This window comes from Mauremys reevesii, linkage group 11 (assembly GCF_016161935.1).
Source record: "Mauremys reevesii isolate NIE-2019 linkage group 11, ASM1616193v1, whole genome shotgun sequence".
NCBI lineage: Eukaryota > Metazoa > Chordata > Testudines > Geoemydidae > Mauremys > Mauremys reevesii.
Window position 1 is genome coordinate 62,442,034 of NC_052633.1, and position 72,089 is coordinate 62,514,122.

Here is a 72,089-nt window from a genome sequence, read left to right on the forward strand (position 1 = left end):
TGTTACATATGAGGTACATAGCATATCTACACAAACCAGTTACACAAACTGGTGTCAAATTCATATTAACCTCTCTCAAGTTTTAGATATACCCTTCACTGCTTCACGACATTTGCATTTTCTGTGCTCCTCATTCTCTCGTGTTACAGTAGTCAAATGCAAACTATAGTCTAAATACTGATCCTGTTCACACTATGCAGGATGAAACACTATTGATTTTACTGGATTTGGCCTGACTTTGCTGCTATTATTTGCAAAACTGAGTACTTAAAAAAAAAAAAAAGATATAATTCATGGCAGTTTGTCTCCATCAGCATGGTCAGCTGAGTGCTCTCAGGTGGCTTTGGTTTGAGAATCTGACTTATTTGCATGACAATAAACAAGATATACATGCATAAGAACATATGGTCCCTTTCGGAACTCTTCTCAGACTACAAAATGCATTTATCTTTTGCTTCATATTCAAAATGTCATTTGATTTACTTACTAATTCTTTATGTACTTCCAGTATGCTTTCGCCCATTTTGCATTCTGTACAACAAAGCATGTGAGTACTAAGATATCTATTTCATGTTTATTGTTGATTTTAACGTGCAAAATCCTAATAAAATATACATTGTTGAAAGAACTGCCATAGCCCTGAAAGAATACTATACATGGAATTCTGTTTATTAAATGCCACTCAAATGCCATCATCTATCTTCATAAAGCTTATTTTTGTCCTGATATAGTTTATGTACTTAAATAATGAGGTGTAGCAATTGGAAGAAGGCAACCAGGTACACAACTATTTTGTTCTGAATTAAACTATAGAGGGATGAAATCCTGACCCCGTCAAGTCAATGGCAAAACTCCCATTGACTAAAGTGGGCTCAGGATTTCACCAGCCACAAGTATGCACCTCAGTAACCATATCACAACACACAGAAAAGTACAGATGACTAATGTGTTTTTAAAACCACTGCCTGATTCATATCCCAAGGTAGATTGTGTGGAGATTGCTAGGAATCCAAGAGTCCTTGAGTGGCTAAGGCTGCTCTTTTTTGAAAGTTTTCCTCAGCTGAAAAGTGAAATAGCTCCAGACAACATGGAGGAACTTCTGAGTTTTGAAACAGAACTTAACAGGAAACTTGCAAGGTTCTCATTAAAGGTGGGTAAATAATGCAAAAGAATCCTTCAGTATTCTTCTGAGTTTTTAAATAAATTTGCTTCTGCCAAGCTTCCATGGTTTATTCAACAAATATTTGAGCTACAGAGTTTGTTTGGACCAGATGCTTGCAGAAAAATATTTCAGAGTTGCATGGAAAAATACCCATATCAGTAGTATTTATGTGATCATTCATTCAGAGAATAGAAAATATACCATGTGATATGGATGAAGAATTACAGCTATGCAGTGCAGCTTGAATTCTGAATTGTCATAGTAATCCCTGACATAAGTAATTCAAAAATATTATAAATCAATATATTCAAGTGACAAATACATGTGAGTAAATTCCTCCAAAGTACACTAAGAGCAGAAAAACGAGGCTAAATCCGTCAAATAAATTATGGTTGTGCACAAGTTGCTGAACTCTAGTTCTCACCTGATGTGAGTTCTTCATTTTGCTGGTGAATATGAATTATTTTACAGAAATGACAAATGTAATGTAAAAAGAACTGCCAACACAGCTTTATTCCTCTGGAACGATGCAGGTTACAAAGCTCAGGACAAAGCATGTGAGAGACAGAGATAAAGCATAATCAGTCAAATAGATCTGGCAAAGGTATGAGCTCTCGAGGAGCCTGACCCCCTTGATGGCATGTTACAAAACCCTGCTCTTTTATAAAGCCCTCCCTCATCATAAAGTGACCGAATTTATATATCTAAGCAGAACCTCCAATATATAAGGAAGGGAGAAGACTCCATGAAGTCCCATTGGCAACTGCTCTGCAAATCTAATTTAGTTGGCAAGTGCTTAAATACTATGGCAATGGATACTAGAGAGGACCCTGATTTTTTTTTCTGTACTATTAACATTTATATAAAGACTTAAATCCTTTTGAACTTGATCAGAGTAAGGTTGGGAGAGGCAGGGAGGAGAGGAGGGGGTTGAGAAGGATAGTGTTGCAATATACTGGTTAGCACCATGCACAAGTACACTGGATAAGGAGGTTAAGGTTTTAACAATAACAATATATAACCTTGATACTTTCAGTGTTCTTAGCTAGTTTGTGTACTGCATGATTAAAAAACTCAATTTATTATGGGCAAAAACTTGCCCTGGGTTGTGCAGAAGTAAAGTACTGGGATAGAGATGTAATGGAATGGAAAGAGAAGATAGAGAGTAGAGGGGTCCCATTTCTAATCTCTGTACCTCCACTGTATGGAGCATCTACCCCAGTGCTCCAGAAAGAACTAGGAAGGAGAACTGGCTTCTGAGCCAGCTGCTACACCATATGCCAGATGGAACTCATCTGCATGCTCGAGAGTGCCTCTCATCTTGGGCAGCTTCTAAACTGCAGTTAGCAACATGTGTTTTCTAGGAATGCCCGATGCACCTTTTTAGAGACGTGTTGATGAAGGGAACGTGCATCCCAGTAATTGTGTTTCTATGAAGACATTTTGCACATACAAATAACAAGTTTTTCAGTTCATTGGAAATTTAAAAAAAAGTTTTGTGCTGAACTAAGTATCAATTTTTTGGCAAATTAAGACATTAAAAGAAGGCATTTTGTGCCAAACAACGTCTCATTTCAATTTGAAGCTTTATGTTTTGTTTCCTTTTAAAATAAAATTAAAAGAAATTTCAAAATGAAAATTCATTTTGAATCAAAACATCTTTTTGAAAATATCAAAAAAGTTTTGATTTTTTTCATTTTTATCCCCCCACCCAGTTAAAATTGTTTGCCAAAATCCACATGAACTCGCAAAATGTTTCTGTGTCACTGATTAGGTTGAAATATTTCACTCAGCTCTAATTTTTCAGGATTCTCACACTTAAGGCTTAGCTCCTTAATGTGAGACCAGTAAAACTATCATAGCTCTTGAAGGTTTCTGTCCTTGAGAAGACAAAGTCAATGGGGATACTCATGTGAGCACGTGTTTACCCACATTAATAAGGGTTCCATATTAATAAGGGCTCCACAAACCCCTGCACTGTGATCAGAATACATGACCTTTGATTCTAAAACCACAAGCTTCTGTCTATTGAGCTAAAGAAGCTGTTTAATTAGCTCAGCAGCTAACAGAATTGGTATAAATGAGTAGACGTGAGCTATTCCAGCAGGTAGACAGCAGTGAGGTATACATACAAATGAGCTACTCTGACTGCCTCCCATCATTCCCCACCTGCGGCCTTTTCAATGCACCTTCATTTTGTGCTACATAAACTGTGAGACAGAGCATCTGCCTCTAAGGAAGAAAGAAAACAAAAACTATCCATGATATAAACCATTTTCTTAAACTATCTGGCTCAGGAGGATGAAGTCTGATTAAAAGGAGATTAAATAGGCTTAGCTTGACATATTGAAACAACTGTGTGGGATCCCAAATCTTGTTATCAGTACCATATAAAATTGTCCTATCTATCTAACTAGAATTGCATTTTCTATCTCCGGTATATGATAAATATTATTCTACATAGGGTGAATCTGAAGGTTACAGAATCCTTAGTCACGTGAATTCCCTAGTTTATGACAATTGTCCTCTCTAGGAGGAGCATTCTGTGTAAGCTCTTTTATTTTGATTATATGCATATACAGTTCACCCTAGTTGAAGAAATACATGAGAATTTTTTTTTAATTAATAGCAACTAACGTTTCCAGGTTGTATTCGCAGTTATTTCAATTTCTATTCTATTATCTGCTGAAAAATACTTCAGTAACTTTTGTACAATAAAACAGTTCAAATGGGAGCTGTGAGTTCAATACTAAAATGTTTGGCCAATGCTCATTCACGGGAAGCCAATATCTTGGCTGGGGTTATAGGCTGAATGTTCATATTAATGTTCATATCACCTCAGCACATCTCTATGGTTTTATTTTTAATGATACTGTATTGGTTAAAGAATACAGTAAGCATTTTATTGAGATTTTGACTTGCTTGGGGGAACCAGATTGAATCATTATATTATTATATATTATATTGGCATCTGTTATTACCAATCAATGTTAAGGATAACCTAGTTACCAAGAAGGCAAAGGAATGCAATGATGTTCATATACATTAATTGATGCGTACAGTAATCTTTTTGTTATTCTTCAGGCTGACCTGTCACACCTTATTTATAGTTTAATTCTGAATGAGAAAGAGAAATCAAATTAGCTGCTTATTGTGAATGTTGCAGAATGTTAACACAGATTATGCTCAAAACCTGAACATATAGTTCATAGTGCTACTCCTGATTTTGATGGCTTAAAGAGTCCACTAGAGAGAAGTTTACTGAGCAAAGTCCTCATTGTTTACTGTAAGTATACAAAGGAAGTGGTTGAATTATTTTTTGCAAATACATTATCTGTCAAATTTAGCTTTTTTTCTCTTTGCAAATAATTTGTGATCTAATCCAGATTTCTGTAAATTGATTTGTTATTTGCAATATTCACCAAATAGTTTGTGCCAGCATCTGTCAGCCTGTGGAGTGGTCAACAACCGTTTACTTTAACTATTTTCTATTCATTATGGTAGTGTGTGTTTGCTCTCCTAAAGCACTAAAACTAATGACAATGAAAAATGTATAACAGTGAATAATTTTGTTCATGTGCAAATATCACAGTGCACAAATTGTTCACATGTGAATACAAGTAACTGTAGGAAAACAGAAATTCCCTAAACATTTCATAGGTTCATGGATTGTAAGGCCAGAAGAGACCACTGTGATCATCTAGACTGATCTATAGAACTTCCCTGAATTTCTGTTAGAAAGACATCCAATCTTGAATTAAAGATTCCCAGTGATGGAGAATCTCCCAAAATTCTTTGTAATTTGCTCCACTGGTTAATGACCCTCACAGTTAAACATTTGCACCTTATTTCCAGTCTGAATTTCTCTAGTTTCAACTTCCAGCCATTAGATCTTTTCTATCTTTGTCTGTTTGATAATGGGATCCTCAATCTATTATTTGTGCAAACAAAATACCTTTGCTTAAATACTTGTGAACAGAGAATAACAAGGTGAAGAAAAAAAAAGCCATTCAGGATTCCCAGAAATGTTCATAAACTCTCTCCACTTTCTTCCCCCCAGAATAAAACCTCCTATAGTTTGTAAGTGAGACTTTTTTTTTGAATAGTACAATTTAAGTTCTGCCAATAATTTAGTGACAATCATCCAGCAGTCAGATTTTTAAGTACAGGTAATATGAGATAAGAGTTTTAAGATTTGCTACAAAAACATAAATACACACAGGAAACAAATACTTTTATCAGGAAAATGGGTTACACACTACTAGGAAGTAAAAAAAAAACGAGTTCGTCTTTCTGCAGCAAAGTGCACTTAAGCTGTCTGGACAAGTGCTGTGCCTCTTCACAAGCACTGATGAACCTTCATGGTTTTCCCATATTTGTGAAAATCACTTTGTTTAGGTGTTCACTTTTTAGGGATCCTTGTTCAAACAATGTTATTTTCTCCTAAGGACTTGAAGGATACCTCTCTGTGACATCAGTTATATGGTATATGTCCTGATCTGTACAAGAATCACAGTGCCAAATCGCAGCCGGGGTTGCATAGCCATACATGGGAGTAGGGGAACATAAGGTGTCTCCTTATTCCCTTACAAAGCTATCCATAGCCTGAGTATTGTGTAGAGCAAAAGCGCAGACTCAATGGAATCGATATCCTACCCCTCTAGGCATGTGGGTGGGAGTGAGTGAATGGTTGGGGCTTTGCCTCTTTCCCAGATGCTCTCCATCAGAGTTGTGCTGGCATATTGGGCGGAGTCTGGAGTGCCAAATAGAACAATCATCTAAACTTGAGTATTTCCATTCCAGAACCAAAAGGTGAAATCCTGGCCCCACTGAAGTGAGTGAGAATTTGCCATTGACTTCAATGGGGCCAGGATTTCATCCAAAGGCTCCAGGGCAATTCTGGATTTGCATTTAGCTGCTGCATCCCCTACCAAAATGATATAGGCTTTTTATTCTTTAGTCTGTAGGGCAAGGACCAGAATTTCTTCCTAGTATTCGTGTTTCTCATGAAAACCATGAACCAGTTCTACCTTTCTAGGTACTTATAAGGCCCACATTACCATAGTATCTGAGTGCCTCAAACTACTTAGTACATTTATCCTCACAAGACCACTGTGGGGTAAGGAAGTGCTATTATCCCATTTTACAGATGAGAAACCAAGATCCAGAAAGACTAAGTGATTTGCCAAAGATCTGAGTTTGTGGCAGAGCAGGGAATTCAACATGTCTCCCCCAAGTCAGCACCCTAGCCATTGGATCATCCTTCCTCTCACTTCTCCCACTCCAACCTCCTTAATAACACTAATGGACACATCCTTTTTAAGAATTTCCCTAGAAACAGGAGGATGTTTCCAGACTGCAAACTCAGCAATAGTTCACTCCAGAAATTAAAAGAATCTATTGTTTCAATCAGTGAAGGTTCAAAGAGTTCAACTATACTCAATCTAAAGCTAGGCTTTCTCAGGAACATTAGATAACATCTTCAAAAGCACCTAAGTCCCATTTTCAAAATGGAAGGTGACACTTAGGAGACTAAGACTTTCATAACTCTGTTAAGTCAATGGCAGTTAGGCGCCCAACTGCCATTTGTGCCTTTGAAAACCTCCCCCTACATTTTTTAAAAGCAGGATAAAAAAAGGGGGTCAACGAAACAGAAGTCTCTTTCATACCAAGAGTAATGCAACAAATACATAACGAGTCTTTTTATCTATTGAAAAGGAGAGTGAGCAAGCCTGAAGTCAAGCCATCCCAGGCTGTGATCTTGTCAGATCACACAAGCTAAAGCTGGACTGTACTTGAATGGGAGATCTTCAAGGAAATCCCAGTGTGGGGCAAAAAGCGGTGTTGATGCCTGATGCTTCCGTCTGAATCAAATACTGAACTAATGGCCCTGCATGGCGGAAGGATGCACTCTGCTGTTGGAGGTGCTATCTTCTGAAGCAGACATAAATGGAGGTCCAGACCACTTGTGGTCTTCAAAAATTCCCTGGCACTTTTCACAGGAATAAGCACATTGCCTGTATAAAACTTGGCCAAATCCTACTCCCCGTTAATGTTCCCCTTGTATTTCCAACTGAATATAGTATTGCTTATACTTTTTGCACCCCTAATTGTGTGTCATGTTGCGGTTTTTGTTATGTAGCTGCCACGTCTACTTCACCAGTAATGTGCAAGCAGTGAAGTAGCACACAGAGTAGATACAGAAACATAAGGACCTTCACAGTCTGGTACATAAGAATCCCCCTTAATCTTCAATAAAGCTATCAATGCAGAGAAAATTAGAAGAGTACAGGAATACAGTGCAGTACAATTGTCACTAAGAAACTCTTGAACTCTCCTGTAGTTTTAGCATCTATTCAATGGGTAAGTGAGGAGAAAATATAAATCCTGATTCTGTATCAACCACTAAGACATATCTCCCATTAAGGTATTTCTGCTTCCACCTTCCCTCCGGGTTTCCACCAGGATAAATGTGTGAATTTAACACATTAGATTATCTAACCTCCCCACAGCTCTGAGAGGTGGCTAGGTATTATCACAGATGAGGAAACTGAGGGACCAAAAGGCTCCGTGGTCCATGAGCAGCAAATAAGAATATGTTTGAATTCAGGAAAAGATGGACACAGCCTTTATGTTGAGTGCTCAGCTAGTTTCTGAGTGCACTAGCAGCTGAGGAGGGCAGAGCAGGGGCAGTATTTTCACAACTTCTGGCCTTCCCTCCCCCTACCCCGCAAAACTTTTAGGAGCATCCATAATTTTCCACTTCAGCTCCCTACTATGTGTTCTAATAGCCACAATTGAAAAATCACCCTGTGTGTGATTGGACCAAGATGGCACCAAAAGTGTGCAACAGTGACAGGAAGAGAACCCAGGTCTCCTGACTCCTATGCCTGTGCCTAAACCAAACTGCCCTTCCAGCCAGGAATGTAAGCTCTCTTGTTAAGAACTGGTGACAGGCTCTGCCATAGGATACAATGCTGCCCCGTAACTAGTCCTGTCAAGGCTATATTATCTAACTGGCCAAATGTGATCTGAGAGAGAGAGAGTGGAGCCCTTACACAACCGCATATGACTAAGTTCCCACTGAAGAGAACTGTAGGTTGAGTAAGACCTCCACAATCAGACTCTATGGAACAAGAGCAAGGTATAACCCAGCATGAGTTAGAAAACTGTTCCAGAGAGGAGAGATCAGTGGTTCACAATCAAGTTGGAAGGATGTATCAAGTGGAGTCCCGCAGGGATCAGTTCTGGGTCCAGTTCTGTTCAATATATTCATCAGTGATTTAGTTAATGGCATTGAGAGTACATGTACAAAGTTTGCAGAAGATACCAAGCTGGGAGGGGTTGCAAGTGCTTTGAAGGATGGGATTAAAATTCAAAATGATCTGGGCAAACTGGAGAAATGGTTTGAGGCAAATAGAATGAAATTCAATAAGGACAAATGCAAATAATGTCCGTGCCAAAACAGATGCGATTTCTGGACACAAACATCATCGGTCGGCATTTCCGTCAGCCTCCCAGCGTCGATTTCTCCCCATTGCACTCATTTCCGGTGGGATAATTCCAGCCTCCCCGCCCAAAACCATTTTTCCTGGGTTTTCTCCAGTGCCTCCTGCCCCCTGACAGCTTTTCCACGGCTGGGGTGGTTCCCGGCAGCGTTCCCTCCCTTCCCCCTCGCAGCAGCAGAGCAGCACCTGAGAGCAGCAAGCATGGACCCTGCTCAGTTTAACACCTAGCACAGCGAGCACAGCATGGACTTGCACCATCACCGGCACAGCGCCACCAGGGCGTTTAAACACCTCGCAGCGCAGCGATGAGTTATGAGGTGACACCGCAGGGATAGAGAGGCGGAAGAACAGGCGGGCGCGCTGAGATCCTGATGAGTGGGGGCATGAGGACCTGGAACGCGGGCCCCGGCAAAACTGGTGGAAGGACTGACTGGTGGGACCATTGATTTTGTTGCAGGTGGGCCTCATTCCCAGTGGGACGCACTTTCTTGGCCTGGTGGACATGGTTGTGGAACTTCTGACTGGTGTGCCCCTGCTGTGAAACGCCAAGGCGGGAGATGAGCAGAACTTCTTGTGAGATTGTTGCCCTCGCCTGAAACGCCTGAAAACGCAAGACCAGACTCACAGTAGAGAGTCGACAGCTGAAGCTCTGTGGGGCATTGCAACACCAGACAGCAAGTAGCCAAAGCAATCTTGGAAAGCTGCTTGGATGGGCTGCTGGACTGCAGAAATGCAGCTGCTGCTAAGGATGGCTTGCTTGCAATCAAGTGCTTGGAAAGTGGGTGGCCGTGGGGGCCATATGATGGCTTTGCTGCAATGGGACTTGGCACTGGGGGACTATGCTGGAATGGGGGTCCTATCTAAGCCAGGCACAAGTGGAAGGCACAGGCTGGGGTGCCCAGCAATGGTGCTGCAATGGATGGTGGATGCTTGGTGAGGAGTGCAATCCACGCTACAAACATCCATGTGGAATGGGGGACTGGTTCATGATGCTCACTGTGTTCAAAGCTGCACAGAAAAAAAAATGGCCTGTCGTTATCCTGGGGGAACCCAGACCCACCCAGAAGCAGATGGCATGAAATGCCATGCCTTACACCTGCCTACTGTCAGCCTCTGTTCAATTACAGGCTGAGCAAGTGCATCATGGTGCAGCCTGGTGGTGGTGGTCCGTCAGTGCACTTTGTGCTGCCAAGTACAGGCTGGTGTGGCCAGACGCGTGGTGGCTGCCGTTGCTCGGGCTCGCTTTTTACTTTGCTGGCTCAGCCCTCTGAATGTGTAAGATCCCTGTGCCTATGTTGCTGCTCTTTGCTGTCACCTCACCTGGTCTGTGAGAGTAAGGCCAACCACACAATGGCTGAGGGAGGCAGGGAGGCTACACCAGGCTACCGAGAAGAGCAGCACCAGAGGAGATGCAAGAGCATGGCAGGGGTACAGGTGGGCATCAGAAGCTGAGCACCAGTGTGATTTGACTTGTTGTCTGTGTGCCTAACTCCCCTCCCCTTTGAGTACAGCCCAACCCACAACCCTCCCCTCCCTCATTTAACAGCATTCTCCTTTCTTTTTTCACTTCATTATAAAAATATTAAAAAAGTTTTTCATGCTAAAAAGAGGAAAAGGGGAAGAGGAGGATTGAAAAAGAGAAGGGAGGAGAAGGTTTGGAGGGAAACGGAAAAATTCTGGATGGCCACGGGGTGGGGTGGATGGGCGGTCCGGGGGGGGGTTGGTCTGTCGGGGGGTGGAGTGGGGAGGGTGACTGACAACATGGGGCAGGGGAGGTAAGGAGAGGGAGAGCTGAGCGGAGGGAGGGGCTGGAACAGCAGGGCATCCTGCTGAGCTGATCTGTGATCTGCTCCTGCTGCTCCCCAAGACAGGCCCAGCACCAGCAGCAGATCACCGCTTGCCGCCAGAGCCTGATTGATCTTCCGCTCGCCGCCGCTCCTGATCCCTCCTTGTCCTCCCTTTCCTGCCTCCCTCCCCTCTTCCTCCTCTCCTCACTCCTTCACGTCCCACTTCTCCCGTTCGTCCACTCACCTCCTCCTTTTTCAATTTTTTTCCTTCTCCTCATCATTTCATCTTCCTCTTTCATACTATCTATCTTCCTTTAATCTCTGATCTCTTCTTTCTCATTCTTTTTCCTTCAGCCTTTCTTTTTGGGAGGCCTGCTTGGAGGAGAGACGTATTTAAAAATTAGCATTTTACAGAGATAATAATATATGAGAACAGAATTTTACAGACAATGGTTATACTCTTTCACACAGTGATAAGCACTATTCACCTTACATAGCTACAATTTTTTCCATGAGATTTCATTTTCATCTTAATATCTGACTGCTTATCCTCCAGTGCTACACACACACACACACAGGCAGCAGCATCAGGATTCAGCTTGCATAAGCCCATGTCCAGCGCATGGCTCTCAGATTTACCCCTCCCCCAGATCTCTGGCTAGCTGCTCGCCCCCTCACCCTTCCCAACCAACCTCCCCCTCCTTGGCTTGTGCTTGTGTAGCTTGGGAGTAGCTCCAGAAAGATCACCCCCCCAAAAGATCCCTCCCCCCTCCTCCTTTTTAAGCTGCTGCATTCCATTTTGCCAGAAGAAATTTTGCCACCCCCATCCTGAAAACTAAGAAAATTACCTTATTGATCTTATTTTGAATTCCTTTGCTGAGGATAACAGAACTGCTGATAGCAGAGATGCTTCAGAACAGGATGCTATAATGCCAGCATGCCACTTAATGCCCACAGTCCCGCTTTTGCTGAGATGATGCCACAATGATACCTGATTACTTGTGGCATGTATGGGGCAGAAACCACGGCATGGTAAGAGAAAATGCCTTGCCCAGAAACCTTCTGCTGCCTGCTTCTGGAGTACTCTAGAGAGCTTCATCGAGAGAGTCCTGGAGGGATTTCTCTCAACATCTGGACATGTAAAAAACTTTCCGTAACTATACTGTCTGCGAATGCAATCCTAAATCATCCCAAGTCCCAATCAAAAAAAAAAGGTTTAAAAAAAACACTAAAAAAATTTAAAAAAAGGTACTGCTATTTGGAGCTCACCACTCTCCCTTCATTTTCTGCAGTAGTTGCTTGGGGAGGGGCAGATGGGGGCTGGGAGCAGTGATAAAAGCTCCTGGCTGCTGGGGGGGGGTGGTGTGTGGGTCTCTCTGTCTTCTCTTCTCTCTTCTTTCTTTCTCATCTTCTCTTCCTCTCTCCTCATCAGCAGCATATCCTCATTACACCCCCACCTCGAATCCACAGTCAGGGGGGGCCAGGCTCTAAATTGCATGCAGCATGTGCGCAAGCAGCAGCTCAGCATGCATTTTTTCGGACGACCCCCTTGCTTCTTTGCTTTTTTGGTTTTCTTTGTCTGAGCTCTGAGGCTCACTCTGCACTGCACTGCGTGCCTGCTCCCTGGCCTTTAGCAGTCATATAGCCTTAGAGATTCTTCTTCTTTTTTTTTTTTCTTTTTTTTTTTTCTTCTGTAGGCAGAGAATCATCTCAATAATCATCTCCCCCTCCCAGATCCCATTACTCCCTCATGCTTCCATGCTTGCTCTTTTTTGGTCTCTCTTTTGATTCATTGTTTGTGCTGCTGTGCTGTGCTGGGTGGCTGTGATGATGATGACCTCACGCTGTGAAGGAAATGAATTTCAAAAGTTTTCAAAGTTTTCAGCTTTGTCCTCCTGGCCAGTGCATGCATTGATGCTGTCCATGTCCAGAGCGGTGTGTGGTGGGATGGGGGATAGCCCCCCGGGAGCCAAATACGCCACACACTACACACTAACCCTATTCGATTATTATATTACCGATATTAGCTACTCCTCTCCGTCGGGCAGGATAAAGAACCGATAAAAGAGCCATTAAAAATAATATAAGGTGCTAGTGTGTGTGATTGGTTGTGGCGTTAAATCGGTTTTACACTCGTAAAACCGATTTAAACGCCTAGTGTAGACCAGGCCTAACTCAATTTAGGAAGGAACAATCAGTTGCACACAAACAATATGGGAAATGACTGCCTAGGAAGGAAAGGGATCTGAGGGTCATAGTGGACCACAAGCTAAACATGAATCAACAGTATAATGCTGTTGCAAAAAAATCAAATATCATTCTGGGATGTATTAGGAGTATTATAAGCAAGACATGAGAAGTAATTCTTCTGCTCTACTCTGCGCTGTTTATGTCTCAAGTCCAGTTCTGGGCGCCACATTTCAGAAAAGATATGGACAAATTGGAGAAAGTCTAGAGAAGAAAATAATTAAAGATCTAGAAAACATGACCCATGAAAACAGGGAAGATTAAAAAAAGGCTTTGTTTAGTCTGAAGAAGAGAAGACTGAGGGGGGACATGATAACAGTTTTCAAGTGCATAAAAGGTTGTTGCAAGGAGGAGGGAGAAACATGGTTCTCTTTAACCTCTGGGGATAGGACAAGGAACAATGGGCTTAAATTGCAGCAAGGGCCGTTTAGATTGAACATTAGAAAAAACTTCCTAACTGGCTGGGTAGTTAAGAACTGGAATAAATTGCCTAGGGAGGTTGTCAAGCTCTAAATCATCCCAGCCAGGGATTTGTCAAGCCTGACCTTAAAAAACCTCTAAGGAAGGTAACCCAGTCCAGTGCTTGACCACAGTCCAGTGCTTCTTGTAGTGTGGGGCCCAAAACTGGACACAGTACTCCAGGTGAGGCCTCACCAATGCCAAATAGAGGGCAATAATCACGTCGCTCGATCTGCTGGCAATGCTCCTACTTATACAGCCCAAAATGCTATTAGCCTTCTTGGCAACAAGGGCACACTGTTGACTCATATCCAGCTTCTTGTCCACTGTAACCCCTAGGTCCTTTTCTGCAGAACTGTTGCCCAGCCATTCGGTCCCTAATCTGTAGCAGTGCATGGGATTCTTACGTCCTAAGTGGAGGACTCTGCACTTGTCCTTGTTGAACTTCATCAGATTTCTTTTGGCCCAATCCTCTAATTTGTCTAGGTCCCTCTGTATCCTCTCCCTACCTTCCAGCATATCTACCACTCCTCCCGGTTTAGTATCATCTGCAAACTTGCTGAGAGTGCAGTCCACCCCATCCTCCAGATCATTAATGAAGATACTGAACAAAACTGGCCCCAGGACCGATCCTTGGGGCACTCCGCTTGATACGGGCTGCCAACTAGACATGGATCCATTGATCACTACCTGTTGAGCCCAATGATCTAGCCAGCTTTCTATCCATCTTATAGCCCATTCATCCAGCCCATATTTCTTTAGAGCAGTGTTTCTCAAACTGGGGTCACTGCTTGTGTAGGGAAAGCCCCTGGCTGGCTGGGCCGGTTTGTTTACCTGCTCCATCCACAGGTCTGGCCGATCGCAGCTCCCACTGGCTGTGGTTCGCCGCTGCAGCCCAATGGGAGCTGTTGGAAGCACCAGCCAGTACGTCTCTTGGCCCGCGCCGCTTCCAGCAGCTCCCATTGGCCTGGAGCAGAGAACCGCAGCCAGTGGGAGCCGCAATCGTCTGGACCTGCAGATGGGGCAGGCAAACAAACCAGCCCAGCCCGCCAGGGGCTTTCCCTATACAAGCGGCGACCTCTGTTTGATAAACACTGCTTTAGAGTCCTTAGAGAGCAGTCAGTGAATCCAACTACAATACTATCCAGCCATAGGTTAATATTCAAAAATATATCTTTTTTTTGCCTGAACACTTGTAGAGATACTCTAGTTACAGACATGCTACTTTGCACTACTCAGGAATCACTCCTGAAATGGAGTGCATCTGAAGAAGTGAGCTGTAGCTCATGAAAGCTTATGCTGAAATAAATTTGTTAGTCTCTAAGGTGCCACTAGTACTCCTGCTCTTTTTCCTGAAATGGAGAACTTTTCTAAATGTAATTTAAAAGGTTCAATGATTTTATTTCTAATTTCTTAACACTAACATATGTGCATGTTATTCTGATCTGCTACTTTGTCTAAAACCCATCTAGGCCCTCTATAACCAATCCTTTTGCTATCCATATTTCATCCATTCCTATTGTCTCCAGTTCTCTCTCTGTTGTCTGTCAAAAGTTGATCCATGACTTACCCAGAAGCCAAGTACTGGAATAACTCTACTATCTCTGATATAAATTATTTATGGCAATTTATAAGTGGTCCATTGCTTTCTTTTATCACTTGTTTACAGTGTATATATAGAAAAGTCCCTAATTATTGATACCTCATCTTCAATTAGTTATTTGTCAATTTGGCATTTTGGGCCGTATAAGTAGGGGCATTGACAACAGATTGAGGGACGTGATTATTGCCCTCTATTTGACACTGGTGAGGCCTCATCTGGAGTACTATATCCAGTTTTGGGCCCCACTCTACAAGAAGCATGTGGAAAAATTGGAAAGAGTCCAGCAGAGGGCAACAAAAATGATTAGGGGCCTGAGCACATGACTTATGAGGAGAGGCTGAGGGAACTGAGAGTGTTTAGTCTGCAGAAGAGAAGAATGAGGGGGGGATTTGATAGCTGCTTTCAACTACCTGAAAAGGGGTTCCAAAGAGGATGGATCTAGGCTGTACTCAGTGGTACCAGATGATAGAACAAGAAGTAATGGTCTCAAGTTGCAGTGCGGGAGGTTTAGGTTGGATATTAGGAAAAATGTTTTCACTAGGAGGGTCGTGAAGCACTGGACTGGGTTACCTAGGGAGATGGTAGATTCTCCTTCCTTAGAGGTTTTTTAATGTCAGGCTTGACAAAGCCCTGGCTGGGATGATTTAGTTGGGGTTTGGTCCTGCTTTGAGCAAAGGGTTGGACTAGATGACCTCCTGAGGTCCCTTCCAACCCTGATATTCTATGATTCTATGCTTCTTTTTAGTCTTTTCTGCTTCTTTTTAAAACTCTTCCAGTTCATTTCCTTCCTTGGTGCCTCTTTCTTTTTAAATATCCTCTCTATACCTCAATCTCCTGAGGCCCAAAAGTGAGAGATAAGAAGGAGCAAAGAGCCAACATAGAGGGACACAATAATAGTGTCAGAAAATGTACATGAATCATTATTTTAGCATAAATCCTGTTGTCAATGACAGCAGTGTGAGAGCAGTGAGCATTTTCTCGTGATATTAGGAGTTTCAGTACAGTGAGCAGGGGAAAGGATGCACCCCCGGAAAGGGGACAACCTCCATGCTGCTGTCTCTGGATGGGTGGGTGTTGTGTCTTTTGTTCTTTACAGAACACAAGTCCATTTTCCCAAAGAGCCAGACATCTGTAAACCTTTTTTCTGTCATCTCTAAATGAGCATTTAATTTACAGTCTTGGGGCCTGCAGGCTGCACTGCAATTTCCTTTTCAGTTTTACTAGCCCTCTACGAACACTCCCTATTTCCTGGATTAGGATCCCACTCTCGTTGCTAATTGTGGTGCCTTTTGATCTTTACACAATCAATGTAATAGGACGGACCAACCAGGGTACACTGTAGTCCAAATAACCCTGTTTACTCACTATATACAATATGCAAGGTCTAGCTACATAGATACACTATGGCTCTGGCAGCTTTCTGGTGGCTTCAAAGACACAGAAGACAATGAGCAACACAAACTCTTTAAAGGGATATTACCTAATCCCTACACACTACAATGTCACTCCTACTAGCATAAGAAGGGAACCTTCTGGAGTTTGTGGTGGAGTTTTTGCTTTTGCTGGTTTTTAAATAGAACAGACAAGCAGAATCAAGTAAGACAAATTAGTCTGTGAATGAGTCTCTCAGAGGGAAATATAGTATTCTCATCACTTGGGAAATTTAAAATTAGACTGCATAAGATACAAGCAAAAGCTTCTTTGTAATGAACAATTTGTAGGACATAGTGTAGATGACCTCATAAGTATTGTCTATCTCTACCTCTGTGATTCAATAGACCTTGAAAGTTATGTTATTTTACTTCATATAGGTCTCTAGTCACCTGTTTAGCTCTAGTTCCAAGCATACTGGTCTAAATTGATGTTTTAGGACCCAGTTGTGCAAGTCATAGTCATGCTGGTGAGCACCAATTCATATGAACAATCTGATATGGGTGGTGTGATAAAAGCATGAGCTAGTATAACATACTGGTGATTGCCCTTCTGTGCAGAACCATGGAGGATATGAGTCTGTAACAGCCCCAGCTAGAGAGTCTAGGCTTAACTCTTAATAAATCTATGATTCAAATGTTCCACTGAATTTAATAGGACTATTCATGTGAGTAACATGAGCTTGCCAACTTGAGCCTGGGTTGTATAATTGGGCCCCGAAATCTGTGTGGTTTTTTTCCTGGAATGAATTTTGATTGTGGTTTGTCTATTGGTATCTAAAATATTTTCTTTTCCATTTCTCATTTCCCATGTATTATTGAATTTTATACAAATTTTCCTTTGCTCATTTCACTTTCCTTGGAGTCTGATTCTCCAGAAGTCCGGTATATTGGCGTTACTACGCTATCTAGAGACCCTCATCAGCATTTTAAAGCTGATGGTATAATGGAAGAACAAAGAGTCGATGTGCTAAAAGAAGGCTTTGTGTGATAAATGTCTTAACAGAATCTGTGACATCTCATTGAGCTAAAATTGCATGCATGAAACAGCCCATTTTCCTGAGGTCATCAGAAGGGTAAACCATTCTCATGACAACACTGTAAAAGTGCCATCGTTTTATGTAAAGCAATTTTGCAGTACAGTCTACCTCACATTGGGCAATTTGTCCAGGAATAAAAGGTAAGCGTGCACTTTATATGATCATTCCTGTTTGAGGAATTTCACCATCTACATTGCAGTAAAGAGAGTGAATAAGAAGCGGAACCTAAAAGAAAAGAGATGAAAGGAGAAAATGGCATAAGATGGAAGTTGTGGAAGAATAATAGCAGAGCAACCAATTGTGCTGTAGTTAAAATTAAGCTAGGGGACCAGATTCTGCCTTGGCATCATGAAGATCTTAAAGAGGGTGGAACCAGCCTTTGATGACTAATTCTCAGCATAATAGGGTTCTCAAGTGCCATAGAGCTGCCACAATAGCAGTATGCCATGTGCCACTCACAACTTGCAGTGTTGCACAAGTGCTGTGGGTTCTGGCAATTTTTGACTGTGAAACGACTCACAGGAAGCTATTGCAGTCAAGTGTAAATTAGAGCAACCCTAAGAAAGCTGTAACTTGCTTAGGCTAGGCAGGCTTAAGGAAATGGAAGATACAAATGCAACTTAAAGCCGAGCCCCAAAACAGAAAATTCTGCCCCAAAATTAACATTGTTTTAACACCAGCTGTTCAACTTTTTATTTGTGTGCATAACAATAAACCCATGCTATGGTTTGGAAAACAACAACATTTATTCTATTTTTTTTTTTGCAATTTTATTTTTTTACTTTATTTGAAATACAGTACTACCTCATTTATCAGAGCCTCCATCACCCAGCTCTTTGGAGTAATCGAACCACCAGAGCACACACAAGAATATATTAATGCTTTAGCCCCAAGCACCCCGACCCAGGGCTGACAGCCTAAGTGGGGGCTGACAGCCCAAGCCCCTCCTGATTATCTGAAGTTTTGATTATCCAATATGGACCTGGTCCCAGTCAGATTGGCTAAACAGGGTTCCACTGTATATTAAAAAGCACTTGTGGACAAGCATAAAATGCTGACAAAGGTCTACCCAAATAAACTTTAAATTAATCCCAGATAGTCACCTTACTAAGGCAGAAGACTTACTTTGTATTTATGTACTTTCATATTACATACTCGTATACACACACGTATATTTTACACCTATATATGTGTAGCCCTCTCCCCCTTTCCTCCCTGGGTTACTTGTGAGCAGGCAACACTCACCTGTGTGCCTGGGCACCTGATGATGTTGACATTAAAGGAGATTCTAAGTATCCCCGTGGTGATGTTGGATAGATGGGAATCCTCTATTCACCCCTCTGCTGCAGTCCCATTTCTCCTAAAAGAATTTACTATTGGCGGTGCCTCTACCTGGCTGGCCCCCGTACACACTCAATGGCGTGCCCTGGGAACCTCCAGGAATAAATCCATTCTAATAATAATAATCCATCATCATCTGTGGCATGGGTGTAACTCAAAAATACCAATTATAAGAATATTTGAGGTATATTATTTATATTAGAGTTAACACACCTTTACTTAACAATTTAAAGAAACAGGGTATAACAGATTAAGATTAAATGTTGCTACTAATTTAAACCCATAAGGGGCAGTTGAATAAAATCAATTAACAAATATAGCGTAGTCATAAATGAAAATTATCTAACTGGCATTTACACTGCCGGCATTTACACCACCCAAGAGTGTACACTCCTCTGGATTTCAGAGTCCGAGACACTTGTGTGGACGCACAGGAAGATCTGCAGCTGGAGACAGCACTCTGTTGGTTTTGTGGATCAGTCCAACCAAGGCAACAAGCTGCACATCCCCTCTGAAGACTGGAGTTGGCCCCACCAAATGGCAGCAGCTCTGGGTCCTGGTTCGATGGGAAGATCGCTGTGCCTTTCCTCAGACTCAGTCTCTCTGTGGTGCCCCTTCCCTTGCAAGTACTTTCCCAAACCAGCGTGGGTGTTACTCACACCTTCACTGCAGGCCCACCTCAGTCAGCTCCAGGCACAGCAACAGTCTCTGCCCTGGCACCAGTGAAGCCACCAACAGCCTCTGAGGCTCCCTGCTCAATCAAAGTCCCAGCTCTCATCAGCAGCTTTTAGCTTCCTAGCAGCAGCTCCTGGTATGGACAGAGCTCTGCACCAGCAATCTGGCTCCTCTCCCCAAAATGGAGCCCACTGCCTGTTCTCCCCGCACTCCCTGGGAGAAGAAGTCTCTCACTCTTTCCCCAAGGCATCATGTGAATTGTAGTCTGTAAGGCTGCATTGCAGCACACAGGATTTTCCCATCTGGAACACTCCAAATAAAGTTCAGAGGCCCCTCTAGTAAAGGGTACCTACATATCAAAACACAGTACATACACATCCAAATCAACAGCAGGTTGAGAGGTATAAGTGAAGCTTCCCACTTTAGTGCATTAGACCATTTTGAGTGGGAACTGACTCCATGGATTCATAGTTTATAAGGACAGAAGGGACCATTGTGATCTAGCCTGACCTCCTGCATAACACAGGCCATAATACTTCCCTGCTGAATGTTCAATAGCTGTGCATGAACTAGAGCTTATCTTTTAGGGAAAAAAAAAATCCAATCTTGACCTAACAATTTCCACTGATGGAAAATCCACCTGAAGCCTTGGTAAATTGTTCCAATGGTTAATTACCCTCTGCACCTTATTTCTTGCCTGAATTTGTATAGCTTCCGCTTCCAGCCATTGGTTCCTATTATGCTTTTGTCTCTTAAATTAAAGAGCCTGTTATTATCACATTTCTTTTTCCCATGTAGGCACATAGACTGTATCAAATCACTCCTTAACCTTCTCTTTGATATGCAAACTCAATCTATTTAGTTTAAGTCTTTCACTATAAGACACGTTTCCAATCCTTTAATCATTCTTGTGGCTCTTCTCTGAACCCTCTCCAATTTTTCAACATAGTTCTTGAAGTGTGGACACCAAAATCGGACAAAGTATTCCAGTAGTGGTCTCACCAGTGCCAAATAAAGAGGTAATATAACCTCTCTACTTCTACTTACAATTCCCCTGCTTGTATATCCAAGGATCACATTAGCACTGAAATTGGTAGCTCATGTTCTGCTCATTATCCACATGATTACCAAGTGTTTTTCAGAGTCACTGCTTCCCAGGATCGGGTTCTCCTATCCTGTAAGTACAGCCTGCTATTTTTGGTTCCTAGATGTATGACCTTACATTTTGTCATACTGAAGTGGATATTGATTGTCTGCACCCAGCTTACCAAACGATTCAGTAAAGCTAAATCTAGCTAACCATTTGGTGCAGTATTGCTTTTTTTTTTAAACTATAATTGCAATACATTTTCCTTGAACAGAAGAGAAATAAATCCACACTTCATGTATCAAAGTACAGATCTGTGTAGCCCTTAGGATTCTAGGCTCAAATTACTGTAAATTCTCTCATTTAAACCTTTAATTTTCTCATATTCCACAGCTAGAGGGGTACCATAATAAGACAGTTAGAGGCACCCATACCTATATTGTCAGAAACTTAATTTCTCTAGGTGTAATTTCATAATTAGATTCAATTCTTCAGTCAATGAATGATTAAATATATCATGCCATTTCCTATTACTGGCAGAGGACCATCTGAACAAATTGAGCTTACCTCATTAAGCATCTACCCAGCAAGTATAGCATATTACACTCAGCTGAAGCTGATCTAATGCAGACCTTATATCACTTTAGTGTCAAGTGTTCAGCAGCCATTTCTCAAGATTCATGGATGGCAAAATAGCAATATTTATAAAACATGTCTCAAGAAATCTGCACTAGAAGGGTACATAAATGAGCTTGCATTTTAATTCAGTCACTTAGGGCCAGGTCTGGGCCAACTAGGAGCAGATAAGGAGAGTGAGACCTGCCTTTACATCTTTTTCACATCTCCACTCTCCCAGCTGCTTCCTGAGAGATTCTACGAGTAGACATCTCTCACACGGGATGGTATCCCCAGACTAGCTTTCTATAACTGGGAAATGCAGGCCACAGTCTCTGCAAATCCACACTAGGACCTGGGTAGAGGTCAAGTTTTCTGTCTGGAGACAGGTCCAGGTGGAGGAATCAGGAGCAATGTTGGCATTAGCGATGAGGCCTTGCTGAACCATGCTGATTTTATTCTCTCCTACAAACTCCCTTTCACACTCCCCTGCCAGCTAGCTCCCCTTGGTCGCTCAACATCAGGCTTTTAAGCCATTCTCTCCTAGGTCAGCCCTATCCCCTTGTTAACACACAGGGGAAGAGTGATCACAAGGATGATCAATGGTGACCAAGGATCAAAGGACAGGAGGTTAGCAGCTAGTAAGCCTCTGGCCCCTATTCCCACCCAGTCCCCAAACATACAGTCTTCAACAGACCACACAGTAAACTTTAAGTAAGCCAAAAGAACAACCAAGCAGTCAAACAAGCTTGCCCACTCACCCCAAGAAGTAGTGATTGCTCATTCTTCAGCGGGGGATCTCCCGCTCAACTCCCCCGCTTGCTAGCATCCAGGAAGCATGCTAAGTACACTTGTATACTTATAGCATGTGATGCCCATCTCAAAACCACACAAGACCACGCAATCCTCTTGTATAGCTGTGATAAGTATTAATGAAAGAGTTATTGAATAATCATTACAACCTTTCACTTGCAGTATAACACAGCAAAGCCATTATTTCTAATAAAGACAGTGCAAACATTTTAAGCACATTTTCTCTAAAACCTTTTAACATCACAACTAATGGTCATCTGATGTCTAATTCCACCTGTTTTATTTGCTACTGAATATCTGGCTATAATAAAAAACACATACAGTGCTAGACTCAGGCAACTTTAGCATGGATTCTTGGTTCAAGGGCACCCACAGAAATAATGAAACCAAAGGTGCAAACCTAGCAAGCATACACTTCTTCTAGCTGGGTGTGGAGGGGAGGCCAAGTTGGAGGGCAAGCCCACCCTGCGCTCACCCTCCAGTGATGGTTCCTATCCCAAGGGGCTGGAGGCAGTTCCCTGCTCTGGGTGTTGCATCCTAGTTCACTGGGTCATGGTGGTACTCAGGTTTGGCCTGGCTGCCTCTTTGTCAGGACAGAGGGGAGGCCCTGCCAGACCTCAGTGGCAACGCAACCCCATGCACCAGGTCACAACACCTAGAGCAAGTATCCAAGTCCAGTCCTGTGGGACAAGAACTGTGGCTGCGGGGTGAATGTGGGGTAGGCTTGCTCTCCAACACCCCCTGCCCACACCCTTGACACCAGGCTGGGATTAGGATTACAGTGCTAATCTGGGTTGTCGATGCCCCTGTGGCATTTTAATATACTGCACCCATTGAATCAGGAGGCTATATCTGGCTCAGAATAATTGTAGAAAGAATTGTAGTGAGGCCCTGCTGTAATACAAGATACAGTGCCAATTGACAACCACTGCAGGAAATAAACCTGTAGCTCCACTGGAGGAACAGAAGGTATATATGTACAGTGACAGGGTTCTGATGTTCTAGTTAAATGGAAGAACGGGACTTCAGATTTAAGACCATTATTTGTTTTCAAGGAACTGATCTAGAGAGGCATTGAATGTATTATAGCCTTCAGTAGGTCTTGCAGGTGCTCAATACTTCTCTGGTCAGGCCACAAATACACAACTGAGAACTGTCACATAGCAAAGTGGGCCATGTGATGATTGAGTTGGAAACTCCCAGTGGCAAATCCAATCAAAAATTAGAATTTACGGGGAAAAAACTAAACCAGAAAATATGGGCTGAAAAGTGCAAAAATATTTATAGTGCTTATGAAGAAGGCAGCTAATGTACCATTGTGATTTACATCAGTCCTTATACACCCACCACATTCTCTCTGTATATACAATATATAATTAGACACATGTCTGAGCTGTGAAGTTCAGTGATGTTTGGACTTGTCACTCTAGAGAGAATCTTGGATCATGAAGTTTAGATTTAAGTTTCCCTGGAGTTCAGAGGGATTTACATCTGGCTTGGCCTTATGTCCCTCTGTCTTTCAGTTTAACAATGTAGCTATTTTTTGGTGTGCACACAGGCATGAAATAGCCAAAATACATTATTCCTCCATCCCTTCACACCTTCATCACTAAAGATCAAGTCTAGCTCCCACTGAAGTCAATACAGTCAACTGTTTCCTTAGCAGTTGTATCAGTCCCTATGAGAATTACTAAACCATCATTTTCACTTTCCCTAATTTGTATGTTACAAACGAATGCAAAACATTTAAAAATTATTTTTGTTCACTGTGCCACAAAATGGTATCAATGTGGTGTGATACATTGTAGTATGAAATACTGAACCCTCCTTTCTCTGATTCCCTATATTTTTCTCAGCTTCTTCCCATTGTGTAGTCAATTCAAACAACAATGCTTAGGGCAGAATATGTCATCACAGAGCCCAGCTATGGAAAACCTGTCTTCCAGATGGTCACTCAGTAATATCCTTAGGCTGTTCAACTTGCAGTTCTGAAGTAGAGCTAAGTTTTCTGAGTAATTAGGAAGTCAAGGAATTTACTGGCGTAGTGTGTAGCAGTGTACCCATGCTCCTATGTAAATCACCATTTTTAAAGACTTTTAAAAAATAGTTATATCTGTATATATGGTTAGGATGAAACAGGTTCTTACATCAACTTCAGATTTAGCAGGCGCAGGAAAAGACAACTAGCAAAATATTGCTACAAAATGCAAATAAAATTGATCTTATTCCCTTGTATTTTCTACATATTCTTCTATAGTCTCCTTTATCCAAAAATAAACTTGGGTGTTAGTTCCCAAATGTACACTCTTCCCTTTAACTGTAAATTTAATCTGGATTGGTTTTAAAGAATAAAGGCAGTCCTGCCATTCTCTAATGAAGAAATAGAGGCAAAAAATCTGAAATATATGTACGTTGAAGGAACTAGGAAGATGGTAGGATAGAAATTTGAAAAGTGTGAAGCAACTGGAAGGTTTCTGGGTGTGGCTGGACCAAAACACGACTGAGGAAGTGGGAGCCAATGTGTGCGCAGACAGCACGTTTGGACCCCAGAGCAGGCAAATTCAATAGAAATCCTGGCCATAAAACAAAACAGAAGTGAGCTTTCAAAACTCCCAGTTATGCAAGGAAGCATTCCAAGTGGTACTCAGATTGTCACAAAATTCCAGCTGTGCATTTCAATTGGAAGAGTCATTTGTGAGCTGGATACCTGTATGAGGGTGCTGTGAGACATTTTGGAACCTAAACCCATATCATAGAATATCAGGATTAGAAGGGACCTCAGAAGGTCATCTAGTCCAACCCACTGCTCAAAGCAGGACCAATCCCCAGATCCCTAAATGGCCCCCTCAAGGATTGAGCTCACAACCCTAAGTTTAGCAGGCCAATGCTCAAACCATTGAGCTATCCCTCCCTCCATGTCACAGCACAACATAAGGCTAGAATGCTTGAAATCCAAGAAGCTGTAATTGCGGTATGATGAAAAGCCAATTGGTGCAAGGACAGATTGGGGTGAAGCATGGGATATTGGTGGCCATTTCAGGGATTCTCCAAGATGGACTAAATATTGCTCTCTTGGATACAGTTTCTCTTTGTTCTCCAAAGAGAATAAACAAAAAAGTCCAAACTCCTGGCCAGCTGACCCTTAGCTGCCATCTGAACAACCTCCTCAGAGCACTTTACAAATAAGAATAACTGTTCTCGGTTACTGTTTTGAGCTTGCTTTCAATCCCAGATTTCACTCAGAATGCAGCAGAAGGCTAAGAACATTTGTTATTATGTGTGGAAAACAGTCCTGCTTTATGATAAGGCCCAATCCAACCCCACTGAACTCTCTGGGAGTCTTCCCTGGACTTTAGGAAGCTTTGGATCAGGCCCTAAATTTTGGATTTAAAAGAAGTGATTATTGGAGTCAGTGCAACTCCATTTGGAAGGACATTGACAGAGGATTTCTGATAAGGTAATTCTAATAATTTGGAAAAGTTATTAATGTTAATAGCTAGGAACTGCAACCACTTTTATCTAAAATATCAGAGCTGGTTAAATTAAATCTAGTGACAGGGAGACAGCTTACCAGTGGCAACTTTTTAAAATCTCAGGACTAGTTTAAGATAATTCTTGTGCATGAAATTAGTCCTTGGGAAACATGGAAAATGTAAATACTTTGCATTTGCTTAATAATAAGGGGATTTTCAAGCTGAAATGGTTGTTTTCTTGTATAATAATTGCATGTTTTATTTAGACAACTGAATACTGTCAAGAAATAAGGCTATTTCATGGTAACAAGTACTGTAAGCTGTCATATTTTCACTGAAAGAGAAACATACAAGTAACTCGTCACTCATAACTGTTAAAACTGTGTGTGACTTGATCCTTTCTGAAGCACTATTTTTAAATTGTAACAAAAAGATCATCCGCACCTCAGAATGGAAGGTGTGAAAGAAGCAGAGCAGCTAATCTGCTCCGGTGGCAAGTGAGGATTCAAACAAGCCTTTTGTGGGACAGAATTATTCCCCCAGAATCAGCACATAGCAACTCCAAACACACAATGCTCCCTCCCCCACTGTAAATGTGAGGCATTGGTCTAATGAGTGCAGCTGGTGGCAGAAAAAGGCAGTTATACCTGAAGCGGGAATGGGAACCCTGTGCTGGTTCCAAGGGAAGGCTGGGGGAAAGCTAGGCTAGTCGGTCTCTCACTCTCTTCCCCACCCCACCTGGGAGGTGGGAGGTTCCTATCCTATGTGTTGACCCAGAGATGGTGAGCCCAGCCCAGTTCTCTTCTCTCTCTGGGAGTTGGGTTCACAGGGGCTGGAGCTCCCCCTCCCCAGGTATGGTAATAGGATGCAAGCCAGACCGGGGAGGGTGTGGAGAATATAGAGGAAGTTTGGCCTGGCTCAAGCTCTTCCTCTCTACCTTCACCACAAGTATTCCAGCAACTCCCAAGCATTCCTAGTGCACAGGGGCGGCTCTAGACACCAGCGCGCCAAGCAGGCGCTTGGGGCGGCCGTTTCCGGGGGGGGCGGCATTTGGCTCCGGTGGAGCTCCCGCCGGCATGCCTGCGGCAGGTCCACCGGAGCCCGGGACAAGCGGACCTGCCGCAGGCATGGCTGCGGCGGGTCCCGTCTTCCCGCGGCTCCGGTTGAGCTCCCGCAGGCAGGTCCGCGGGAAGACGGGACCCGCCGCGGGACCGGGGAAGGGCGGCGCAGCGCTCCGCGCTGCTTGGGGCAGCCGGATTTCTAGAGCCGCCCCTGCTAGTGCAACATGTGTTGCTGCTGCGGTGGTGGTGGTATAGACCCAGCACTTCAAAATCTCCACGTTCAGTTATTTTGGCAGAATACCAAAGTTTTCCTAAAGAAGGCAAACAAGAAAAGGGAAATGGTAACTTTAAACAAATCTGTAATTCCGCTAAAAGTGAATAAAGTTTCATAGGATAAAAAAAAAAAAAGGGCCCTTATCTCTGGGAAATTTCAAAGGCCTGCTGCAAATAATGGAGGTGATAGAGCTCCTCAAATAAAAGGTCAAAAGAATCTTTAGAATGGGAAGTGTTAAGCAAACTAAACATAGGCTACAAGCACCCCTGTAATAATAATACTAATTAAGAATAAAAATAACGAGCTTGGGTTTTTTTGTATTACAGGCCAAAATAAACATCTTCATAAAAAATATTTTCACTGAAGAATACAGAAAGTAAATCCAAATGTCACGGTGCTGCTGACAAAGTTTAATTAAATAGCTCTTAGGATTGAATACAGTGCATGAGGAAAGAGCAAAGGAAAGGAAATTGAAGAACAAGCAGAATAAAGAGTCGCAGTAGCTGCTTCACATTCAGGGCCAAAGGAACAAAGCTGTTGAGAGGAAGAACTCACAATGAATAAACAAATTCTCGCATGCTTTTCTGAGGGGCAAACTTAAAAAAAAAGAGTGAAAGAGAGGAATACTAAAGAAATATTTATGAGCTTTTCTCAAGGGCAAAGACTATAAACTGGCAAGGAAAAATTAAAGGGCTGAATAAAATACATTAAAATATTTCATTTTACAGAAAATTAAATGAAACACGCCGCTCTCAGAGCTAGAGATTGATTATTTATAACCAGCTTCCCCACACCACCTTCCTACGGCTCAGGGAAATTTTCCAAGGCTGATGTTTGTTTCTTTTCTTGTTATTGAATATATTGAGTGCATCTCTTTAGAGCCTCAGATGATATAAATCATCGTAGCGCCTTTGAAGTGAATGGAGCCGCACTGATTTACAGCAGTTGGGAGTCTTGCCCATAGTCTCTAATACATGTGCACGTAGTTATCGCCGCTTTCTTCACAGTCATCGTTAGTTTCTTCACTTTTACTAACCCCCTCCCCGAAAATGCAGCTCTTTTGGTTTTGGGACAATAATTTGCACAGCGGAAGGGAAGAATTATGCCTCCTCCATCCTCCCCACATTTTGTTTTTAATGTTAGCCCAAAAGGAGACAAATAAATGAGACAGAAACAAAGATATGCGATTATAGCTTAAATCACAGAGGGGAGAGGGAGTGATGGTGGTATACATAGCATGTTTGTTGTTATTGTTCAGATAGCCTCTGAAAGAGGGCACATTTGATACAGAATGAGAGGTACCTAGAAGAAAACAACACCTCCTTCCCTGGCCTTCCTTTCAGGCCAGATTCCAATACAGTTACTCATGTTCAATAGAATAGTTCCTTACCCCACAATAGTTCTACTGGAGGAAACAGGACTAATAATTGAGTAAGATGCTATTCATCTTGAGGAAGTGTATCGGTGTCTGGCCTTGCCAACAGTAATGTGTGCCAGACTAAGTTAAGGTCAGCCGCACCCACTGGATCCCCATACAAAAATCCCAGTTCCAAGCATAATGGCATTTCTTTCACTCAATGAGTACAAATATCAAGTAGGAATTAAGCAGTGGATTGACCTTGGGATGACTCTTTGCACAGATGAATTTCACCCAGAACAGAGTCAGGTATGTTTAGACAGTCATGTTACCCCATCACTAAAAGTCCCTTGCAAGATTACAAAAGATTGCAGTACTGAAGAATGCAAAATGCAGAGGAGTTGTAAACAGAACTCAGATACTGCTCACAACATTAAGCAACATGCCTGTCACTCTTCACCAAGGGTTTCCTCTCCCTTTCTAATAGCTCCCATTGCTTTGGAACTGCATACAACAGGGTTTTCCTGTAAGAGAGCCGAGTATCATCAGTTTCTTTTTCTTCTGTTTTTTGTTGTTTTTTTTTAAATGGAACTGACAAAATAAATCTGTGCATGGTTGATTTTTCAAGGCCTGTGTTTTGTTTACATTTCAAGAAAAGTGGGAAAAAATGTGAAAGCCTGAGGGGACAGTAGCTTCTGGCATATGCTATTCTTTCACATATTGTAAGTGTAGTGGTGCATGCCATCTTGAGTGGCGAGAAAAATGTTAGACTGTCATCTGAAGTGTCAAAAAGATGTGGCAGCTTTGTTTAATCGGGAGAAACTTTGACCATTTTAGCCAAATTTCATTAGGACAAACTTGTTGGTAATACAGCTAATGCAGTAAGTCATTACAACACCCCATTTTTCATGTCTGAAAGACATTTGTCACTGTAATACCTAAATAAATCAACAACAGAAGCTAGAATATTGCTGACATTCTTATTAACACAGCCATGTGTAATACTCATGGATCAGAACTGCCACATACCGCAACCTGAAGAGGAGAAATGAGTCTTTAGAAAATGATAAATGAGTGTGTAGATGGTATAACTATCCAATAGAGAGTGCAAGGGAAATCCAAGCTACATAATTAATTAAGACATGAGTGTGACTGGAGTTAAGATCCTCACCCCTATACTATCAAGTTCAGTGTTAGAACACTTTGTATGATCTTCTAATGGGAATAAAGTCATTCTTATTTTGTTGGACTTAAATTATACATGTGACTTGCTATGGGCCAGATCCTGAGAAGTGATGTGCAACCATTCTAAATCCTCAGAACTTCTCAGAATATGGTTCTATTTCTGGGCCTCACAATAAAAACTCTAGGTTCAAGGCATGCTCACTCATATTCTATACATAGTTTTATGTTGCATAGATATTTTTACATACTGCCTTGAATGCACATATAGAACTTCCATTGATGGCCCATAGTGGGGCATATAAGGATGTTTTACATTTGAGAATTTAGTACTGTACAGAATATATGCTATTTTCTTCAGATACATATTTCACTGCAAAGAAACAGACCAGAGACAGAAGGCTATTTAGGGCTGTTTTGTGGTAATATACCCAGTCTGCCTTTATTTTGTGTGGGCGGGGGAGGAAGGGAGCTCCTCACAGTTGCAAGATGGGAGAATAAATAAATATCAATGAACTGAGCACTTAACAGTATATTAACATAGCTTCCTTTGTGCTTCCCTCTTCAGCTTCCAGATGCACAGCATTATGCCAGCCCCTTTCAAATCCATTGCAGCAGCTCCAACAATGGCTATATTTTTTATTATAATAGTAGCTACGGTGTTTTGCTTCAGCTAAAGGCCCCTAATGACTTTATTGGCCAAATGTGGTGGTGATGCAATCAGTGGTGTAAATTGTTCAATAAGAGGTGCAAAGCAATGAAACTTGCATCCGTGCGGCTATACAAAATGAACAGGACTTTACACTGACTTTGAATACGGTGGGGACAAAACTCAGCCCCTTGCATAAGCAGGTGCAGGTTCTGTCGAATCTTTACAGAGATGTGTTACAGGAATTGGCCAAAACACTGCACTGGCGCTAGGGTTCCATTCAGCCCTGATTGCACTGACTTCTGATGGTGCAGGACACCTGGGTGTGGAAAAAAACAACACTTGGAGCCAGGATTGTGGAGGCATAAAGCACTTGCAATCTTTGTGTGCTTTGTATCACCACAACACTCATCCACGGGCATAGGGGGCCTGCAACCAACCAAGCACCAAGAGCAGGTATCTTCTACAAGAGCAAGGAGATGGCCAGGGAACTACCACGCACATTTATCCAGCACATCCCTGAAGGCTAATTATCATCTACTTTCTCCTGAAGAGACCCTGCCTGACACAAAGCTACCCCTGCGAGTACAGTAAATACAAACTGTTGTTCCTGCACCGGACAGGGGGAAATCACACCTAGAGTGGTTAGGACTTTAAGATATGGAGGTTACTTACTGTAACAGGAATTTCTTTGAGATGTGTGGTCCCAATCTATATTCCACATGTGGGTACGCTTGCACACCAGGGTCCTGAGTGCAGGGATTCTAGCCAGCAGTGTCCGTTAGCCTGCACTTGCCTCCCAGTAAGTCACCTCGTGCTTCTGACCAAAGCCATAAAAAGGCAGTGGGGGTTGTACTGTGAGTTTAACCAGGTCCAAAGCAAAGGGGATGGAAGGCCAGTAGTGGAATACAGATAGGGACCACGCATCTCAAAAAAACTTTCAGTAACAGTAAGTAACCTCCATTTCTTCTTTGAGTGCTGGTCCCTGTGTGTATTCCGCACATGGGGACTGACAAGCGGTGCTCAGACTGGAGGTGAGTGCGAGGAAGCTGGCAGCAAAGATGCTTGCAGTACTGCAAATCTCCCCTGCTGCATCCTTATCAGAAGCCTGGACTAGCGCACGTCTAGCAAAGTGGCTGCTCTGCATATGTCTTGCACTGTGACTTCCTGCAGGGATGCTACAGAGGTGGTCTGTGCTTTCGTGGAGTGGGTTGTTATTCTGCCAGGAGGTGTGCTTGCTTGTAGCCCTCAATGATGCGGCCAAAAATCTACATAGAGATTCTTTGAGATGATATTGCTTGACATCAGGGACTCTCTGTTACTGTGATAATAGTCTTGGTGACTTCCTGATAGGTTTGGTTCTTTGCAGATAAAATGCCAGTGCATGCCAGACATCGAGGGAGAGAAGTCTCTTCTCTTGTGGAGAAGCATGGGTTTTTTTGTTTTTTTTTGTGGGGGCGGGGGGAAAGACAAGTAAGTGAATACTTTGGTTGATGTGAAATTTGGAAATGACCTTGAGGAGAAATTTAATGTGGAGGCACAGGGATAACTTTTCTCTGTGAAAGACCATACAAGAAGGGTCTGCCATGTCGTCTCCTAGCTCATGGACCCTCCTGGCCTAACTGATAAACACCAGAAACTCCATTTTCATGCACAGATGGGACATAGATCATAACACTAAAGGTTCAAACGGTGGTCTGGTAAGTTTCAACAGCACGAGGTTGAAGTCCCATTGTGAGGTAGGTTTAGTCACTGGTGGGAAGGCCTGGATCAGGTCCTTCATAGAATCATATTGTAGTTAGGCGGGTGAAAACAGAGCGCTCAGCTACTGGAATCAGGAAGGCACTAATTGCTATGAGGTGGACTAGTAACAAGCTAATTGAAAGATCAGACTTCTTTAGAGACATGGGGTAATATAGAACAATTGGAATGTTTGTAGTGACTGGTAAAGGTTGATTCTCTGCCTGGATGCAATACAGTCACTTCCATTTAGCTAGATAATGTTATGGACGGGGATGTAGGCAGTCTTGCGTAGCAGTTAGAGCAGGAGTCATGTCTAGTGGGCGGAGGAGTCATCCAGGTTGGGGAATGAAGTCAAGGGTCAGCACCAGAGTTAACCGCCAGGGCTCAAGCCAGAGTCAGAACCAGGAATCAAAGCTGAGGATCAGAGCTGAAGTAAGAGGCCAAATGACAGAGCCCAGGGTCAAGCCAGAGTCAGAGGCTGGGGTCGGAGCCAGAACTGGTAACTGAGGACTGAAGGTGAGGTGTAAGGGCAGGAGAAGATACAAGGATCAAACATGGAGCAGGAGCAAAGGGTGGGGTGAGCCAGGAACAGAACAGGAATCAGGTTGGATGCAGGAGGCAAGCACAGTCAGGAGCCAACGCAGCCACAACAGGAAACCAGTTTGTTGCTCAGATAAAATGTCTATGCCTTCTTCTGGCTTAAATAATTAGTGTAATTGGACCAATCAGTAGAGTTGGGCAACCCTTCAATCAGAGTTCCCATGGGTGATGCCTTGGCTGGGGCTATAGTCCCACTAACCTTTTAGCCCACCAGGTTTCAGTAGACATTGGGTGAAGGCCTGGATGCAACAGCTGTCTGGGAACTCCCAAGCCTGTGTTCAAGACCTGGGATATCACAGATAGCAGGTCCTACTCAAATCTTTCCTCTTCTGGGTAAGTATATCCTGAAGGGTGATGAGCAAGAGCATTCTGTTTCCGATGCCCATCCAAACACCAGGCCATGAAGTGGAGTGAGCTGGGATTGGGGTGTTTGATTCACCCCATCCTGAGTTAGGAGTCTGGAAAGGGATGCATCTTGATTGCAGGATGTGCTGACATTGATAGGAGCTCTGGGAAACAGTTTGGGCCAGTTGGATGCTAGGAGAATGATGCTGGCCCCACCATGATGTATCTTTCTTAGAACCCGTGGAAGAAGGGGAATAGGAGGAAAAGCATATCTGAGACCATTCGTCCATAACAACAGGAGAGCGTCACCTTGGGAGTCATGGCCAATGGAGCAATATAGCAGAAGTTGTTTGTTCGTTACAAAAGCCTAGGATGTAACTAGCACTGTAAGAAGTTATTCAACGTTGAAGATAGCAAGATATTTTTATTGCTGTCAGTTTTAAGATAAGCAGATGGCATGTCCTGGTTGAATAGCTTCTCAGTTGTCTTATTTGGACAACCACATCTGTGTACCTAACACACAGTCACAAATGTAAAACATACAGTGGCCCTAACAAACATGATCCATAATAACCCAAGCAAAATGAATTTCAAATCAATCTTGGGAAGATTGGCAAGAAATGAGAGCAGAAATGTATCATCCTCTACAGGGAATGTTAGTGTCGTGTCATCCTCTACAGCGAATCTACCTCCCAGATCTTTGAAAATGAAAATAGGTATTTCTAAATCCTGCAGAGCAGCAGATTTGATAATCAGTAGTTGGTGAGCATTAAAAATGCTTGGAATTTTTTACATAGTCCAATAGTGACAAGATTGCGGGGGAGGGAAGAGGAAAAAAAGATGTTGAACTGCTTTCATATGACATTTTTTGTGATGTAAATTGACATACGCATATTAAGAACTCCCTCTGGCTCTTCTGAGAGGACATGGACACAGTGTAGAAGAGCAGTGTGAGGCATTTGTTATTTTTTGTCTTACAGTACTGCCTAGATGACCCAAGCACAGTGTTTCTCAAACTGGGGTCGCCGCTTGTGTAGGGAAAGCCCCTGGTGGGCCGGGCCGGTTTGTTTACCTGCCCCATCCACAGGTCCGGCCGATCGTGTCTCCCACTGGCCGCGGTTCACTGCTCCAGGCCAAGTGGTGCGGGCCGAGGGACTTACTGGTCGCCACTTCCAGCAGCCCCCATTAGCCTGCAGCAGCGAACCGTGGCCAGTGGGAGCCGCAATCGGCTGGACCTGAAGACAGAGCTGGTAAACAAACCGGCCCGGCCCGCCAGGGGCTTTCCCTACACAAGCGGCGACCCCAGTTTGAGAAACACTGCCCAAGCAGGACTGAGAGCCATTGTGTTAGGCAGTGTGCACACACATAGCAAGACACATCCCTGCCCCAAAGAGCTTACAATCCAAGTAGAAACGACAGAGAGAGCTGGAAAGGGAGTATTATTATTCTGATTTTGCAGCTGGGGAGTTGAGGTACATAGGCCTGAATAAATAAGGAGTTAGACACCTCAGTCTTGGTTTTAGGCTCCATTGGGATGCACAAAACTCCCACTGAACTCTATTATGCCTAAACTTGCTTGGTGCTTGAGTTCTTGCAGTAAAAGTTCCCTAGGTGCCTATGTTTCTGCCTCTGAGTATGTACACTGCTGCCTCTTTCTAGACAACCAGGCGCCTATCTCCACATAAGCTCCAAAGTGATTCACAAACCAGGGGAAGATAGGTGTTCATATGTCTAAATCGCCTGAGGGGTCCGATCTGGTAGGTGTGCTCAGAGGCCACTTACAGGAGCAGGCACCTCAGACAAATTCACATGAAAGAGCTGGTGAAGAATAAAGAGGAAGAGGAGGTGGCCTCCTCCCATAGTTTTTAGCACAGTGGTAGGGTACTGACTTGGGATGTGGGAACCACGGGGTTCAAGTTCCCTTTCTACAGAACGGGGAGAAGAGATTCGTCACTACTCAGATGAGTACTCTAGCCACTGAGCTATGGGATATCCTGATGTGAGGAATATCTTAGTCTTGCCTGTGGAAGCTGTTTCACTGTACATAAATAGCGAAAAAGTAACTGGAGCAGGGGGAGTGGATTCTGGGTCTCCCACGTCCCAGGTGAGTGCTCACACCACCATCCTAGAGAGCCATTCTCATGCTTATGTTCTGTCTTGGTCTCTAAGAGTCATTTGATCCAGACACAGTGAGTGAGAGAATGAGAGCACAGGCATGAGAACAACTATATCGGAGGAGGAGGGTGGAAGCTCTTTGCGAATGGAGAGAAGAGGGATAGGAGAGGGATTGAGGAAGCTAGTGAGATTGGTGGGGGTGGACAGCCAGCTCCAGGCTGGAAAGGGGTGTCCTGGAGTCCCGGTGTTTCCTACTCTCATTGCCATGGCAGTTCCTTGGCAGCTGGTGCCCCCTGCCCCTAGCTGAGGTGCAGATGCCCTCTCCCGTCCCCCACCACACCCCAGAGGCCGGTGCACATGTTCCTGCACCTCCCCTAGGCCAGGTTTCTTCACCGGAACCTGAGGTGGCTGAAAACCTGGACCTGCTGGGCCAAGGATTCCTACTTGCTCCCTGGTGGCTGGCCTGATCTTAGTGTCGCTGTGGCCACTCTACCCCTCCTCTCATCTCTGGCCCCCTCCCTCATGCAGGAGTGGAATAAAGCCAAGTCCCACCCTCACCTCAGTGAGATAGATACCGAGGGGGTGATAACAGCTCTGATCCCCCAGCATTACCATTGCAGGGGCAATAGCGACCCCCACAACACCCCTGCTTGATAGTCTGGTGGTTAGAGCACACACCCAAAAGACAGGAGACCCAAGATCCAGCGCCCTTGCTCCAATTACTCTTTCATTATTTAGACATAGTGCAACTGCTTCAATAGGAGAGATTGTGGGATCCCGCGCATCAGAGTATGCCGTAACTAAGTGATTTCAGAGCTCTCACCAGAACAGCGGCAGAGCTCTGTTCAAATCCCTTCTAGGCAGAGCGGGGACTTGAACTAGGGGTTTCCCACATTCCCAGTGAGTCCTTAAGCGCTGGGTTAACAGTTAATAAGAACATAAGAATGGCCATACTGGATGGGATCGATAGTCCATCGATCCCAGTATCCCATATTCTGACGGTGGCCAGTGCCAGAAGCTTCAGAGGGAATGAACAGAACAGGGCAACTATCAAGTGATCCATCTTCTGTCATCCAGTCCCATCTTCTGGCAGTTGGAGGTTTAGACACACCTGGCGCACGGGTTTGTATCCCTGACCATTTTGGCTAATAGCCATTGATGGATCTAACATCTGTGAACATATCCAATTCTTTTTTGAACCCAGTTATACTTTTGGCCTTCACAAAATCTGCTGCCAAGAAGTTTCACAGATTGACTGTGCATTGTGTGAAGTAGTACTTCCCTAGGTTTGTTTTAAAACTGCTGCCTATTAATTTCATTGGGTGACCCCTAGTTCTTGTGTTATGTGAAGGGGTAAACAACACTTCCTTCTTCACTTTCTCCATACCATCCATGATTTTAGAGACCTCTATCATATCCCCCCTTAGTCATCTCTTTTCTAAGCTGAACAGTTCCAGTCTTTTAAATATCTCATCACATGGAAGTTGTTCCATACTCCTAATCATTTTTGTTGTCCTTCTCTGTACCTTTTCTAATTCTAATATCTTTTCTGAGATGGGATGATCAGAAATGCACTCAGTATTCAAGGTATGGGCATATCATGGCTTTATATAGTGGCATTATGATATTGTCATTCTTATTATCTATCCCTTTCCTAATGGTTCCTAACATGGCATTAGCTTTTTGATGGCTGCTCTACAGTGAGCAGATGTTTTCAGAGAACTATCCATGATGACTCCAAAATCTAATTTAGATCCCATTATTTTGCATGTATAGTTGGTATTATGTTTTCCAATGTGATTTACATTGCATGTATCAACACTGAATTTAATCTGCCATTTTGTTGCCTGGTCACTCAGTTTTGTGAGAACCCTTTGTAACTCTTTGCAGTCAGCTTTGGACTTAACTCTATTGAGTAATTTTATGTCATCTGCAAAATTGCCACCTCATCTCACAGTTTATGCCCTTTTCCAGGACATTTATAAATATGTTGAACAGCACTGGTCCCTGTACAGATCCTTGGGGGACCCTGCTATTTACCTCTCCCCATTCTGAAAACTGACCATTTAATCCTATCCTTTGTTTCCTATATTTTAACTAGTTACTGATCCATGAGAGGACCTTCCCTCTTATCTCATGACTGCTTAGTTTGCTTAAGAGTCTTTGGTGATGGACCTTATCAAAGATTCTGTGAAAGTCCAAATACACTATATCAAGGGATCACTCTTGTCCATATGCTTTTTTATTCCCTCAAAAAATTCTAATAGATTGGTGAGGCATAATTTCCCGTTACAAAAGCCATGTTGACTCTTCCCCAACATATTGTGTTCATATACAGTTCTGTTCTTTACAATGGTTTCAATCACTTCTCTGGTACTGAAGTTAGTCTTACTGGACTGTAATTTCTAGGACTGCTCCTAGAGACTTTTAAAATTTGGTGTTACATTAGCTACCCTCCAATCACCTGGTACTGAGGCTAATTTAAGAAATAAGTTACATACCAAAGTTAGTAGTTCTGCAATTTCATATTTGTGTTCCTTTCAAAGCTCTTGGGTGAATACCATCTGTTCCTGGTGACCTATTACTGTTTTATTTATCAATTTGTTCCATAACCTCCTCTACTGACACCTCAATCTGGGACAATTCCTCAGATCTGTCATCTAAAAAAAAAGGCCTCAAGTGTGGGCATCTTCCCAATGTCCTATCATGAAGACCAATGCAAATAATTCATTTAGCTTCTTGAAACGGCCTTGTCTTCCTTGAATGCTCCCTTTGCACCTTGATTGTCCAGTGGTCCCACTGTTTGGCAAGCTTTCTGTTTCTGCTGTACTTAAAAAAATTATTATTTATTTTGTAGCTAGATTTTGTGTCTTCAATTGGTTGGTCTTCAGTTCTTTCTTGGACCACCTAATAATACTTTTACACTTGACTTGCCAGAGTTTATGCTCCTTCCTATGAGGGATGTCCTCCACCTATTCCTCCCCAGGATTGTTGCTAAAACAGTATAAGATACCTAACTCCAAAGAGGGTTGACAAGCAAAATTCGGTTACTCCCTGCAGCTCACTCTTAGGGTAGGTCTACACTTACCGCGCGGGTCGACGCGGTGAGTTCGACTTCTCGGAGTTCGAACTATCGCGTCTAATCTAGACGCGATAGTTCGAACTCCCCGCGCGCTTCGGTCGACTCCGGAACTCCACCACTGCAAACGACGGTGGCAGAGTCGATCTTGGAGCCGCGGACTTCAATCCCGCGGCGTCTGGACGGGTAAGTAGTTCGAACTAGGGTACTTCGAGTTCAGCTACGCTATTCACGTAGTTGAACTTGCGTACCCTAGTTCGACCCCCGCCCTTAGTGTAGACCAGGCCTTAGGCACCTATGTATGTGAGAAGCACAGGACTTAGCTCACATCCCTCTGGTCAGCAGACTCCCTGCATAGCATGCTTGCTTTTGTGAATTGCATTCTAAGGTGCCTATCCCCTCCCACTCACTGTATAGGAGCTTAGACACCTAACTGAGGCTTTTTATATCACAATGATTTTCTCAGGCACCTAAAGAAGTTAGTTCTTGTGATGCTCAGAATCAAGTCCTAACTCTGCATTTTTGGTGCCTGAATACCTTTGAAAATCTTGCCCTAAGTGGCTTGCCCAAGGTCACATAGTAGTCTGTGGCAGAGCTAAAAATCAGACACAGATCACTTGAATGCCACTCCAGTATCTTAACAGCAAGATCATCCTTTCTATTTCTACTAATAAGAAAATTAAATTAATTTTGTACTGTATCCTATTCAGAGTTGACTTTTAATGGAATAAAAAGCGACTTTGGAATAGATTGCATGAAAAGCAGGTCTGTGTGTGGGTATGTTGTATAGTACTATATTCCAGCCAATAAATAAAACGAAATACTGTGATAAAATAATTGCACAGTCATAGGTCACAATCTAGAGCAGACAGGTACGTATTAACTAGGGATCAACTGTCCTTGCAATATGCATATTTCACTCCACTGAGGCTATTGTGAATTATGCTCACATAGTGACAGGAGAACAGATCCCTTTTCTCTCTTGTGAGTGCAAGAAGAATAACTATTTAAACTAAACAGGATCTAAAATAATATACAGTGACATTTGAAGAATAGATTCATAGATTCTAGGACTGGAAGGGACCTTAAGAGGTCATCGAGTCCAGTCCCCTGCCCTCATGGCAGGACCAAATACTGACACTTGAACAGTTAACAAAACCCTGGTGTCATCAGCACCACTGCTGAGAGCCAGTGACTTTTATAAAAAATAATTATTAAGAAAGCCACTGATATTGTAAAGAGTGACATCATGAACTGAGTTCAGGATCAAGCCTTAGGTACATAAAATGCCTTTAGACCAATGAAAAGCCCTAGCAGACATTCAGTAAATCACCATACTGCCAATATTTATCACTGCATCGAAGCTAAAGCCATTAATTCTATTTTGTTTCTAGTACCACAACCAAACCAGTAGGGAAAAAAAAAAAGAATTTGTGCAGATGAGCATTATCCCCATAGGGGAATTAGATTACTTCGACACCTCTAGGAGCCTTGCACTACAGACTGCGAAGTATTACATACATTACACCTGACGCATGTAATTATAAATTACAGAGACAGTAATTGTATACCTTCCCTGGAGAAAAAACAACAGGGAAATGTACTATCAGATGAATGAGCAGCAGGAACAACTGCTGATTTGTTTCACTAGCTGGCATTTAACATGCTGCTAGCCTATGAGCCTGCAGACAGAGATTCACGGGTAAACCTTCTTCTAACCTGATGTGAAGAGACACACAGACAAGGAGACAGAGTTACCTGGCTAATTTACTAGTCAGCAGCCACTGCAACCGTTGTCTTATATGAGGCTGCACATCAGAGGCAATAAATCTAGACAAGTTCTCTTGGACAGAAGAATCTACTGCCAGAGAACAGAAGTTCAGGATCAGGGTCCCACAGAAAAGTCATATTGTCCGGATACATATTTCACTATATACTCGATTCAAATTAAACTTACAAAAAAGAGTCTCAGTTGCTGTCCAGCCTATTCCCGAGATATATTATTGATTGTCTTTTTTTTCTCCAAATACTCTAGATGATTTATCAGTGGCTATTCAGTTCATTTTGAAAATATACCTATACACCCAGCCACTATGCCGTGCATTCCCCTGCCACGGCCTCTAGGTCTGCAAAGGTGTAGCTGAAAGAAGAACTGGGGCAGATAATCTGGTGTTTTTTCTTAGAATGGGTAAGTTGGGGACATGGTCCACTCTGTGATTCATGTCCCAGGGCAAGGTTCAATCTGCTGTGCAGCAGTTGATGGAGATGAATAATGATGATAATGATGCATATGTAAGGGGACTGTTGCCCCCTTACTAACATTCAGTGGGGGTGTTTTGGTTGGCTAGCTCCCAGCACTAAAAGATTGGGGAGAGGCCAATGCTCCAGGTCAGCTTCAGCCTCTGAGCCTGATTGACAGGGCGGGCAGGCTAATCAGGGAGTCAGGAGGCCAGGGGGGTCCCGTCCTCTGTGTGAGCTGCAATTGCCTGGGTCAGACAGAGTGGGGGCGAGCTAAGGAGAAAGCAGAGGCCCAAAATGAGCTGGGGAGCAGAGCCGTGCCAGAGCCAGAGGGGCCAGAAAAGCAGCTCAGGAAGCAGGTCAGAGTTGGGAGCAGAGCTAGACAGCCCAGGGAGAGAGCAGATCCTGCGCTGGGTGCAGAGCTGCAGCCACAGAGCCAGAGACAGCCCAGGGAGATCAGATTCTGTGCTGGGAGCAGAGTTGCAGCCACAGAGCCAGGTCTGGTGAACAACTGGGGCCAGCCAAGGGGGGGGACCTTGGCCAAATGGCCCAGCACAGAAAGACACCCCCAGCCAAGGGTCCTTGCAGGCCAGACTGGAAGGCGGATCTTAACCTGATAGGGGCTGATGCTGGGAAGAAGGGTCCTACCACCCAAAGCCCAGAGGTGTGTGGCCACCACCATTGCAAGTGTCCAACCCACAGCATCCTTGCAGCACAGCCAGGGCCTAAGGAGACCTGGGACCTACAAGGAACAGACTGTGAAGTGCCCTGATGTCCAGAGACACTGTTTGTGATGTTTCCTGCCACAGAGCAGGGTGATGTGTTTTCCTTTGACCTTTCCCATTTTTCCTTATTCTTTTTTTAAATTAATTGTTAATTAAACAACTTGTATTTGCTTTAAATTGTATGAAATGATCAGTAGATCAGGGAGGTGCCCAGTGCAGAGAGAGCACCCCGGAGTGGGGACACCCTAGCCCCTGTCCCAGGTGACCACAGCAGGTTTGGGGGTTGAGCACCCAGGAATCCTGGGCCCAGCCTTGTTGGGGTTACGAGGACTCTGCCAGACAGGAGAGTGAAAGGGGAGTCCTCAAGGGCAGGGAAGCCTCTGGGTAAAGGAAGTGGGAGCGAGGACTCAGATCCTTTCGCTAGCCCACTTCACCGGGGTAGTGCAGAAGCCAGGAAAGTGCCCCACAATAGTGGGACCATTCCCCCGCTTATACATAGAAGTTGGAATACTACAGAGCTAAAATGGATGAGGAAATGAAGCCACATGAGAACTGATTTCTATTTCAGTATGGGCCCCTCCCCTTTTTGTGGCCTCCAAAACTTGGCAGAGGTCTTATGATTAGGCCTCCGTGGACAACTACACATCTACCCCAATATAACGCCACCCGATATAATACGAATTCGGATATAACGCGGTACAGCAGTGCTCCGGGGGTGGGGTGGGGCTGCACACTCTGGTGGATCAAAGCATGTTCGATATAACTCGGTTTCACCTATAATGCGGTAAGATTTTTTGGCTCCCAAGGACAGCGTTATATCGGGGTAGAGTAGAGGTGTACTTCCAATTGAATTGGATGGGCTCAATACTACAAGGACCACAGCTCGCATTATGCAGTGTTTGGTGCCCTCTGGGGGTGGGAAACTTTGAACTTTGCTCTGTGAGCCTGTATCAGGGCAGAAGTGGAATGTCAAGAGTTCCTACATGGACTGAGTGGATAGGCTGAGTGACAGAAGGGAGGTGGCTGGCGGAGAGAAGCATGAGATCTAGGCATAGCAGCAAGCAATTCTGGAGACAGTCAATTTAGAGTAAGGTGGTATCCAGAGATTTGGGAGACTCCACTGTGAATCCATCCCTGCTGAGAACACATGGCCAGGATTATGGTCCTGCTGCACCTGCAGGCCTATTTGGTGGAGTTTCAGCAGCCAGCCACTGGAAGCTATAGCCAGAAAGTGCTGATTGTACTGGCAGAGCCTGAGCTGCATCCACAGGCAATTGTAGAGTGTATGAGGATCCAGAGACTATTCTCTTTATTTGGGGAGTCCCTGTTGGTCCCCTGGATGGTCTGTTGTGAAAGTCCTTGTGCTAGGAACAGTGTCTCTCACAGACTAGCTGAGGTGCACTCCAGGGAGCTTGTAATAAAATCCATTGCCTGCTTACACTTGGCGGCTGTTGTTTTATTAGTGGGATTATTACCAGCTCTCACTTTGTCAATTTTACTCTGCCCTATACACAAGTGTCTCATTCCTATTATCTGGACTACCTCTGATGATTCACAAATACCTAATGCTGCCCTGGAACTCCTGTTCATCCCAAGAAAGTGTTTGGGATTTTAAAACTATCGGGAAGCGTGCACTCTGGGAGGGGTTGTTTGTATCATGTTAATGGTGAACGTTCTTGTGTAAATTTAAGTTTTTGTTTTTTAACATAAGCTTCTGGTGTAGTGAATTGTGGTTAATTTACTTTAATGTTTTGCCTTTAGCTGAACAGTTACAATGCCACCTATTGACTTGTCATAGTCATTACCACAGTTGCCAACTTTCACATGGTAAATAAGCACCCCGACTTTCACAATAAGCCAAAAATCGAGCTAATCTCATTTCAAAAACAAGCCAATCCCTAAGAACCTCAGCACTATGTGACTAGATCCCTCCGGCATGCAGTCTGGGACTGTGTTGGACCCACTATGCACCCTGACTCTCCCCCCACTTGCCCCTGCTTGCCAGGAGCTGATCAAAAAAAAAAAAGAAGCAGCAGCAACAAGCTACAAGCCAAAAACTAGCCAACAAGCAACTCACAAGCCAATTAAGCCAAAAACAAGCCCACTTTCTCCTTTTTTTTGCAGGTTTGGCATGTCTGATCAGTACGGTAGATACTCTATTTTTATTCCATTGCATTGTCAATGGATTTTGCTATGTTACTTTTAAGTACAGCTGTTCCTGCCTCCACTTGAGTGTTTAATGCTTTCCTTAGAGTAATCAGTAGTCATTTGCTCTTATCTGCTATGCCCATTGCATCGTTTAGACCAGAGTTGTTCTATCAAGGAACCCTAACAGAGGTATATAGTCCATATCCACGTGGAGGCACTGCTAACTATTATTCTTTCTATAAACAGAAGGCTGCTGTAGATGGGTGGATAGACAATTTCCACCTATCCAATACTACCACTAGGACCTGCCCAGGATGTCCACTATACTCAAGAACATCTGGTGTTCAGGCAAGAGGTGAGCACTTGCCTGCTTTCAGGTGATCAGGAAAGGAAGAGACAGGTACATCAATATCTTGAACCCCGACTGGTGAAGGTGTGGGTTCCACTGAGTGTACCATCCTGTTTATTACAGTAACCCCAACACAGATACGATTCTATTCTACATTAGTAGTACAAAACAGTACACTTTGCCATTGGGTTACTGCGGTGCTTTAGGTCTTTACTACAGCATACTGTGGAGGGTATAATAATCAGAGAGCACCCTACTTTCAGTCATCACAAAAAAGAGGATCAAAAGAATATCTTTCAAGACAGCTAAAGTGACATTGAATCTGCCACATTTTAGTATAAAAGTGTCATTTACTTACCTTTCAGCAATGCAGAAGTTATTAGAATGACTGCATAGTTCAAACACAGGTGAAATTTACAATTAACCAGATTTGGGGGCATATGTCTATTCCTATTTTTTTGGACACCAGTTCCAGTCCTTCTGTTACCATTAACTAGCCAGGATTTCCCTTTGGAGCACTCTGTGTAGCTATGATTTTCTGCAAACAGGATGAGCTCTTCTCTGTGGGGTAACTGGTCGGTCAACTGGTCTAGAGAATGAGAATCCTGTATCTTGTATGATATGGAATTTCACGATAGGGCAGCGATTCACTAACCATGCAGAGTATTGGATATATAGAGATTAGTACCACCTGATCATCTTTCTCTATGCATTAATTGTAATGTTGTTGCGACACTGTGATTTTAGAGATCTAGAATTGTAAGACTTTCTACTGATGTTTGTCCCTTAAATAATTAAGGGAAATTAAAAAAAACACCACCACATTTTCAGCTGTGTTCTACTTCTAATGCAGAAAATGCTACCAGATTCCTTCAGACTTAGTTACTTTTCTTTCAGTTTAAAACAAAACAACAAACCATGAAAGAATAATGTATAGTTAACATAGAAGAGCCCAGTGTGAGTAATATATGTAATATACTGCCTCCACTTTGCCTCCCAAAGCAGTCACCTCTGCAGACAGCAGAATCTTAAAAGCTTAAAAGGTTCAAGACAAAAAAACCCAAACATAACTTCCATTGCTACATTCGCCACAAATCACCTCTATCTTACATTATTAATTTTAATTAAGTTAAACTAGTTCCCTCCCTTTCTATTTTGAACAAAAAAATGACCTACCTTTTTTCTTCAGTTGTTTTTTCAAAATCCATGCAATTTTATGCATCTCTTTTCCCCGCTCCAAATAAACACTTCCATCCTCAATTTCCAAAATTAAGTTTTTGTGGCAGCAGCCCAGGCATCGTGAGGAGGCACCTCAGCATAATAAACCTGTGCACATAAATAAGAGAGGAAAATAAGTTATGTTATAGGTCAGAATTTGGATGCAATCTTTCCAAATGGTTATTTCAAACAATAATTTAATCCATGTTTGAAAGCTAGGAAACTGTCAGGATGAAAGGCACGTTGCAGGCATAGGAATTCAATCACAAAAAAGTAAATAAATAAGATCTGAATTTATATTTAAGAAGAGAGACAGAATCAGCAAACCAAATCTTCTAAAGTGAGGGATTCCACTGGGCCCACGCTGGCAAACGTTCAAAGATTTGAGTGAGTTAGAGGCAAATAAAGAGATACCCAAGAGGCAAGCCACAGCTAACTATGAGCTGCAGGCTGGAAATAAAGCTTCATTTAAGTTAATACTTGCACATAGAATGAGCCCAGTGCATTAAGGGGCAAATCCTTCCCCAAGTGTATAATATGCATAACTGGCCTGAACCATGTGGAGGCCCAAGGGGCAAGGAGCGGGAAGAAATTGTCACCTCCAGCCTGCTGACAGCAGAGCTGCTCTCAGGCGGTTACAGCAACTTCAGCCTCAGGGCTGCAGCAGCTCCCCTGGCTCCTGTCCCCACACTTTGTGAGGACAGCTGTCAGTAGATCTGCACAGCAGGATATCCATCAGCCCAGCTCCAATCTTCCCTAGGAGGGTCTCTGCCTCACCTCAGCCATCCTGAGTACAGAAGGAGACCTCAGGTGAGCCGGGCTGCATGGTGCACTTGGGGGGAATCCCAAACCATAACCTGCTTTTATGAGATTTAATCCAGACTATTCCTATCCTATTCCATAGTAAGAGAGAAGGTTTCTGAACAAGAATAACTGAGGGCCTAATTCTGCAATTTGTTGTACACAGACAGACTGCAGCATCCACACGGGGCCCCATTGTAGTCAGTCTGCCTGTATGCAATGAATGATAGGATTGGGGCCTAAACGCCTGATCCAGAGAGGGATTCAGTATCTGCTGAGAACCTGTAATTCTCATTGATGCTAGTGTGAATTGAGAGTGCTCAGCACCTAACGGGGGCACTTAGGATCTCATAGGATTCAGCCCTTAGATGAATATGAGGTGCCCAGCAACTGGCCCTGCAAACTTTCTAATTGCAGAAAATGGAACACCCTTGCCCCGCCCCTTTCCCCGCCCTACCCCACCCCAGCCCTCTCTGAGGCCCCACCCACCTTCACTTCATACCCCCCCTCCCTCTATCACTCACTCTTCCCCACCCTCACTCACTCATTTTTCACCAGGCTGGGGGTGTGGGCTCTGGGGTGGGGCTGGGGATGAGGGGTTTGGGATACAGGAGGGGGCTCCACGGTGGGGTGGAGAGGTTCAAAGTGTGGTAGGGCAGAGGGATGGGGTGCAGGAAGGGGTAAGGGCTCCAGCTGGGGGTAAGGGCTCTGGAATGGGACCAGGGATGAAGGGTTTGGGGTGCATGGGGGGGTTCAGGCTGGGTCCAAGGGTTTTGAAGTGTGGGAGGGGGCTCCGGGCTGAGGCAGGGGTTGAGGACTCTGGCTAGGGGTGGGGACTCTGGGTGAGGCAGGGGTTGAGGACTCTGGCTAGGGGTGGGGACTTTGGGTGAGGCAGGGGTTGAGGACTCTGGCTAGGGGTGGGGACTCTGGGTGAGGCAGGGGTTGAGGACTCTGGCTAGGGGTGAGGACTCTGGGTGGGGCAAGGGATGAGGGGCTTGGAGTGCAGGAGGGGGGTCCGGGCTGGGGTAGAGGAGTTTGGATTGCAGGAGGGGGTTCACGGCTGAGGCAGGGGGTTGGAGTGCAGGAGGGGGTTTGGGGTGCGGGCTCCAGGTAGCACTGACCTCCAGCATCCCCAGCATTTCCCAGGGACAAAGGAAGTCCACACAGCTCCCAGGAAGCAGCAGCATGTGCCTGTGGCTCCTAGGCAAAAGGGTGGCCAGGGGGCTCCACACGCTGCCCCTGCCTGTAGGCGTCACCCCTCCACCAAGAACCGGGGGTACATTCCAGCCACTTCCTGGGAGCAGCGAGTAGCCAGGCACGGAGCCTGCCTGCCCTGCTGTAGCCAACTGGAATTTTAACCAGAGCCACTGGGGTCCCTTTTCGACCAGGCGTTCCAGTTGAAAACCAGCTGCCTGGCAACCCTACCAAGTCGCCAAGTGCTGGCCAGATGCATGGGGGGTTTCTGGTCTGAAGAATCTCTCCTCTAGGCAGTAATACCAGCTGAGCCACTCTACGTGGGCTAGTTAGATCCAATTGCTGAAGTAGACTATTTGGGACCCTTACATGTACTTCTCTCCTGCAAGGATCCTCCATGTCCGCACAGTCCCTTTGTGTGCCTGCCTTACCGCCATCTTTCTAATGGAAATACGTGGCTCTTCACAAACCACAGACGCTAAGGCTGGATTTGCCTTTTATTGCATTAGTAGGCCGTAATGTTTGGACAGTCTCTTATGTAAAGGAAACAGCCTGAGACATTACTGGACTTGCTAAAGAACTGAGGCAGAAAATATTTCTTTAAATCAAAAGGTACCAGACATGCATTTTCTCTTGTACAACATCAACTAAATTCATGGAACAGAAAACTGCAGAACATACAGCTATAACTATACAGATGGACAACAAAACTTAATTATGTAGCTAGAACATCTACTCAGTGATGAGAGAATGTATATAATCCAAACTGGAATAGACAGTCATAAACAGATAGTTAAGGGTTAATGCCTCTTTTACCTGTGAAGAGTTAAGAAGTTCACCCAGCCTAGCTGATACCGGACCAGAGGAACCAATGGGGGGGGACCAGGATGTTTCAAAAGGAAGGAGGGAAGTTCCCTTTGTCTTGGTCAGTTTCAGCCGGAGTGGAAAAGATCAAGGAACCAGCCTCTTATCAGAGTAGTAAGTTTTAGAAAAGAATAAATAGGTTTATGTTTATTTTCTTTTGTGACTTTGTCTTTGTGCACTTAGAGGAATAATCAAATTATTTTGTGTACTAAGTTTTGCTCAGCAGAACATCCTCTGTGTTTGAATCTGTTATCTGTGAGAGTAGCTAGTATGCTAATCTCTCCCAGAGGTTTTTTTCTTTAACTTTTCTTTTCTTTAATTAAAAGTCTTATTGATTTCCTTGTGTTAGGATCCAAGGGGATTGGATCTGGACTCACCAGGAATTGGTGGGGGAAAGGAGGGGCGATGGTTAAATTCTCCTGGTGTTAAGAGCTAAGGGGTTGGATAGGTGTTCACCAGGAAATTGGTGAAGAAGTCTCTCAAGATCACCCAGGGAAGGGAGTTAGTACTTGGGAGTGGTGGCAGCAAAACCAGATCTAAGCTGGTAATTCAGTTTAGGGGTTCACATGCAGGTCCTCATATCTGTACGCTAAAGTCCAGAGTAGGGGTGAAACCGATGACATGGTGGCAATGGTGGGATTTTAAAGGAACCAAAAGCCAGATTTTTTTCCTCCTTTGAGATGCTGGGGAAGCAGTGAAGGAGAGATATGCTGAAGGCAAATAGATAAAGTTTTTCTAACAAGGCTTTGTTAGAATGATTTCCAGATGGGCTTTAGCTGGAGGGTAATTACAGTTTGCAAAAGACACGTCACAAACCAGTTTTTCTTGTTTCTTTCTAATTCTGAGGAGTCCAATTACAGTAACAGAGAAAGTTACAAGCTGTTTTTTTTTTCTACCTCTGAGGATAGCTAAGGTAGACGGGAGTGGGGGAAATGTCAGACAAGGGAAAAAAACTATGCAAAAGGAAATAGAATTAACAAGTTTACAGGCTGAGGAAAACCAAAAAGAAAATAAACAAACCTATTTATTCTTTTCTAAAACTTACTACTCTGATAAGAGGCTGGTTCCTTGATCTTTTCCACTCCAGCTGAAACTGACCAAGATAAAGGGAACTTCCCTCCTTCCTTTTGAAACATCCTGTCCCACCATTGGTTCCTCTGGTCAGGTGTCAGCTAGGCTAGGTGAACTTCTTAACCCTTTACAGGTAAAAGAGGCATTAACCCTTAATTATCTGTTTAGGACAGGCACAGAGAAGAAAGACCTAGAAAGCTACCAAATTGGCTGGAAAAAAGTGATACAAACCTAATTAGTCTAACACCTAATTCTCAAGGGACATAACATACTACAGGCATAACATATATGAAACATTAAGGGCTCAACTGTGAGTCTACCTGCACAGTGGTATAAGGTGGCATAATGCCCACGTGTGCTGGTACCTGCATCACAGAGAAATTCACTGGGGCTGTTACTCCTTCTCCTGCACAGGAGAGCAGGGAATAGGCGAAGCCTTGGAAGGAAAAGACTAGTACAGATTACTTGCTCCCTGGAGCAAGGGAGAAGCAGTCACAGTTTGGCCTCTTGTCTGTTTATAGGACAGCACAGACACATACTGCCCCATACTCAGTGCAGATTACAAGCTGCCTACCAGTCAAACCCCGAGATAATATGCAGAGTGAAGACTAACAAGTAGCAAATTTTAACTCAAATTCTCCAAATGAAAGTTGTCAGCAATATCTAAACGTAACACATATTATCCAAAGGTTATATATACACATACATAAATAAAATGTAAGACTCCTTTGGCTGATATTATTATATATAAGGATATATAAAATTGCATTGACCAAAGGATTCATACATTCCCATATCCAAAATCCAGGGTTGTATCATACTCCTATTATCAGCAGTAAACTAGAACATCCAGGCAGTCAGTGAAATCAATGAAATCACCTAGAGTCAGTGAAAGTTAATCACCTGGGAATTCTAAGTAAAGATTACCCACAGCAGCAAAAGAGGTTGATGCCCAGCCAGGCAAAAAACAAAATCTAAATTTAAAAAATGCCCAGAGCAGCATCAAAGGTTGCCCAACCAAGCGTCAAAGAAAGAGAGAGGAAAAGGAAATTGATGCTTGCTTTAACCACAAAGCTATAAAGTGCCAAAAGTTTAAGTTTCCATCTGTAATCCAAACATAAGCATCCCTGCTCGCTTTGTGCTGCTATTACAAACAAGTCATGGGTCAATACATTGCTCGCCCAACTTCATGCTACTTGTTGCTGCTTTATACACCTAGCAAAAACCAGAAAATCCAAAATGCCACCCATGTTTTTTCTGGAGAGTCTTAATACGTAACAGGCAATAATACCCTTCTCCTGCTGTCCTCCAGATCTGTCCTTACCTGTGATTGGTGCTCAAAAAATAAAGCTTAATTCGTTTTATTTTCAGATCAATCAATCAATCTGCTCTTCTCACGGCGTTTTGGGATCCCACAAGGATCATTAACAAAACCCATTCTAAAGTGGCTGGTGCTAGAGGAAGCTGAACTTGGAAAGGTTTGAATTCGCTTTCATTTGAAGAAGCAAATGAAACTCACTCTCTTGCAAAATTAGACAACAAATATCCACTCAAGAACCAACTTCAAGAGGTCAAATCCTTACTGCTTATTTTGGGGCTAGAAATACAAACTTTCTTTCAGTTTTTCCATGTTTACTTCCAGCCTCAGGAAATACAAAGAAACATTGAACTGAAAAGTAAAGTTTTTAAAAAGTTAACTATTCTTTTCCAAAACACCATTCAGATACTTTTTTGCAGTTATGGGAAAGCTTTGGGTCAGTTCTGATCTTATCTGAGCCCATTTTCCCACCCATAACTAATATAATTACTGAATCAATGCTACTAGAACAAAATATAAAGAAAGGAAAGGGGAATTAAAAAGAAAAGAAAAAAAATCTTTCTACAGATAAAATAAATAAATCGTTCAAAAAGGCAGCCAACATGTAGAAATATCCCTCAGCTGAAAGTATAGTACAAAGAATTTTTAACTGAAAAGTGAACCATAAAAACCAAGGAAGGAAAAAGTTCAGATCTGCTCTGTCATTCAGAACATAGTGATACCACCTGCTTAACATGCCTCCTTATGCCTCAGTTTTGAAAAAAAGAACATGCAAAATGGCAGCTTTCATTCTTAAATTGTGAATTTTTACTTATATCATACCGAATCCTATGGCCAAATCACTCGAGCAATATTCAGTGACCTCAGTGAGTGTATTGCACAGTAAGGATTGAGTACGAGTTGAGTAAAAAAGTTAGGATGTGGCTACTTATTTTTGTGGTAATCTTATTTTGCCAAACAGAAAACAGCCTTGCTGACATTCTCTGTAGAGGAAGGAGATTCTTCCCTTTCCCTTAATGCACTGGTTCACTTACGCAACGTGCATGAAAAATTATTACTTTGTCCCAGCTGGTGATCAGATCATGACCTGAAGCATGGATGACTGATCTCTCTTGTAAATTTCAAAACTTGAGATTGTAACCACAGAGGCTATATTCATACCTATTTTTTATTGTTTTGAGTGAACGTCTATGGGCCTTTATTAGAAAGATGTGAATAGAAAAAGCACTATGTAACTGCTGCTATTATTCCCAAACATAGTGAGAATCCAAACACATCCTAATTTGGGTCTTGAACACACAATCTTTCTGTCTCAGTAAGTGAGCCAAAGAGTTCAAACAACTAAGCCATTTAAGAACAGAAAACAAACACAAATGTGAGGCAATATATGTTGTAAGAAGTTGCTGTCTTCAAACCATCCCCTCCTGGCATAGGGTGGCTCTGCAGGAGACCTGTCTCAGTTTGTCTTAGGTTCCCAGAAATAATCCACTCTCAGAAAGTCTTTAAAACAACACTCCTTCCCTTGGGGTCTAATTTATTTAACATTGTCTGGCTCCCAAAGCAAGCCCCCTTTTAGCCATCCATAGGTGCTGAGTTTTCCCCAGCCTTCCTTCCTAGGATGGTGTGGGTCAAGTCTTAGCCTCCCAAGCCTACAAGTTCACTCCTTTAGATTGGGGTTTCTACAGCCCTCCTGCTGGGACTGTGTCCTATACATCCTAGCTCAGAAACTCACCCCTTGAGATCAGGATTTCACAGCCCTCCTTCGAGGCAATATGTGTGCAGGCTGAGTTCTTCTTCCCATCAGTTCTTTCAGCTCAGCCTCTGGTTTCACCCAAAGCCTACTTGGGTCACATGACCCACCAGTCACATGACTCATGTTTCCCACCAGGGACGGAGACTTGACTCTGTCCCTGGAGGGGCTGAGATCTACTTGCCTTTAAGGGCCCATCAATCTGTGACATTGTTTAAAAAGACAAACTGTGCTATCAGTGAAGAAACATTGCAGTATATGGAATGATTCCAAGAAAGAGTTAGAAAGAGAAAGTGCAGATCATTGGTTTATATCTTGTAGAAAATGTCTCACTTACAGTGCCTCCTTCTACCTACAATCACAATTTATGTGCCTCTAACCTACTCTGACATTGATAGACTGACTAATTTAGTAAGAGTCACTCTTTAGTAAGATTGGAGAGGAAGGATGGTTTTGTGATTAATTAAAGAACAAGGCTGTAGCTCACTCAGATCTGGGTTCAATTCTGCGCTCTGCTATAGTCTCCCTGTGTGATGTTGGGCAAGTCATTTAATCTCACCCTGCCTCAGATTGTAATCTGTAAAATGGAGCTAATAGCACCCTTTTCTTCTATACTTTGTTCCTCTGTAAACTCTTCCCGTCAGGGATTATCTCTTGCTATGTGCATGTACAGCATTTAGCACAAAGGGGCCCTGATCCTAGGAGACCTCTAGGTGCTAGTATAATAAACAAATAATAATAAAGCAGGTCTTTTTTCCAGCATAGTCTTTTGTCCAGAGGCAGCTAAGACTTCAAATTGCTTATCCAACAAGAAACTCCATCCCCATTCCTCCCGCCTCTCTCCCCCATTTCTTCACTCCTGGATAATTCATTCTCTAAATGAAATTAAAATGAAACACGTCTGTGACCATCTAAAGGCATTTTTCTTCATTCTGTCGGAGACTACTGTACCAGGGTTTCATTTTTATTCTTGTTTCAGTGGATGTGACTCTCACATGGAATTATGTGTATAGTTTCATTCTTGCTTTATTTTAAGTTAAAATATGACCCCCACTCCCTAATCCGAAGGCAGCCAAATTCTCCTTGCTCTATTCCCATTCAGCCCTCTGCAACCTTCCCTTATACTGGTAGCTGCCGAGACTGATCTCAGACCACCTCCAGCCTCCTCCACTCTTATTCTCCAGTGGGCCAGAAGCCTGACATCTTTACTTGCCCACGTACAAATTCTAGGGTGAAAAAAATCTAATTTCCTTGGATGAGTAAACAATTTATTATAATAATAATAATAATAATAATTGGAGATATACCTATCTCCTAGAACTGGAAGGGACCTCAAAAGGTCATTGAGCTGAGTCCAGCCCCCTGCCTTCATTAGCAGGACCAAGTACTGATTTTTGCCCCAGATCCCTAAGTAGCCCCCTCAAGGATTGAACTCACAACCCTGGGTTTAGCAAGCCAATGCTCAAACCACTGAGCTATTCCTCCCCTCAATGTGTATTTATTTGTACAAAGTTAGATCTAATTCACATTTTCATATTTTGTTTCAAACTTGCAGATGGATAATGTACTATCTTGGCCCACATTACAACTCATCCCTCTGCCAATTTGCTTCAGACATATTGGTCTGTGTGAAAAGACTTGCCTTACACACAGACTTTACTGATTTTACTGTTCTATTATTAATAAAGAACCCAAGTACTGTAGGTTTGTTGTGCATAAGTAACTACTGCCTCAGGCTTCTTTCTTTAAATATATGTATTATATATATTTTTCATCAGGTTTCAGTCCCCTGTGATTTTGTGCAATCTCTGAACCTTTGTAGGAGATCTACTTTATATTTATGTTCACTGATTTAATGCTCAGTTATTTCCCAGCTTATTTTATACCTTTTACATCCCCTTTGAGTACATTTTACCATCTTACCATTTAAAGAATTATATTTTAACCTCCATACTTGAAATGGGAGAAGCTTAAAAAAAAGTAAAAGAACCACCAGCACTTGGAGACTGTAATGTTATCCTGGTCAAAAGCCAAGTCTAGTGGCTGTTCAGTTATTTATGTGAAATGAATTGTTTGTTACAGTTTGGGTTCTCACTGAAGAAGTGTCCACATCACAAGAAACACCACTGGAATTTACAGAATCAAAGATTAGATTATTATTTAATATCTATATTGCGATATCACTCAGGAGCCCTAATCAAGATCAGAATTTTGTTCTTTGAGGTCTGCAAGACTTATATCAAGATATTCTTCCTGCTCCAAAGAGATTATGGGGAAGAATGTACTTGTCCTGCAGTGTGTCTTCCTGCCATTGAAGGACTCTTCAAAACCATATATTTTCTAATATTGACATACGCTCTAATTTTAATAGTCACGAGACAAGCTGGCTAGGAAATTGTAAGTATTTTTCATGAAACATTTCATCAGAAACAAAAAATTAATTATTTGACCAAAATAGGATTTTCTACTTTTTTGTTTTGTTTATTCTAGGGGGGGGGGATGTTTTTAGTTTTCCTTTGAAGAAACAGAAAAATTCAAATGTTCATTTCCAAGAAAAGGACAATTTTGGTAAATATGAGTGTATATTTTTCTGATGAACCTTTCCCTGTAGCGGTAGATTAGCCTAAATTTCTCTTTTCCTAATTTCCACACTTAAGTGGTACTTTTAATAGATCCTTTCCCTCCTTCAAAAATTTATGGATTATGGAATATTTGTGCAAAGACCAACTAAAATCCACGGAGGCACCACATGATCACAAGGGGCTGTACAGTCAAAGCTCATTTCAGGATTAGGACCTTATTCACTTTTTGCTAAATTCTACATATTTAGCTTTTAGGCTTTGCTCATAAGTAGATTTCACCATTGTCCTACTGACCTCTGTTGCCTTTCTCTGAACTCCCTCCAGGTTCTTAGCATCTGAGGTATCCAGACTGAACACAATAATCAAGGTGTAGTTGTATGAGATGTGCATTATCTCCTATAATTGGTCAAAAGTCCTTTTGTGCTGCCATCTTGCATTTCAAACCCATTATCAACTAGTTTCTGTGTTCCTCCTTCCGGCTGAATAGCTTGCATTTTGGATTAATTTCCCAAGATAAATTGGCTAATTGGAATCTCATTTTACTTTCCAGTAGGGCCAGGAGGGAATTTTTTTTTCAATATTTAAATTCCACCCCATCGTGAATCATGACAAAAAGTTGAAATCTAAAAATGTTTTTGCAAGCCAAACATACATAAGAATTTTTGTTCAATAATTACAAAGTATCTAGTTTTGATGTTGACCTTCTTTCTCCTCCACCTTTTAGTGTAAATTTACTAAAATTATGAATGACTTTAAAACCCCCAGAAACTTTCCCATTCAATAATCTCAAAACTGTTTTTACCACACAAAAACAAAACAAACCAACCAAACGTCTGAAGTTTTGAACTGACTGTTTCACAGTTTTGGTGTATATAATAATAATAGGAGATATCCTATCTCCTAGAACTGGAAGGGATGTTGAAAGGTCATGGAGTCCAGCCTCCTGCCTTCACTAAGAGAACCAAATACTATTTTTTTGCTCCAGATCCCTAGGTGGCCCCCTCAAGGATTGAGCTCACAACCCTGGGTTTAGCAGGCCAATGCTCAAACCACTGAACTATCCCTCTCAGTAATGTCATTTTTTGGCCAAAAATGTTCTAAAAAAATTCCCAACCATCTCTGCTTTCCACCAACATTTCTACTCTCTCTAGATCCCTTTGTATGATTTCTCTCTCCTTAATACTTCTTCCAATTAATTATCTTCTGTGAATGCTTTTAATTAACTGTTTACTTTCTCTTCCAGCTCAATACAGTGCTTTCTTTATCTTGTTTTTAGTCCACATAACGGTATACCCAGCCACTTCCAGTTAAAATCATTTTGAAGTATGGTTTTGTGAGACTCTCTCTCAGCCCCATTAGCAATGACAACTAGCCTTGTTGACAGTCTCTGCAGAAGGGACAATGATTGCATGGAGACTGACTTATTCCTTTACTCCTAGAGGTGATCTGTCTGCTTCAGATTCAATAGATTCCAAGGCCAGAAAAGACCATTGTGATCATCTAGGCTGACCTCCTGTAGAACACACAAAACTTCTCCAAAAATAGCTACCCATGATGTACCTCTTCTGTGCATAAAGAGAATTTCAGTCTCTAAAACAGTCTGCCACATTTCACAACAAGCATTAACCACCTCATTCCAGAATGGCTTTGTTAAAGTAGAATTGCACCTGAGATTCCAGCAAGGTAGAGCAGCAGCAGGTGGGTGGGGGCAGGATGGTATGGAAGTAAGGGAGAAGTTCGGCAAATGGGATGTCATTTGGAATGACAGCCAGGAGGTAGGGTGAGCAAGGTGGCAGAGCAAATGGTAGATGCAGTGGGAAGTGTGGGGAGAAGGATGGGGGTGTACTGGTTTGGCTGGGAGGCCACAGCAGTGTGGGAGAAGTTTACATGGGAGGAAGTTCAAGAACCTGCTGACTAAAGAGGAGCAAGAGGGATGGACTCTGGGAAGCTGCAAGGCAGGAGTAGGAGTGATGCTGCGCGGTAGCACTGGGTGAGAACTGGAAGGTGAATGGGTGGAGGGGCAGAAGAGGGAAGGTTGACCACAGATGAGCTTGAGGAAAAGTTAGGTAGGCTAGGAAGAGAAGCAGAGGTCAGAATGTTACAGTTCCCATGGGAATGCAGCAACCTTTTAGTCATTAAGCAAAAGAGAATACACTCACTGCTCAAATAAGTAATCCGAGCACTTAAAATACATGGACTGCAAATAAGACAGAAGGAAAAGCAAATATAATCATTTAAAACTGATTTTAAACTCTTTTTAAAGCGACAGCATAGTTGGACACACAAAATTGGGGCAGGTACTTACAAGGAAAGACTAATGGATATAAGTAAAGATGGCAATTCAGCATCTTCTACACCCAGCCCTCACATCTTGTTACCAGATAAGCCATTCATGACTGATGCCATAACTAGTATCTCAATGTTAACATCTCCAGGCAAGTATTGACCTGATGATTGGAAAAGTCACTTAACGTTTTGAAAGTTCAGAGTACAATTTTGTCCATTTTATTTTCTAGCCAAAACCCTAAAAATAAAAAGAGTGACAGGGAATATTGACTTTCTTTCTGTTTACTCTCTACATTAAGAATTTATGTAGGTTTCTTTCTTCATATAAAAAGTGTTTTATACATTTTGACAGTGTTGAGAAAAGGGGGGTGTTTATTTGGCATGCGATGAACTCGTTGGATTTTTTCTCAGGGTGGGAGCCAGCAATACCACAGGGCTAATATTAAACGGTGCTTGTGGGATAAAGTATTGTTATGATTGAGTATGGCAGAATTGGGCCCTAATTGAACAACGGGAGGTGGCACAAAGAAAGAACATTAACCTCTGTACTTGGGAGCTGGCACTTGGCAGAGAGTATAGAAGATGTTGACTGGCACTAGTACCAGACAACATAATGGAACTGTCTTTTTGGGTTGGAAGTTGGGTATCTAATTACAAAATAGATGTATTTATCTATCTTTATATACAGCTAAGATCTGCAGATGGGTGGGTAGGAGTTGCTCCAATTTAATTACCGTGCTTCCTTTATTATTTATATTACATTAGCATGTACAGACCACAGCTGACATCAGGGCCCTGTTGTACTAAGCACAGCACAAAGAAATCATGAGAGAGTCTCTGCCCAGAGAAGTTTACAATATAAACAAACATGACAGACAGGAGAGAAAACAGAGACACAGAGAGGAAAGTGATGTATTCAATATCACACAGAGGTCAGTGACAGAGTTGGGAGTAGGACTCAGGCCTCCTTACTCTGATTTAAATGAACATTGTTTTAGTCACAAAATGAATGTTGGGTACAGGTCTAGGATTTGTTTTCCATGGACACATGTATGAACAAAATTTCACCTGTGTGAATGTCCATGAGAAGTGGTAAATCAAAATTTGGTTTCTAATTCACAAAAGTCTCTGTTTTTGTTGTTGTTTTTTAAAAAAACCATCTGCAAAGCAGTGGTGCACAGATGAAACACTAGACATATCAACAGCAGGAGCAGAGGTGGTACCATGATTAGCTAATGCAAGTTTGGTTCAGGTATAAGATCCTGCAAGAGTGCAACCCAAGAGGATACACACGTACAAACTATATTTTTGTGACCAAGAAGCATCTCTGTTGTGGGCTATTATTCATGTATTAAATTAATACCTACAGACTTTGCTATTATCGATATTTAACAGATGGGAAGCTGAGGCATGCAGTGTGACTTCCTCTCTTCCACATCCTGCCCAAATAATATCACACAGGAAGTCTGTAGCAGAACCAGGAATTGAACTCATATCTCCTGAGTTCCAGCCAGTACCTTAAACACAAATCTCCCCCTGGTAGAAAATACAAGTGAAACACTAAAATTCAAATGTTGCACTGGTAACTTGCCTGTTAAATTAGTTGAGGCACTTTGCTTCGCTCTGTTGTGAAGTAATCAGATGAAAGAATGGGCAGTGTGCCTAGACAGCATTTCTCAAAAGGCACAAAAATAAGATACCCTATTTATTTTGAGTTAGGGGAAATGTATGACTTTCCAATCAGTGCAACCTGTGATGGTGCAGTGAAATGTAGTTTCCAATATGCAAAGTGTCCCTGAATAACTTTCAAACAGCAGCATTAGCAAATATACTGCTTCTTTTCCTTGGCTGTTTGCAACATGAACATATAATTTTGCTATTAGTGGAGTGCAATGAAAATTAAATCAGTGATAGAGTCCAATAGGCTCAGTCAATGAAGCACTAAAATATTTTCCTCTTATTTAGTAACTCAGGACTCTACCCAGCAATGGATTGGTTACCCGAGTGCAGATGCTAAAAGCTCCACCAGACTCTTTAGAATTGCAGGCATGCTGCCTGCGCCAGAGCACTCTAATCCATAAATCTTGGCATAGAGGAAGGTTATACTAAAAATGATTTCAGAGTCCTATCCCTTGCACCAACTTCTACCCCTTTATGATGATTGGCTGATATAGGTGTCAGTCATGTTTCTAGGTAATAGTGATATCACTAGAACTCAGCAACGCATGTTCAGGGAGCCTGTTTTGGGTGGTTGGTTTGTTTTTGGCTGTTTTGGGCCCCTCTGCCTTAAAAGCATGCCTGTCTGATAGGGTTTTGCCAGGGCATTGTGGCACCCGGGGGAGTGGGGGCATCCATGAGCCAGTGTCAGAGGGTCTGTGAAGCGGGGCCAGTGTTAGACTGGCTGGGGACCATGGCAGAAAGCTCAGAGCCCTGAGCCTTGGCACCCCACATCTGAAGCTCAAAGCCCCAAGCCTTCACACCCTGCGGCTGAAGCCTGGAGCCCAAAGCCCCAGCAACCCTTGGGGTAGGAGGCCTAATCCCTGGCACTCCACAGTGCTAGAATCTGGAGCCCTGGCATCCCTCCTCCCCTGCTGAAGCCTGGAGACACCCCCCTGAAGTTTTTAATAGCATGTTGGGGTGGAGGAGGCAGAAAGAAAAATGTTGAGAACCTGGCCTACTTGGTGGAATTCAAGTGTTCAAGTCATTGCTCACATGGTACCAACCAACAAGACTTTCAGTCGCTTTATCTTGCTCCCTTTTATACCCAGAGATGGCACTTTGTGACATGGCCCTGGCCATCCCTCTTTTCTGGGAGGCTAGCTTCATTTTTTCCTACAGTGCCCCAAATCAAAAGTCCCTTTTAAGCCTATGTGAAGTCTCCAATGAGAAGATTGTATGGGCTCCTAAAGAGTAAGCCAGCCATGTGTACCGCATCATGTTCTCCTTCCTCCCAAGCAGCTGTTAATGGGAGTTATTCATATCTAGTGAAAGGAGAACAGAAACGCCAGATCACAAGTTACCATAATATATTCTTGAGTGAAACTTACACCCTTTCTGAGATAATTAGATGCAACTTGCAGCTTTCTTCTCAAATGTGTGGCAGAGAGGGAGGAGGTGTAAGGCTGGGATCCCAGTTATGAGTGTGGGCTACCTTCCCCCACATAAACAATACACAGACACCTCATGAGGTGCTGATTAAGGCTAGATGTGTTATCCAAAGGTCACTAAGATCAGTCATGTTCCGATTACGCCAAACCTTCCCTGTCTCATTGCTGATAATTGTGGTCCCAGGAGATGGCAGCATGGGCACACCAGCCAAGGGAGTAGAGAGGCATGCACAGCTTTAGCGCTCTCTCTTCTGAGGAAGGAGAGAGATCAGAGTGAGGTCAGACACTGCACTCTTCAAAAAACAAAACTAACAAAAAACAAATCCACCGACAGATTTGCCTTTGCTGTTACTAGTATAGTTGAAGGGACTTTTTGTAGTTTTTAGCTTCCTGGCTTGAGTTGCTTTGTAGTCCCTGAGGCCATCAGTCATTACTCGGTTGCAATGTTCATGGCATGGGTCGTGCCAAAGCACTTAACAGGAAAGACCATGCCATTTTACTCCACTTTCCTTTAAAATCTTTCTCCAGACAGCCTTGATTCATGCCTTGCCATTGGATCCCATGAGTGGATGACAAATTTGGACATCAACCTTTAATGTTGCTATTCAAGTTACTGTATGAAAGAAGAAAATCTTCCTGGCTAGGTGTGCCCTTCTAACTGAGTAACTATATATAGTAGGAGGAACGGCTATGCTTCTAATGGCATAGCTGGCAAAGGCAAGGAGGGCATTTGTATTTTCACTGCTGTCCTGCACTAAAACAATGCATTACTCTCTACTAGCCTGAGACCCTGAAAGTCAGACTCGTAGTACAGTAACTCAAGATCTCCCCAGTCAGACATGATAAGGTGTAATTAACAGTCTCAGAAAAGCCTCTGGCACATTGGTTATTCACTGCATCTCTTTCTCTCCTGTATCTCAGGTTCTGCTGGCATATTCATACCTGCCGTGGTTTCTCTCTTCACTGGCTGGCCTCAGTCCTGCCTATTATGCTTCCTGGAGATATCCAGGGTTGTGAGGCAACTTACTACCACCTGCCCTTAGCATGAGGAAGCCTCGTCTGTGCCTGCTGGTGGTCAACTCCCTGACTTCATTGGTCATGGACAACACAAGCAGTCCCCTGTAGGCTTACACAGGGGTTTCTTTACTTTCTCTCCTATGCTGTTTTGTAGTGTTGTCATACATTATCAAACTGTTATAAAGCCTTCAAAAACTCATAAGGAGAGAGTGCAAATGCTAGAAATTGCTATCAGATGTAGTAATTTCTTAATTCAATTCTACGGGGCGTCGTGAGGGTTAATTAGTTAATGATTGTAAAATGCTTTATATAACCTCAGATAAATGGAATAATAATATTTCTATAGCCTTTATCTATTTTAGAAGAGGATACTGACAAAGTAAAGAGACCCAACATTTCTTCTACCATTTTAAAATATATATCTGTTTGTTTTGCTGCAATACAATAAAATAGCCTGGATATTGCAATCAATGCTAGCAGCCAAGCATTCATAAAGCAAGTCTGCAGTAACAAAGCAGATTGCACACAAAATGGAATTGAAATATGATTCTTTCCTTGCTTTCAAGGGCATTATAAACAGACACAAATAGGTAACCCAAAGAGAAAAAAAACAACACATTAGGCTTTTTCGTCATAATACACAGCTGAAATGGATTCACACACTTCACCCATTGTCCTGATTAACCACATTTAGGATTTTTTCCTCCTCCTTTTCCAGGAAGAGCCACTTCTATTTGAAAGTGCTGATTACTACAAACAGAATAACTGCTTAGCGATGATCCATTCTTTATTTGATTGACATTTCCTTCCCGAGAAAGGCATCATGTCAAAACATTGCAGGGTACCTGCTGCTGTAGAACCAGGTAAACAGGTCACTGTAGCCTCCTTACATAAGCGTTCTGCCTGACAAATGAAAATTGCACTAACCCATGGGTCAGCTTCTAAGACACTTAAGAAAAAGAATGGCACCCTGTAGGTTACTACTGAATAGCAGTAAGAATGCTTTTATTGAGATCATCTTCCCACACAGAATGTACGTGCTATCCAAGAATTAATTCCATGTGGGATGAGTAGAATAACTGTTCTGCCTCTATAGAAAAGTATATCCTAAAAACACTAATATCTCTGTGCTCTAGTAATGAGCATTTATGGGGCCTGATTTGGATCTCAGTGTTCACCATTTCACATGAGTATAACTCTAGAGACATGGCTAACATTGCTCCTGATTGACACCAGAGTCTAAGAAAGATCAGAATCAAGATGGTGGTAGTGAAATGAGACTAAGAGAAACACAAACACCAATAAGAACTTTTCAAAATGATAATCCGAATGATCTGTGGCTTTCTTGTGAAGAAAACCACATGGAGTGATTAGAAAACAGCTCAACTGTCAGAGTAAGGACATTCAAATCCTTATTTGTCTGAACTTGACTGAGATGGAACAAAAATCTTTAGCAATTTGAGAGATGAAAAACTGTCTTTATATTAAAGAGATTGTACGTGCTTCCTTACTACAAAGCTACACAATGTATCAAGAATGCTGGAAGGACAGCATTTGAACTCAAGGATATTATTCTAATATGGTTGTGACAGCTGGAATCTGCTTGCTAATCTGACTAATTGATACTGAATTCAAGGGACACTATCAAGTTACTTGAAGTAAAAGTTTGATGATTGGAACTTCCTCAGGATTCATCTACAGAATATAGGGATCATGAAACAGACTCATCTGTAATCACATCATGATTCTGAATTGGAAGTTGGTCTTAATATCTGTTGTATCTTGATATTAATACAGAAAGGGACCATATTAGCCAGTCAAACATCTCAGGAGGGATCTTTAAACTGAGAAATATTTAGAGATACATTTTACAGAACAATGGTTATACTGTTTCACAGTGAACATCACTATTCACCTAGCACATGTGATTTATCAGGTCAGGCATCAGAATTCAGCTGCATGCGGCCATGGTAAGCCACTGTCTCAGTGATCCTGTTGCTGAGTGATCTTGAGAGCCAGCATAGAGCGGATGCTTCTTGAATGCCCAGCAGTCCGAATGCATACGCTGATACTTGCTACTACATATGGATACTCTGATTACTGATATACCATGGCATGAAAAATGCATGGCATGGTTGGCCAGTCCATGGCTGCCAGGGCTTCTAGTACATGCTGGCTTTTGGACATCGAGATGTCCCTGGTTCTTTTCCCAGGAGGGCTTGTCACTTAACCTCTTCATTCTATACTTGTTAACAACTCAATCATTACTGTCTTCAGTATGCATACAATCATTAAATGCAAATCAATCATTAAAAAAACTTGCTTAAAATGCTGGTTGCTGTTTCACTCTTAAAAATTTTGCTCTCCTTCCAGGGCTCCATTCTCTGGAATAGTTGCTTGTGAGGGCTGGGGGTGATAGGGGCTCCTGGCTGCTGCTTAAATTGTCTGGGCTGCTGGGGGTGCTGTCTGCTCTCTCTTCTTCTTCTCTTCCTCTCTCTCTTCTTCTCCCCGTCTGCATAATCTTCAGACATGGAGCAGAATCCAACCCCACCTCGAATCCACGGTCAGGGGTGGGTACTTGTGGCCCCCCCCTAAAAACGGCAGGCAGCCAGCCAAGCGGCATGTTTTTTTTGACTGCGGACCCCTTCCTTTTGCTTCTGCTTTCTTTGGTTTTCTTCTCTTTGCTTCTACTTGCACTCTGCACTGTCCTGCTTCCCTGCTGTGGCCTTTATCTTTATCCGCTATCGCTTTTCTTCTTTTTTTTTTTTTTTTTTTTTCTCTTTTTTTTTTTGAGTTTAGTACTGAAGCAATCATCTTATATTACTGAATCATCTCCCCATAGCCAGACCGAGCCACTACTGCCTGGGGCTTCTTTTGATTCTCAGGAGACAGCATTGTTAACTGTGCTGATTGTCTGATGTGGTCTGTGATGATGATGTCTCCTCCACGCTGTCGAAGCAGGAAATGAATTCAAAAAAGTTCGCTCTTTTTTTCTGTCTACCTGGCCAGTGCATCCGGCTTCCAGAGCGGTCCAGAGCGGTCAGTGGGAGTGTGGTGAGGCTCCCGAGGAGGCCCATTATGACACACTACCACCACTACCCTATGATGTATGTTAATAATATTTACTACTCTCCTCTCGTCGGGCAGGAGTAGAAACCGGAATTTAAAGATTAAAAAAAAATAAGGTGCCCCCAGTGTGGATGTGGTTTGTAGTAAAAATCGGTTTTACGCTCCTAAAACCGATTTAAACGCCTAGTGTAGACCAGGCCTGAGCGGCAGTCTTGTGAAGAAGGCTAGAGAGAAGTGTCTGCTTGCTGATTAGCTAAGCGCTCAATTCAGTCCAGCAAATTAGCACTACAGTAAAGCCAGGATGCTGTACAACAATTAACTGCTGGAAGAAAAATTATTCTTCATGCTATGCTGATGTAATAGGTTGCACTCCTCTTTTTTACTGAAATGTGTTCAAAACTGATTCACCAGTCGGTCTGGTGCAAATGAGATTCTTTCTGGCTTAGCTTTAATGTTACCTAGGTCAGAGGTTCTCAAACTTTTTCTTTCTGAGGCCCACAAAATATTGCTATAAAAACTCCACGGCCTACCTGGGTCATAATAACAGGTTTTCTGCATATAAGCGCCAGGGCTGGCATTAGGGGGTAGCAAGCAGGGCAATTGCCTGGGGCCCAATGCCACAGCAGGCCCCCACAAACTACATTTCTCAGGCTTCAGCTTTCTGCCCTGGGTGGCAGGGCACAGGTACCGGGGCTTCAGTCTCATGCGGTGGGGCTTCGGCTTTCTGCCCTGGGCCCCAGCAAGTGTAATGCTGGTCCTGCTTGGAGGCCCCCCTGGAACCTGCTCAAGGCCCCCTAGGGGGCCCTGGGCCCCTGGATGAGAACTACAGACTAAGGTAAACGAAACTGGAACCTATCCCTGCAATAAACCCTGTTGCCAACTCTGTCCACATATCTATTCAAGGGACACCATCATAGGACCTAACCACATCAGCCACACCATCAGGTGCTCATTCACTTGCGCATCTACCAATGTGATATATGATATGTGCCAGCAATGCCCCTCTGCCATGTACATTGGCCAAACCAGAAAATCTCTACACAAAAGAATAAATGGACACAAATCAGACATCAAGAATTATAACATTCCAAAACCAGTCAGAGAACACTTCAATCTCCTTGGACACTCAACAACAGACTTAAAAGTGGCAATTCTTCAACAACAAAAATTTCAACAGACTCCAATGAGAAGCTGCAGAACTAGAATTAATTTGCAAATTGGACACCATCAAATTAGGCCTGAATAAGACTGGGAGTGGATTGGTCACTACGAAAACTAAAAACTAATTTTCCCATGTTAATTTTCCCCTACTGTTACTCACACCTTCTTGTCAACTGTTTGAAATGGGCCACCCTGATTACCACTACAAAAGTGATTCTTCCTCCTGTTGATAATAGCTCACTTCCACTTTAATTGAATTGTCTCATTAGAACTGATCCCCCACTTGGTAAGGCAACTCCCATCTTTTCATGTACTGTGTATATATATTCTGCCTACTGTATTTTCCACTCCATGCATCTGATGAAGTGGGTTGTAGCCCTCAGAAGCTTGTGCCCAAATAAATGTGTTAGTCTCTAAGGTGCCACAAGTACTCATTGTTTTTGCTGATACAGACTAACACGCCTACCACTCTGTAAACTGAGTTTAGCTATTTAGAACACATAAGGTTAACAATTTAAAAATTCTCCCTAATTGATGGATTAGTTTAGCCCGGCTGTGTATTTGTACCAAGACAGGTCGGACACATCTGTCAGACTATTCCCTTATCTTTCAGATTCAAGGTCAGACACTGATCTTATTTACACTGATGTAAATCCAGAGGTACATTGTCGACTTCTACGCATTAATTGGGATTTACTCTGGTGTACAAAAAAATTAGAATCTCACCTTCTTCTGTACTAAAACGTCAGTGGTAACAGTTTTCCCAAAACTTGGATTTTCTACCATGAAAATCACTCCTAGTCTTTATTTATACCAAAAGTCTAAATGAATATTGCTTTCTAATAAAAAGGGAAAATGAAAGGCTATGAGAAAGCTTGCCTATCCAGATCATTTGTTTCACATCTCTCTGACTGCATTAATTCATCTCAGGAAACAAATATATATAATGCCACTTTAAATTTTGGTTCAGAAGGGGCATTTTGTCATTCAGATGAGTTACTATGTCACATCGCATTATCAAATGTAATAGTCTGGAGTACCTAATTCACAAAATACTGTCTCCTTGTTCAAAACCAAAAGTGGCATAAACCCATTTATAATTTAAGTAAGTTGCTGGCTGTTTGTAAAATGGCTTTCCCAGAGAATAATGAGGTAGACTGGTGGGGCAAGAAACATGGTAAGTGACTGCACAATATAAGTCATAATGAATAGTGGCTCTGTCCCTGCAAGAAAATGCAGTACTAGAGAACCATGTTATACAGTGTCTTTTATGTCAAGTTATAAATTAAATATGATCCTTATTGTGAAAGCTTCTGTCATTACAAGATGGGAGCCCAGTATTATGCCACGTCCCTTTCCAGGGTGTGCAAAACATCTAGGTGTCAAATATATGGCTGGTATGAATGGGCACAGATCCACTGACTTCTAAAGAGTCTTGTACATTTATATCAGCAGAAAATTTGGCCATAGGGTCCCCCTCCACAAAAAAACTTTTGTATTAAATTTAATATTTTAGTGAATGTCTTCCCCATAAACAGTATTCTTTCACTATATATGTAGTTAGGAGTGTGTTTGCATTTGTGAGGAGGGGCAGGGAATGTATCCATGAAAGAAGCAAAGAATATATTTAGGTGGTTTTATAAAGCCACAAGTGGTGTGTCATACTCTAATTGCCTCTGAAAATTGATTACAGACAGTCAACCCAATACAATCAATACAGAAAGAAACCAAGCAAGGACCCTTCAGTATAGTACATTTTTACACTGTACTATTATTATTACACACAGAACTCCTTATTGGTATTGGGGCCTCCTTGTTGTAGGCACTGAACAGAAGAGAAACTGATCCCTGCCTAGTGCTCTTAATAGTAGGCCCCAGTCCTATAAACACTTACAGACATGCTCACCTTCAAGCTCACGAGTAGTTCTATTATGGTCAATTGAATTACACACATGCCTTTGAAAGATCTTAAGAATCTAGTTATCTATGTAGAAATCCCTACTACTATTAAAAAAAATTAATGTAGTATTTTTTATAAATATACAGTATAATTTAAGCATTTACATAGAACATTTACTATGAAATCATAAACACTCTTTTCAATGTAAACTATTCTCTTACTCCATGCATACAAGAACTTCCATGCACTCCTATCAGGTGAACAGACCTCACACGCATGAAGATGGTACTATAAACCCTTTCTCAAGGTTATTTGCAGTACAACTCATTTGGACCCCAGAAAGTTCCCATTGACTTTAATGGGCGTTATTCTACAGGCCATACACCTCTATGTAAACCATGCCATTTAGACTTATTTATGGCTTCATATCACTAACCAAAGTTTTCCCTTCTGGATTAGTTTAATTATATCATATTAATAAACCTTGACTTTTAGATAGAGGATCTAAGAGGTATATTCTCAATAGGATGCATTTGTGCAACTCCCCTTAGCACCAATGGTAGTTATGCATGCATGGAGAGTTGGTAATAGCCTTAGGTTTGTAGCCATTGCTGGCATACTCATTTTTCCTTGAGTAAATTCTTGAGCACAGATACACACAGCTCCCATCTTGCCTTTTGCTATGAATTTTCCTAGGAACAGAATTAAAAATACCAGTTTTATGTAAATTAGAACATTAATCTAGCAAATGCAGATCGTAAGCACTGCGTGAGAGCAACAAGAACCTCAATGGGCAGCTAAGGAGGCTGCAGAAGCAGGTCACAGATCTATTTTCTCTGGGAGGTTCTATATGTTAGAAAATGGTAAGTAGTTCCTGGCAGCTCCAAGCCACACACATTAAATGTACCCGCAAAGGGTTTTTGACAGGTCTCTACAAATCTAAAGTCTAACGTCACTACAGAACATTTTCAATTTTGTAGTAGGGCAAAGAGGGGAAGCAAGAGACTTTGTGCCACAGCTAAAGACTGTGGAAATACTCACTGGGCCCAATTCTAGCAGCTTATGCTAAGGCATTTTGAACCTCTCTGGTAGTATAAAGGGGCCTTAATCACATTGCAGCACAACTTACCAACCCATTTTAAAACTCCTTTGCACCACTCTGCCACAGTAAAGTATAAATGAGAATTTGGGAGGTACAGATGATGTGCTGCAGCTCAGGTCAGTTTTCATTATTTAATAATTGCAAACATCATAGTTGGGTAGGATCTAATTTTAAGATTAAATATGTGCTAATGTAACCTACTAGCTTTTTTAAAGAGGTTCTGTGCGATGGTGGAGAGAACAAATACTCTGTCCTTCCCATGCCTTCATCTATTTCTAAATTAATCCATGGAAGTTGAAGGAGTTGATATTTTTACACACATACCAATCAGTGTTAAGTTCCAAAATACCATGGCATCCATGAGCAGTGGAACTGTTCACAGCAAAGGGCAGTTGATAAACCCAGCATTTGTATGCTAAGTGATAGAGTTGAGTTTCCCTATCTACTCTATAAAGCAAATAGATCAAACAAATGGTAACCTGGTAAGTACGGTGGATCTTGTGTCTGAAATCGAAGGTAGCAAATGCACTAACTGCTTTGGTTAAGTTTCATCCGGTGTTGTTCAAAGAGACAAGATTTATTGGAGGACCTTCATTCAGCCATCTGCACGATGGATATTTGCCCATTATGGAACTGAACTGGGCTGATTTTCAACTGGGATTTTCAATGCTTACCTGTGGGAAAGCAGGTTGCCAGTGTCCTTAAACAGGGGGTTTAAGGACTCAAATGGTTGCTAAATTCCTGTTCAGAAAAGTCATCTCTTAAATTTGAAAACATTAATTACTGATGTGGATGGGGTATCCATGCCTTGGCTGTACTCCTTCCTCACAGAGGTTCGAGAAAGCAAAGGAGCATTGAGTACTTACTCATCTGATCTGAAGGTTTCTCAAGCACAAGGTGCTGAAGAGTTTCATCTTGTCACCCCTTGGGTTCACCATAAATCTATGGCTGGTAATGGGCAATTATGTCACCCAAGTGCCAACAACATTCAGCTCTCTCCAGCATGCCTCCTTTTCACTGAATCTGGATTCTGCTGTGTCTGGATTCGCTCAGGGTCTATTCAAGGTAAGGATATAAAGGTGTGAAAATTGGCTAGGAAGCCCCCGACCCAGAAGTATCAGCCCCATCGAGAGGAGAAAAGGTTTATTTTGTGTTTCAGGGAGGGAGATGATGCTAGCCCTGATCTGGTCAGACTGGAGGACAGGATCAGGGCTAAGTTGTGGAAGGGGAGGATGTCATTACCTCATTCTGGTGGCATAGAGAGGTGGCACCATTCTTTACTCAGCGTCTGTAACAAGAGCCGCACAGAGCTGTGCTGCAGCCCTGTGTCCTTCCACATGGAGAGAGGGTGGATTCTTTCCCCTCTAGCTGCCAAATAGTTCCCTGAACCAAACCTATGTTCTCAGGCTTTGAAAGGGGAGGAGTGAATTTCACCTATACTTATCTCCACAGTGTAACAAGTAACCACTAGGGCAGGGATTCTCAACCTTTTTCTTTCTGATCTTCCCCACCCCCATGCTATAAAAACCTCATGGCCCACCGGTGCCACAATAACTGGTTTTCTGCATATAAGAGCCAGGGCTGGTGTTAGGGGGTAGCAAGCAGGGCAATTGCCTAGGGCCCCTCACAAAGCTACATTGCTCTGGCTTCAGCTTCAGCCCCGGGTGGCGGGGCTCAGGTACCTGGGCTTCGGTGGGGCTTCAGCTTTCTGCCCTGGGCCCCAACGAGTCTAATGCTGGCCCTGCTTGGAGGCCCCCTCGGGGGCCCCAGACCCCTGTTTGAGAACTACCGCACTAGGGAGCAGCACATAGGTAAATTATTTTATAGCAGAATTAAACACACAAGCCAGGTCACAGTCCCTCTTTGGACTAGATTTAAACAAGCAATATTAAAACAGGGGATTTTTTTCCCCTCATGAAAAAAGTGGTTTTGTGATCAGTTTGATTTTTGTTTAATTATGCATATAGTTCTTTTATCACCTGTGCCTTTTATGAAACAAAGGACTCCATGAATTTCAAGGAATACCTGAGAATAAGTCATAATATAGAGTTATAGGGGACAGAGCTAATATTGTTGCCTGTTGTATGTAAAAACAGGATTACTTTAAAAATACTAACCGTGCGTTTAGATTACGCTTCAGGCACTTCCCAGAAACAATTCCCTCTCCATATCTGTTCTGTCATTTTTCATAACCTGAACAGTTTTTCCCTCCCATAATATGTTATTTAGAGATGTCCTAAGATGTGCAAACCCCCTAAGTGTTAATTAATTTGTGTGGAAAATAAAAATAAAAATAAAAATAAAAATAAAAATAATAATAATAAAAGGGATCAGCAAGTTTTGAGGAACTCTTGTTGCAAAATGCAGCACTAATATGGATTTCCTTCCAGCTGTACCTCTGACTTCTTATCGAGACTAGAGATATATCAGTAATAAGATGCCAGAGTCTTATACTTCCCTTTTCCCCACATTGCTGAAATATCAAGTGGTACTTCATTGCCAGGGAATCAGCATGCCTATTAGAAAAATGGCTCTTTCTGAAATGCAGTAGCATGTTCAAGTGGATGGTGCTTCTAAAAATGGAAATGAATTATATGAGGGGCATGAAGCATCCTCATTAAGTAGTGGTTTGAACTGACTAGTGTTTTCTTGTTTCAGTGTGCGCTGTGGCTTCATGGTCAGAGATCTCTGGGACATGTCTAATTATTTGAGCGATTTTGTTTCTGTTGCCAAGTGTACAGAATCTTGGGTTGTCACACACAACCATAACATGCCATTTCCCCCACTACAGTATGTCTTGGTTTTGTGCATTTCGCGCTAGGCCTATATGCAGGGGAAAGCAATGTCCATTGACTCCCCCTCAAGTAGAGGTCAGTGATTGCACTGCCAGGCCTTTACATGCTATAGGGAAAATTGTTGGGAGCACAGAATTTTCCCAGCAGATAGGAAAACAAAGAGTGTTGCTAAGTCTCCACCGGTAACATTTGTGACACTTTCCTGAGAGAGTGCAAGAATTTTAAGGAAGGATATTCCTTCCTTGTTTAATAAAATGCCTCAAAGCTTATACTATAGCCAGCCTGAGGTCAGATCTCCAGCTGACGTAGAACAATGTAGTGCTACTGGAGTCAATGAAGATATGCCAGACACTAGCTGAGAATCTGGCTTTAAGAAAGGACATTGACAACATTTGGTTGCTGACCCAAGATGCTGTACTTCAAATAGCTGTGCAATATTTGGAGTTTTATTATTACAATAAAAACATGCAGCACTCCTGGTGCCCTTGGGCAATTTTTTTAAAAAAAATACACTACCCCAGTTCTCTTGATGAACATACAAAAAACTAATTGACTTCCATCACATGGTCCCACATCCTCAAAGGTATTTAGGTGGATGGCTCCCATTGAAATCACCTAAATACCTTTGAGGATCTCAGCCACCCTCCCCACCAGAGTCCTACATTATAGAGAGAAAGTAGCCTGCCTCAGTAATATATTTTTTGCCTCATGTATATACACACACGTTCAGTTTAGATTTTGAATGGAAACATTAAAGGACCAATACACCTCTACCTCGATATAATACTGTCCTTGGGAGCCAAAATTTTTTACCATGTTATAGGTGAAACCGTGTTATATTGAACTTGCTTTGATCCACTGGAGTGCACAGGGCCCCCCGTAGCACTGCTTTACCGTGTTATATCCAAATTCGTGTTATATCAGGTGGCATTATATCAAGGTAGCGATGTATTTTCAAAAGTTGCTAGTGATTTTACTTTTCTCAGAGCTGGACTTTTCAGTTAGTAGAGCATTGTCATACTCTAAACTGCCTTGTCGCTAGACTATAACTGGAAGGCAAGTAAAACATCAATATGTGGAGCTTGTGAATTTAATAATGCACACTACTGTCACTGTACATTGTGGTTGACTGCCGCTTTACAAGATCTCAGAGGACTTTGTTGGAGAGGCTGTAATAAAATGATCATTACTTTAAAATAATGTTCAATCAGTTCTCTAGCAACTGCCTGTGCTAGGAGAACTAGTCTGTTTTGGTTACCTATATCAAATAAGTCATGTGTTTGAGTTTAACTGACATTTCTAACAAAACAAGTGTTCAACAGTGTTTCTTAGGAACCTGATCTCTTGTTTCCTCTACAATGCTTATTTTTGTCCATGACTGGCCCCTCTACTAAGCAATACAAAAGTCTAATCTAGGACTGCATTGCTCTCCTGGTATGACTTAGCTGAGATCAATATTCATTAACACTAGTAATTCACCACACAACGAGGACAATGCTCTAGAAAATATTAAGAGACACATGGGAAAGAAAAAAAAGGAATGCAGCCAGCATGAAGGAAGCAGATCATATTTGTAAAGCTGTAGGTAGACAGAGAGGGTTCGTTTCTATGGGACTGCTGCTTACCGTGTGTCTCCTCATTTCACCAGCATCTAAGGCTGACATTTTGTCAAATGTGAAATGTTGTTCTCCCAGATTCTGAGTAGAAAGAATCTTTGATGAAGCACATGGAAGTTAGTGCTGGGGAAAC

The 72,089-nt window shown here is 42.6% G+C and overlaps 1 long non-coding RNA gene across 1 annotated transcript; it reads right to left on the reverse strand.

Annotated features, from left to right (window-relative positions):
* Positions 1–21,753: 21,753 nt before the first annotated feature.
* LOC120374924 lies at positions 21,754–51,420 on the reverse strand. The gene is made up of 3 exons (XR_005586342.1): positions 51,304–51,420; positions 44,282–44,431; positions 21,754–21,871 (listed from the first exon to the last, which is right to left on the reverse strand). It is a non-coding gene; the product is annotated as an uncharacterized LOC120374924 (long non-coding RNA).
* Between the last annotated feature and the right edge of the window lie 20,669 nt (positions 51,421–72,089).